General features: G+C 36.2%; 2 protein-coding genes across 3 annotated transcripts; both read right to left on the reverse strand.

Annotated features, from left to right (window-relative positions):
* Nucleotides 1-436: 436 nt before the first annotated feature.
* On the reverse strand, nt 437-1,828 carry LOC132426635 (forkhead box protein D4-like 1). The gene has a single exon (XM_060013432.1). It carries the CDS (start codon nt 1,826-1,828, stop codon nt 437-439), a length of 1,392 nt encoding a protein of 463 aa, XP_059869415.1.
* A 2,776-nt stretch (nt 1,829-4,604) lies between these two features.
* On the reverse strand, nt 4,605-53,718 carry LOC132427321 (zinc-regulated GTPase metalloprotein activator 1A). 2 transcript variants are annotated; one of them, XM_060014657.1, is made up of 15 exons: nt 53,179-53,711; nt 49,346-49,432; nt 47,398-47,494; nt 46,178-46,269; nt 40,077-40,136; nt 38,849-38,886; nt 33,133-33,179; nt 31,183-31,269; nt 28,111-28,155; nt 23,213-23,269; nt 20,394-20,445; nt 13,111-13,179; nt 12,943-13,008; nt 10,701-10,830; nt 4,605-10,176 (listed from the first exon to the last, which is right to left on the reverse strand). In XM_060014657.1, the coding sequence occupies exons 1-15, from the start codon at nt 53,333-53,335 to the stop codon at nt 10,106-10,108; spliced, it is 1,155 nt and encodes a 384-aa protein (XP_059870640.1). In that variant the 5' UTR covers nt 53,336-53,711; the 3' UTR covers nt 4,605-10,105. The 2 variants fall into 2 exon arrangements, with proteins under 2 accessions (XP_059870640.1, XP_059870641.1); XM_060014658.1 differs by lacking the exon at nt 12,943-13,008 and having other exon boundaries at nt 53,179-53,718.
* Between the last annotated feature and the right edge of the window lie 9,736 nt (nt 53,719-63,454).

Below are 63,454 nucleotides of genomic sequence, written 5' to 3' on the forward strand. Positions count from 1 at the left end.
TTGCAGTTCCTAGGGAATGAAGATGGGGGAAACGTTGTGCATTGGACGATTTATTTTCTTTGTTTTTCTTTTAATAACAGAACAAAATGCCCCACTCACGTTCATAGTTCCTCTGGAAATGTGCAAATCGGAAAAGCCTTGGAAGTCACGACTGGAGGCTGGAAAAGAAATGTTCGACGCTGACGCCATCGAACATTTACGTTCAGGTTGTCTTAAGGGAACAATAACCACTTTTCCTTTGTAAGTATTTCGCTGCGAACCGAAATTAGTGGTTGCTCCGCTGTAGGATGCAGGTACACACTCTTGGTCCCGGCTGTGGAAGGTGGAGTGCGTCAGGGCAGGCGGCGAGGAGATCGTGACCCCGGGTGGCTCCGCCCTCCAGGTTGGCTCCCTGTCCGCCCCAAGGAGTCGGGTCCAGGGCAGGTGTGGGTGCTATTCAAAAGGCCGGTGAGGTCCCCTCTCCGCCCGAAAGGGCGACCAGCGACGTCAGCCTAGAGCCCTCTACTCCAGGCTGACACCCCAGGAGCGCCGCTGTGGCGGACAGGTGCCGGCCCAGCAGAGCGCCCTTGCTGGGAGCGCAGCCGCTGGCAGAGTCCTGCTGCTGCTGCTGCTGCTGCTGCTGCTGCTGCTGCTGCTGCTGCTGCTGCTGCAAAATCGTCCGGGCAGCGGATGCGGCGGCGGCGGCGGAGACGTGGAGCAAGGGGGCAGCGGCCTGAGGATGCAACAGGCACGACGGGCGCTGCAGCAGGTGGCGGTAACCCCACGGGGTCGGGGGCAGACTCTGAGCGGCTCCTGTACCAGCTCCCCGGACCCCTTGCAGGATACTCTCGATGCTGAAGGAGGTGCATCCGCCTGCCGGCCGCGACGCCGGCCCCTTGCCCTCCTCCCAAGGCTGGGAGCCTAGCGTGGGCTGCAGCGCCGGAAGGGCGCTGGGGGTCACCAGATCCGCGCCTTGCGCTTTCCTGGGCGCCTCAGCGTAGGCCGGGGCAGAGAGCAGCAGGTAGCGGAGGGGATGAGGATGCAGCAGCGCGCACGGGCGGCTCCCGGGAGTGGAGGCGGGATAGGCCCCCGGGACAGGCTGCGGCGGGGCCGGGGGCCCGAGCAGCATGCCCGGGTAGGGGGTATGCAGGGCGGCGGGCGCAGCGGGCAGGGGGAAGGGGTGGTGCAGGTGGGCTCCCGGAGGCGGGTGGTGGCGCTTGAAGCGCTTCCTGCGCCGAAGGAAGCTGCCGTTGTCGAACATGTCCTGGGAGGCGGGGTCAAGGCTCCAGTAGTTGCCCTTGCCAGGGTGTCCCGGCTCCCGGGGGATTTTGACGAAGCAGTCGTTGAGCGAGAGGTTGTGGCGGATGCTGTTTTGCCAGGCGGGGAACTTGCGACGGTAGTAAGGGAAGCGGCCACTGATGAAGGCGCAGATGCCGCTGAGCGTGAGGCGCTTGTGTGGGCTCTGCAGAATGGCCATGGTGATGAGCGCGATGTATGAGTAGGGGGGCTTCGCCGGCTGCGGGGCGCCCGCAGAGGCCGCCGCAGACCCCATCGGTGCCCCGAACTTGGGGCCAAACTCGGAGGAGTCGCTTGGGCCGCCGCCGCCGCTCTCGGTGCGCTCTCCGGGAAGCGCACCCGCGCCCGCGCCCCGCCGCGCCTTCTGCGGCTCCGGCTGGTGCAGCGGCTCTAGAAGCCCCTGGCTTCCCTCGGGTTCCTCGTCTTCCTCTTCCTCCTCCTCTTCTTCATCTTCCTCCTCTCCCAGGATATCGATCGCACCGTCTTCCCTATCGGAGCCCCGGAGGCTGCGCGGAGGTGTGGAGCGAAGGCGCTCCGCTCTTGGCAAGTTCATGAAGGAGCAGGTCTTGCAGATGCCGGAGAGGTGGCGGCCGCTCACCTGGCTCTGGGTGGGCTGGGCTGGAAGCCTGTGTTAAGAGTGTTCCAAGAAGCAGAGACCCTTGAGGTTACCCTTTTAGGTGGTGTTCTTTTTCTTCTGCCGATTTCTCCTTTCCTACACCATCCGGCAAAGATGCACTTTGCCTTTTATTGAGGCTTCTTCTGAGTCCTTGTGTGGACTCCCCCGTCCCCCTTTATACCCTTGCTTGCCCTACCTCAGAGCGCTCTTCCTTCCTCCCGACGCCGTCCAGTGATGAGGGTCCTTTGAGCATTACCCGACGCGGCAAGAGCCTTCAGCTGGCCCCCTCCTTAGCCAGCAAGGAAGGTGCTTCACTCCTCAGGCTCAGCCAGCCAATTGCGCCAGGAGTTGCATAGGCTCTGTTAACGCACTTTGAAAACCGCGCAGATGAAAAAGGGGGTAGGAAAATATGTACCGGACAATCTAAGGCCACCTCCATATTCAGGCCTCTCTCCTGAAGGATAAAAATAGGAGGTGGGAGAGGGCACTAAAATATACACGGTGTTTGGCTGTAAAAGAATGTATAACAGTAAATATGTTTTTGTGTTTCATATCTGGTTAGTTACCCACTTTCACTGGCGGATTGTGTCCTCCACTCAGAATGAGGAGCTGAAATATTTTTAATGTTCTTACTACATTCCGGAGCTCAGTGGAGTGTGAGAGGGTGTGGCCTCGTCCCTCCTACCGGACACCTCAGCTTCCCAAAATGCTTTCCCTGACCCAAGTTTTCAGAAAAGGCTGAAATGTCCTGTCATGAGGTTGTGGAAGTTCAGGGTGGAGGGAAAGAAAGCAGGAGGGCTAGAGAGAAGTCCCCTTCCAGCAATGATTCTCAACTTCTTTGAACATTTAACCTCAGTATGAAGTAAATTTTATACCACAATCTTGCATAGACTTATATAACTAAAATGAGTTTCATAAAACAAGTGATCAGATATTCTTTCATTTCTTTTTTAATGGCCACGACCAACTAAACTGATTTTGCTGCATACCAACCAGTACAAACCCAGTTTGAAATATCCTTTTCACAAAAATGGCCCAACAACTCCCAAGTATACACCCAGTCTGAGACACCGTCTCTTTCTCTCTCTCCCTTCTTCCTTCTTAAAAAAAAAGCCAACATTAAGCACTTTTTACTATAATAATAAATTCTAATCTTGAAACTTATAGGAGGCAAAAAAGGGCTGCAGTTTCAGTGTCTTAAACTAATTCACCAGGTCATCATTCCTTTCTCACACTAGAGAACAAGATGACAGAGACGCTCTGTTTAAGTCACTTGACATCCTTGGAAGTAACATGATTTTTAGATTGGCTTCAGTTAAATTAGTTCAGAGAATAAAGTAGCAGTGCAGTGCAATATCATTTAATGTGTGTTATATCACCAGGTATCCTATGGTAAAATACTAACAGTACATACTCATAATTTAATACCTACTTGTGAAAAGAATTTGAGGTGGCATCTACTAAAAATTCAGCATAAAAATATTGTATTATGCCATTGATTGTTACATAGTAAATCTTCTATTAGAGTTTGTAAAATGACAACAAATTTTCAGTGAGAAATCAGAAGCCAGCTAATATAACAAAAAATAGCTTAAAGGAGTTAGTTTCTTCAGGATAAAATTTTGAAAACAGCTTTCTTACAAGTCTTTTTAAAGTCTTATCCTCTATTTCTGAGGTGTTTACCCTCTAAGGCTTCTCAGTTGTATGTAGTTTGTTGAAGTAGAACAAATAACAGTTTTCGAGCCTAACAGATTTGTGTTTGAATCCCAAATTAACCAATTACTACTTGTGTGACCTATTAAACTAAGCTTCAGGAGGGCTGGGACAGGTGTCTTATTCAGCCTTAGATTCCCAGATGCCTCCCGCTCAACCCCCTGTAGGTAAGGCACATTTCTTCCATCAGCATAGGAATCCGATTACCTGGGAAAGGGAGCATTGTTAGTTTTCCTACAGTCAACTTCTATGGGGATTTGGGTTATTTAAAAATGAAAGGAGAAAAGTAAGGGCACTAAAAAAAAAAAAAAAAAAAGGCAAAACCACCCCCAATGATGGAAGTATGTCAAAGAGGGCACTGGGAGACAAGAAAGAGCTGCCAATGGCCAAAGCTGGGGCAATTAGCGCATCAAAATATAGTATTAGATTATTAACCAAAGCATAAAATATTCATGTGTCTATACTGATAAAAAGTAGATGACTGAGTAAATACATACATGGGGGAAAGAGGCAAATCTCCCTTGCAGAAAACTTCCAAATACATTATGTAGATATTCCACCCACTAGGAGGTAGAGCATAACCCTCCAGTCTCTTACTGTGGGCAATGCACAAGGACTTCCTTCCAAAGAGAACCATATGAAGTGGGGGGAGGGGGAATAAGTTACCGTGGAGAAACCTCACAAAGGTTTCAGCCAGGTGTCAGGTAATCAATGTCAACATCAACAGTCATAAATCAGGTTGATAGTATGTACCCTTGATATGAGGTGATAAAAATGGGAGACATGACTACCCATGTAGTCATGGTGGGGGGGTGGAGGAGGGTGGATGGATATGGGAATTCCCTTCTACTATCTGCTCTGCTCCATTTTTCTGTAAATGTAAAACTGTTCTGAAAATTCTATTTTATCAAAAAATTAAATGGGAGAAAAAGGGCCTAGTAGCCAAAAAGTAGAAACTCAAATGTCTATCAACTGATGAGCAGATGAACAAAATGTGGTATATAAATAGAATTTTATTCAGCAATAAAAAGAAACAAAATGCTGATACATGCAACAACATGGATGAACCTTGAAAACATTATGGTAGGTCAAACGAGTCCAAACAGGCAAATCTAGAGACAGAAAGTAGACAAGTATCTGCTGGGGAAGAGGGGCAGAGGGAAATGGGGATTAACTGCTAATGGATACAGAGTTTGAGAGCTATGAAAATGTTCTGGAATTACTGATAGATAGTGGTACTGGTTGCCACTACCTGTGGATATACTAAAGCCATGAATTGTATACTTTAAAGGGTAAATTTTTTTGCTAATTATATCTAAATAATATTAATATACAAAATATATCAATGTAAAAATAAATAGCTGTATCAAGGAAAACTAAGTTGAGTTCTTTGGAGATACTCCATTATGGCAAGTAATTCCTTAAGGAAAAAAAAAGGGTGGGGGGACTCTTTCTGTCCCACCTGATTAATTCTTTAATGTTGTGTTACTTTTTGCTCATGAAACACTACAACATTTAACATGGGGTCCGGTGCATAGTGGGCACTCAATAATATTTGGAGATTACTTCTTTCCTAACACTGAATAGGTTTTTTTTTTCCTGAACAAATCTATCAGGGGGTCATAAATGCCATCCGTCCCACTTTGAAAAACCAACCTCTCTCAACTACTGTACAGTGAAGAGGATGTCTGATCTCTCTCCATTTCGCTCTGAAAGTTAAAGGCAATTCAGTTATCAACCAAGTTGATTCTAACTTTAAATAAGTTGATTCTAATATTAAGACTAATTCTGAGAAAAAAGTCTAGTTCTTCTTTCTCATCAAAGTAGGGCAAGTTGCTAGACATTCAAAGACAGAACTCACTTCTTTCAGTATCACCTCCACAATGTACGGCATTTCTAGAACTGGGAAAGTCCTTTCAAAGAAATCTTAAAATATAATTTTCCACCTACATTACTAATCCAAAGGAGACATTTATTCAATTTGTAGCAAGCAACCAAGCCCACAAATGTTTAAAAACCTTTTAGCTTTATTTTGTTGATAATTCCCTTCAAACTTCATAATCTATTAGGAATTAGAGACCCTTTCAATCCCTGGCCTTCCCTCACCCCCTGGGCTGACCCTTCCCACAGCTATCTTACACTCAGTACTAATGTTCTTGCCCCTTTCACTAAAAGCTGGAAAAGCCTAGGAAAGAATCATGTAAGAAGCTGTGCAGAAGCTTGAATGTATTATCAAGTCTTGCTGGAAAAGGAGAATTTACATTTACTGAAACTCTACAGTCAGGTTACTTTAAATTTAATCCCTGAGAGATTTGCACCTGAACTTTATGAATAAGGAGGCAAAGGTTTAGAGAGACTTAGTAATTTATCCTATATATTACTCAGTAAACTATAAACTTACAGATGAACTATGCCTAAACCCTGATTATCATCATTACCATAATCATAATACCCTGAAAATTTTCTATGGTTAGCAGAATAATGGCCCATGTTATTTATTTGTTAGTGATTTCCATTATAAAAATAAAATCTTCTCTTGAGGATATCTATTGGAGGTTCCAAACCCCTCTGAAGTACAGGTTAAGCTGGTAATGTCTCTGATCACTGAAAAATACTTCATTTTGGGAAAAATAAGAACAAAGAACAGGGCAATGCATATTTAAAAGAACTTATAAATAACATAAAAATACAGTAAAAAAAAAAATCTAAATTAAAACAGTGAGATGCCATTCCATCCAGAATGGCAAAGGTTAAAATGTGTTAGCTAGGTTTGGAAAAAAGGGTACTTTCATACACTCCTGTTTTACAGCAAGAAGGTACAGCCATTTGGGAAGGCAATTTATCAGTATCTGTTAAGAACTTTAAATGTGCATATCCTGGAAGCCAGTGATTCCACCCTTACATATCTCTTCCAGAGAAACATTCTCATATAAAAACAAAGAGGCGCACATAATGATGTTCACTGCAGCACTGTCTGCAATTTCAAAAACAGGAAACAACTAGTTCATCTGCCACGGTGATCACAACCACATCACTTGTCCAGCTCAAAGCCCTTCAGCCACTTCCCAGGGCTTTCAGAATAAACCAAATATTTTGCTCTGTCCTGTAAGCAAAAAGCCCGGCCCTGGCTCACAACTCCAATCCCACCTCCTACCCTGGCTTTCGAACCTTCCACCACACTTGCCTTCTTCCTGGTCTTCCAGCACACTATACGGGTTCCCACCTAAAGGCCCTCTCCACTGCTTGCTCCCCTCTGTGTAGAATCTTCTCCCTGACTTTGCATCAATGACTCCTTTTAACTCTGTTCTCAACTTAAAAGCCACCTCTGGCAACCTGGATGAACCTTGAGGTTCATTATGCTAAGTGAAATAAGTTAGAGAAAGACAAATACTGTAGGATTTCACTCATCTGTGGAATATAAAAAACAAACGAACAAAACAAATAAATGAGCAAAACAAAACAAAACAAAACACATGGATACAGAGAGCAGAGCAATGGTTACCAGAGGGGAAGGGGAAGGAAACTAAACTGTATGGAGAAGGATGGAAACTAAATTTTTGGTGGTGAGCACACTGTAGTGTATACAGAAGTAAAAATATAATGTTGTACACATGAAACTTATACAATGTTAAAAGCTAACGTCACCTCAATAAGAAATAAAGTTTTTTAAAAAATGACAATTTTCACCAAATTGTACTATAGATTGAATTCAATTCAGTTAAAATCCTAGCAGCCTTTTTGAAGAAACTGACATGTTAATGATAAAATTTATATTGAAAACAAAAATACCTAAAATAGCTGTAACAACTCTGAAAAAGATAAACAAGATTGGAATATTTACACTACCTAATTTCAAAACTTACTCTAAGGCTAAAGTTATCAGGACAGTGTGGTAGTGCCATAAGGACAGACGAATGAAAATAATGTCCATGAAAACACACACACACACACACACACACACACACGCCACGTGATTTTCAGCAAAGGTGCAAAAAGCTCATTCAAAGGGCAAAAGAGTTTTCAAGACATAACGATGGAACAATTAACTTGAAATGGATCATGATGCTAAATGTTAAGAGCTAAAATTATTAAGTTCCTAAAAGAAAACATAGGAAAGATCTTTGTGACATTGGGATTAGCAAAAAGTTCTAAAATAGCCCCAACCCACCAAAAACAAAAAAGCCACTTCTCCTCAGAAAGGCTTTTCATGCCCACTCATTCTAAACTCAGTTTTGATTTTTATCAGCCTTCTTCAGGCACCTGGTATTTTCTCACTTATTTATATCCCTCCATTAGAATGTAAGCAATACAAACCTGGCTTTTAACCATCATGTGCAGTTTCAGCCCCAGCACTAATACTGGGCAAACTTGGAAGCTCTCAATGAATGTTTTTTTAAAGAAATGTATTCTATGCTATACTATGAATTTCTGTCCAGCAGTTAAAGACATATTTATATGCATTGTCATGGAAAGATCTAAGATTAATAGTTTTTTTTAAAGAGCAAACTGCATTATAATATGTAAAGAATGATTTTTTATTTAAAACACACATTATAAAAATCTTTCCTTGAGGATATTTATGGCAAGTTTGTAAGTTTCCCAAAGAAATTCCTTAAATGATAGCTTTATTATTGGAAAATAATTCACTTTGGGAAACAATGTAAACCATAATGTGTGCATAAGTGAAAAGAAACATCTAAAAGGATAGACATTAAACTGACAACACTGCTTACCCAGAAGTGACAGTGACTGAAGGAGAAAGGTCAGGAGAGACTGACTTCATCTGTAATGCTTGTGTTTTACAACACAAATGTAGTCATGCAATACTTTTGTAAAGAAAAATATTTAAAGATTAATACATTATAAAGAAAAAAACCAAATATTTATCAGTTTAAAACAGATTTTTAAGAGTTTAGATTAATATTACTTCAAACATGTCTCCCACAACAGTACCATTAATTATAAGCCCTTTCTCATGGCCTAGAACAGATGAATCTAAATACTTATTATTTGCCAATGAACATTATGAAGTATTATCATGACTACGTTAATTATAAAACAAATTGAAATTGTTAGGAAGGAGAAAACATTTATCTATGCTCTGTTGTGGGCCAAGAGCTGAGCTGGGTGTATTACAAACCTATTTAACCCTCACAACAAGCTTGAATGTTTGATATTATCACTGTCCACTTTAAAGTAAGAAAACTAATCTCAGAGAAATACTTTGCCCAAGATTATACAGCCAAGAAGCAGCAGAGCTGGAATTAAAGCCCTAGAATTAAAGACCTGACTCAAAAATCAGCTGACTTTCTATCAGGCAATTGGCTGCCACAAAATAATCGTATTCTCTTAACCACAAGTTAAGAGAATAGATTCAGGAGGCAAATGGATGAACATAAAGAAGTTATATTAAAAAGGTACAAAACACAGGGGACGGGAGATAGATAATCTAATCAATTAGCCTGCCTCCAACTACTGGAACCATTCAAGATACATAGATGTAATTTTGACTTAAAGTTCTGAAAAAATATTCCAAAAGCCATTCTGACAGCCTTCTGATATTTAACAACCATTAACTCTTCTTTAAATTCCATTTAATGCCTTTCTCTTACAATCTGAATATAGTTAAGCTGACCTGGCCTTTAGCAGGAAGAAGAGAAAAGTAATCCATTGTATACTTACACGCCTACCATTTATGTAAAGATTGTTAAATTATCAAAAGTTAAATGCATTTACATCTGAAGTTTTATACCTTGTCACTTTTTAGTTTATATTGAAAAATAAAGAAGTTTAAAAAAAAAAGATGAATTTAATACCAGTAGTAAAATCTACTTTAAAACTAAAATCTACTCTAAAATTAAAAACTCTACAATTGAAATCTTTGAAATATATTACAAAGTGAATGGCTGAAGTTCCATTACACTGACTACCAGTAAGGCTTAGAATCTGACTAAGAATAAGAGAAAGTTTCAGTTAATTTCTTTGATTTAGGTTTCTTCCACTTATAAGTCTCTACCACTGTAAACCCTTTATTTCCTTTAATAAAAATGGTGACATTGTTTTTAAAAATTTTTGTTATTAACAATAAAATTACATCCACGCAATCAGCTGAAGTTCTAAGGGAAAATGACAATGTTGAAGTAAGTTTTCCCATTATTATTATTATAACTTCCATGAGTGAGAAATTCAGCATATGTAAACTCCAAAGCCAATTCTGCAAGATATGTTTATGAATCATCTGTCCACAAAAAAAAGTCAGAGGACAGTGTATTTTATTGTATGAATATCAAATGTTTTATAATACTGATTTACTATGTTGTATGTATTCTATAAAATAAATACTATTTTAAAGTTTACACTGGAATTCGTAAGAGAAGTAATGCAAAGAATAGATGCTTGAAATACATCCAATAGGAAACTTATTCCCAATTTTATCATCCAATCCTTTTGGTGATGCTTCTAGTGTTATGGACAAACTTGATCTTCTTTGAAATGTGTTGTTCATTGATTTTCTGTTTCAGTCACAGTAGCTATAAATAGTTGTTTAAGAATATCCTTATCTAAATTCCTGCCTGCAAACAGAACAAAACATGGTATGAGTATATGATGCTTATTAAAATGACACAGTTTACCTATCAAGTCCAGATCATTAAATGCTTCATGATCTTCAGAAATGTATAAAAACAACAGTAATTAATGATTCCTTCCTTAACTTTCTAATTAAGTCCCTTAGAACCAAGTTGGCATTTGGATTAATCACTTTTCTGAAATTATTTGAAGAAGAGTAAAAGGCTTAACAAGTTCTTATGATGTTATCTCATAATTAAGACAAATACATTAACCACAAGCTTATTCAGATTTACAAAAGAGGTTCAGATTGGTTAGTACTGCTTACATAGCACATTATATCCCTTTCTCTCTCTCTCTCTCTCTCTTTTGCTTTAGAAATTTAACTGTTTATAAGGGAAAAGAATCTGAAAAAAATAGATATATATGTATGTATAACTAAATCACTTTGCTGTACACCTGAAAATAACACAACATTGTAAATCAACTATACTTCAATTTAAAAAAAAGTTAACTGTTTGTCACTTACCAATAAAGACCAGTCGATTTGTTCTCTCACTGTCATGTTCCCAGCTCACTGGTGTCTCCTCCAGATCATACAGCTCATGGACGCCCTGGACAATCACTTGTTGTGGTTTGTCTTTGATCGACACCAGCCCCTGCTCAGAGGAGAATGAGCAATCAGCCACAGTTTGAATTTAAAAGCAGAAATCGAGCATCAATGTTAATGGATTAATTACTCCCATTTCTTTTTAAAATACAAACTCATAAAGGAGATGCTGTTAAAATTATTTAATTCCAGTTATTTGTGCATTAAAGTGTTTCCTAAATCCTCCAATTTTTAAAAAAGGCTTCTGCACACATTTTTTTTTTAAAACAATCCCTATTTCTAATGCTAAAATTAATATATGTAATTAGGATGTTTATTCAGTGTTACCACAATGAAAACTGAAACAACCAAATGATAAAACATGTTATATCTCAAATTCTACCAATTATTCTACTTTTAAGGATTTTATACTTGTTTCACAGTTTTAGTGGGAAAATTTGAGAAGTTAAAGGATTTTGGTGATAATCTGTTTTTGAATGGGTTGTAATAAATGGAGTAGATAATGATGAAATAAAGGTAAAGAAAAACTATTATATTTATCTGAATAAAATTCATTTAACATTGCTTTGCAGAAATGAGGAACAAATTATCTGATGAACTGGCCTAGGGGATGAAATAATTTCTCTGAAATAATGTTTGTTATACATATTTATTATAAAAATAATATATATATTGAAAAATAGTAAGAGACAAACCACTGTCATTCCCACCACATAATTTTTGATGTATTCATGTATTTGGGGTACATGTTCTTCCAGTTTTCTTTTCTTGTGCAGAGTTTTGTTTTCTGCTTTTCAAATCTGAGTTTTAATATGTAACAACAAACTCCATGGAGAGAATTACCTAAGCATCAATTTTATACTTGTATAAAGACTTTGAAGTTGTCAGCTGTTATTAGAGTTAACAGTTTAAACATGTTGATTATTTTCAGACTAGTATAATACTTTGTAACAGCAAAGAGAAGGAGGTCTATGAAGAGAAAGGCTGTGGTGCCTCAGATGTCCCAGCGTTGCTGTGATGAGAGGAAGGCCAAAAGAAGAACCAAGGAGGACAGCTGCAGAACAACTGTCATACACGAAGGACAAAATCCAGACTGGGATGGTGCAAGATGAGCCACTGAACTCTATACAGAGGTCTCGTTGCTGCATTAGTATAAACGCCCAAATGGTTGCTTTTCTAGGTAACCACCCCCCATTCAGTACTAGGGGATAAAAGCAGTTACAGAATGAAATATGATCTTCCAATTAGGATCACAGAATGTAGATGGGGACACAGTCATAAAGAAGCAGCAGGATCTGGCTTAGTTCCTCTGCGGGGGAACGACTGGGGAATAGATTCAGCTGTGCTGCTCTGCAGCACCAATCCCAGGTGGAACCAGCACAGGGAGTGAAGAAATCTAAACCAAAATAGTTTCCCGGTCACTCTAGTGGCCCTAGGAAGTCGGCTGCTAGCCAGAGAATCTAGCTACTAACAGTAATGATAATAAACAGTAATAATAAAACCTTATGCACACTTCTGGAAACACAGGAGTAGACACTCAAATGACTGTTGATTCGTTAAGCACACAGCCTAGAACCCACTGCTTCCTAGAAAAAACACCTTTTGTAACATAATACCCAAATATCAAGTAATATGAAGGGATTTCCAAACAGAGCAAGAATTCTTCTAGTCCTCTGTAACACTGTCTCACAGTATAACAAATGTTTAGTGTCTGCTAAATTCATGAAGAAACATAAGGTTCAGCTGCAGCAAGATTTCTAATATTACTCCTCTGTTAATGAAGCTCTCTTAGAAAAACCAACACAAGAAAACTTTCCGTTTTCTCTGACTAACCAAGCTGTGTGCCAAGGGGAGGAGAGTTTTAACAAGTCAAGCTCATTAGCTAGATAACCGCTCTGAGCACCTGGCAGTAGAGAGCAGGGGGTAAGGTTTCAAAGCACACAGGTTGTTTTAGCTGCAACACTCAATGAAGCTGTGCAAATAAATCATGCTTTATGCAATGACTTCCAAAGCTTCTTTTCAGAAATGGAAATAAGGAAAAACAGACAAAGGTTATTTGGACTAAAACTAGTCCTTGTGTTTAAGACTAAATATGGTTTTGTGTAACAGCAAAGAAAGGGACTTTGTCCAAAAGTATAAAGCTGTAAGCTATGTACTGCACCTTTAGTCGTATGACCTCCATGCAGTCGTCATCCCTGTTTCTCACATTCTTTTCCCACAGAAGATTCTGTATCAAGTGACATATTTTAATAAGATCAACCACTGCTCATAGGAACAACTACATAGCAAAACAATTGATAAATCATTAATCAGTTAAAATTGCATTCACCTGAATATAGACATTTAGACTTTCTTCCTTTGCATTTCCTGGTACTTCGAATGTGACTGTAATAATACTCTGTAAATCAAGAGATAGTCAATAATGATTTTTTATAGTAATGTCAAAATATTTTTTTAAATCACAAGTTTTAAGATGAAAAGTAAGGAAACATTCATGGGCATCTGTGTTGCCTTAACAACTATATTAGGTATATCTTTTTCACTATATTTGCTCATTTTTGGTATCAGCAACTCCATGTTCTATATTCTGCAGAGTTAGTCAATGGCTTAGTATTTACACAGAGAAACTCTTATGAAAGGATACTCATTGTTTAATTCATTCTTTACAAGATTCTCAGCACTAAGAGAGAGGGTAATATAGAGAGCGTATCAACTATGTACTGGACGAGGTACTTTTGCCTGGGTCACTTTATTTCATCTTTTCATTTACTCATGACAGCAATCCTGTGGATTAAAGAGAACTATTTCCATTTTATAAATTGGGGAAGATGAGGCTTAGAAAAAATAAACTACAAAATGCAAACATTTTCTGGGAAAAATAAATATAAGTTAAAAGATTCAGTTTCTCTCTGACCAAACATGTACCAAGGGAAGAAGAGTTCCTAGAGATGAGAATGATAATATAATGTCATCTTTGGTTTTAGAAGGTTGACATCAACATTTATAGAATGTTAACTCTGAGATTTATTTTTCCTCCTGAGCTTGATAAACCCCTCACTGTCCACTCTAAGGAATTTCCTCTAGCTGAGCACATAATTAAAATCCAAACCTCCGTTTGCCACAGTAACCCAAAATTTCAAAATTAATGATAAAAATACATAAGGGCTAAGCATAACACAATAAAAGCACAAACACCACCTTGGATAATAACATGCTGAAACCAAGCTTTAAAACAGGCAGGACGAACACACTAATGCACAGCTTTGCATAACTGTCCAGAACCACATATCTTAACAAATAATACTTAAAACTCCATACCAAAATGTATAGCAAGTCATATAGCATATCAAAATATACAGCAAAAGGTTGCCAAATGAAACATAATTTGTCAGTTTCAAAAGACAGTAGTAATTCAACTTTCAAAAATGCTTAAAATATTTTATTCAAGTTGGATAACTTGGCTTTTAACGTTGGGAATGTCTTAGTATAGGACTCAATATTGTCTTATTCTTAGCTTAAAGAATTTTGTATCAGGAATGATTTTTGCTTTTGGCAAGTTAGAGATATGACAATATCTCTAAGGGGTACAATTAACTGCAATGTGAAATTTTAAAAATGGTTTTAAAAATTAAGACAATGCATCCTGGGGCTCAAGGAGGGAGAGATACTTTTAGAACTAGATGTTTTTCTGTACCAATAAACTCTTCTCATATTAGACAAACCCTAAAGAAGACGAAACCCATAAATGCCCAGTGCAGAAGATAAGGGTCACAATGCATAGTTCACAACTGGCTCTACTAATAAGTATACATAGAATTCCACCTGGGTTTTCTCATCTACCTTACCACCTTCCAAACCCAGGTCCTCTTTATCAGGATGACCAAGAAAACCATGAAAAATAGAGAAATGCATTAAACATCACTCAGTGATAAAACTGTAATGACATACATGATATGTCCTAGGTATTACCCATTTCAGACTTCTTTTTGAACCTAAAAAATGTTTATTTTGAACCTAAAATTAACTCTCCTCTCTGCAGACACAGAAAGAAGCAGAAACCTGAGGCAATAATTCAGAAAACTGAAGCAAAATAAGGTACTGCCCCTAAAATAAAATTTAGGAATAACTCCCAAATTTTTGTAGTTTGGTGTGTTTTTTCTTTAACCTACCAGGTTATTTCCCTCAGTTTTCTACTCTTTTACAAACAATACCTAATATGCAATAATTTCTATATATTTTTTCATCTGGAAAACTAAGCCCACTAACATGCTTGAACACAAAACCTCTGTCACCACACTCCACTCCTCTGCTCCTCTTTCCCTGTATCACCTCTGCTGTGATATCCTGCCATCAGGTACATAGCTAAATATTTGGTGTTTTCATCCAAATCAGTTTACCTTCTAAATTTCCCTATTTCTAGGTTCCTCTTGTCTATCTAGGCTTGTTTCCCATCATTTCTCTCTCTCCTTACTGCTCACCATCAGTTACTTAGGCTATTCATGCAAACCTACCTGTGCTCGTTTTATACCATTTCCATTCTCACTGTAACCAGCATGGATCAGGCCCTAATCACAGGGTATCTGGACTTCTGCAATATCTTCCTGCTTGGTCTCCTGACTCCACACTCCAATCCAGCTCACCGGACACTGTCCAATAGCAGAGCATGAGTTCTCTTTGTCTGGCAAATCAAAGCCTAATACCTTAGGTCAGGATTCCAATACCAAGCATTCACCAGGACTTCTGCACTAGAATACTGCTCTTCTAGAGCACTGTCACTTTCCCACTTTTAAAGATCTGGATTGCTCTTTCCCTTATTTCTTCCAGTCTAAAAAAACACAAAAAACAAAAAACCTCCTAGTTTAAGGCTACTTTTTAGTGTATAAATCAGAATAGCAGTTACATCTTTGGAAGAAGAAGGGTTACCAACTGGGAAGGGACACAAGGGAACTCTCTTAACAGTTTTGGAAATCTTTATCTTGATCTGAGTGAGAATTACAGAGATATGTGTTCATGTGTACATATGGACAGCTATATAGGCACAAATGTAAGTAAAGATACATTGACTTGTACTCTAAAACCCTGTATGCTTTATGTTAAAAAAAAAAGAAAAAAGAAAAAACTATCTTTCATGAAGCTTCAGATCCACTAAACCAAATGAGACTGTTCATGCTTCTGAAACCCATAGTCCTTGATCTGCAATATTATATTATACTCTGCCCTATGTTTATATATCTAAAGCAGGAAAGTGCATCAGAATCTCCTGCAGAGCTTTTTTAAAAAAAATAGACATGCCCTATTTACTGGTAAAATAACTTAATGTCTGGGATTTGCTTTAATACATACCAGCAAAGGTGATGGGTATTTGCAGGTTCATTATACTATTCCACTTTTATTTATGCTTGAAATTTTCCATTAAAAATTTTTTTAAAACACTCCAGCAAAAGAAATGTTAGGAAGATGGATAAAATAAAATCGGCAAAATGGTAAAAGCCATTGCAACTGGGTCATCTGCACAGGGGATTGATTCATTTTAATATTCTCTCTACTTTTGTATATCTTTGAAAATTTCCATAATAAAATGTTAAAAATATACATACACATTAATTTGCACATACCCAAGGTCTACTCCTGGAGATGTGAGAGATGGGGACCACTGAATGTCCAATATTTTTTAAAAGCCTACAAGTGATTCTGACCTACATTCCCATTTGAGAATCACAGCTTTTCATTCTTCACTGAGCACCCACCATATACCACATCCTGTGCTAAGCAATGAGGAATGTATATTTAGGAATTTATAGACTACCATAAGGGAAAAGCACTTCAACCCAAACTACAAGACATTATAAATGCCACAACAGGGGTACATTCAAGATACTGTGGGTATAGATAATGGCCATGATAAAGGTTCTTGAAAGTAAATACTACATATTCTTCATCTTCTACTCCTATGACTCCTAGTATGATGTCCTTCACCTAGAAGAATGTGATGTGCTTCAACTTCTTCTTTATGACTAATACTGAGTATCATAAAGAATTTTTCTAAAAATTCTACCTCTAGGGACTTGTAACTTCTCTCATTCACTCATTTGAAAGATAAGTAAGATATACTGTGCTCACGGATTAGAAGAATTAATATTGTTAAAATGTCCATACCACCCAAAGCAATCTACAGATTCAATGCAATCCCTATCAAAATACCCTTGGCATTTTTTTTACAAAACTAGAACAAATGATCCTAAAATTTGTATAGAACCAGAAAAGACCCAAAAAGCCAAAGCAATCTTGAGAAAAAACAAAGAGGGAGGTATCACATGCCTTGTTTTCAAACTATATTATAAAGCTATAGAAATCTAAACAGTATGGTACTGGCACATAAACAGACACACAGATCATTGAAATAGGATACAGAGCCCAGAAATAAACCCACACTCATATGGTCAATTAATCTATGACAAAGGAGGCAAGAATATACAATGAGGAAAAGACAGTCTCTTCAGTAAATGGTACTAGGAAAACAGGACAGCTACATGGAAAAGAATGAAACTAGACCACTTTCTTAAACCGTATAAAAAATAAACTTGAAATGGATTAAAGACTTAAATGTAAGAACTGAAACCAAAAAACTCCTAGAAGAAAACAGAAGCACTACACTCTTTGACATAGGTCTTAGCAATATTTTCTTGGATCTGTTTCCTCAGATAAGAGCAACTAAAGCAAAAATAAACTACTGTGACTACATCAAACCAAAAAGCTTTTGCACAGCAAATGAAACCATCAGTAAAATGAAAAGGCAACCTACTGAATGGGAGAAGATATTTGCAACTGATTTGTCTAATACATGATTAATATCCAAAATATACAAAGAAATCACACAATTCAGTATCACAAAAAACCCAAACAATCTGATTAAAAAATGGGCAGAAGATATGAACAGACATTTTTCCAAGACATACAGATGGCCAACAGACACATGAAAAGATGCTCAATATCACTAAGCATCAGGGAAAAGCAAATCAACCACAATGAGATATGACCTCACACCTGTCAAAATGGCTATTCTCAAAAAGACAAAAAATAATAAGTGTTGGTGGAGATGTAGAGAAAAGGGAACTCTCATGCACTGTTGGTAGGAATGAAAATTGGTACAGCCACTATGGAAAACAATAATGAAGCTTCCTCAAAAAATTAAAAATAGGACTACCATACAATCCAACAATTCCACTTCTGGGTATTTATCCAAAGAAAATGAAAACACTAAATTGAAAATATATATGCCCCCCAATGTTCATTGAAGCATTATGTATTTACAATAGCCAAGATATGGAAACAACCTAAGTGTTCACCGACTGATGAATGCATAAAGAAGATGTGGTATATGTGTTGTGTGTGCATGTATGTGTGTGTGTGTGTGTATGTATACACACAATGGATTATTACTCAGCCATAAAAAGACTGAAATCTTGCCATTTGTGACAGTATGGATGGGCCTAGAAGTATTATGCTAAGTAAAATAAATCACACAGAGAAAGACAAATATCTTTTGATTTCACTTATATGTAGAAACTAAAAAGCACAACAAACAAGCATACATAGCAAAACAGAAACAGACTCATAGATAACAGAGAACAAACTGGTAGTTGCCAAAGGGAAGGGGCAGGGGGATAGGCAAAACAGGTGAAGGAGACTAAGAGATACAAAGTTCCAAACTGTAAAATAAATAAGTCACAGGGATGTAATGTACAGCAGAGGGAATATAGTCAATAATACTGAAGTAACTTTGTATGGTGACAGATGGTAACTAGACTTACATGGTGATCATTTCGTAATGTATAAAAATACTGAATCATTACGTTGTATACCTGAAACTAGTAATATCTTATTCTGTAATAACATTGTAGGTCAATTACACTTCAATAAAATAGATAAATGAAGATGAATATTCTATTAAAAGTTTTGCAGAGAAAAATGCCACAAACATGGTAGTATAGTTTCCATAAATATGAGCCAAAATGAAGACAAATGAACAAGTATGCTATTATCTTGGCCCTATTACAATCAATGACTCAAAAAATAAGTAACAGTCTCAAGATAAAGGAGAGAATGCCAGGCACACTGCTCACTCATATGCCCCTTTTTCACCGTGTTTTAAGAAGTTAACCTTTTTTTTTTCCTTCGATTCCATATATATGTGTTAGCATACGGTATTTGTTTTCCTCTTTCTTCTTTTTTTTTTGCAGTACGCGGGCCTCTCACTGTTGTGGCCTCTCCCATTGCGGAGCACAGGCTCCGGACGGACAGGCTCAGCGGCCATGGCTCACGGGACTAGCCGCTCCACGGCATGTGGGATATTCCCGGACCGGGGCACGAACCCGTGTCCCCTGCATCGGCAGGCAGACTCTCAACCACTGCACCACCAGGGAAGCCCTGTTTTCCTCTTTTTGACTTACTTCACTCTGTATGACAGACTCTAGGTCCATCCACCTCACTACAAATAACTCAATTTCGTTTCTTTTTATGGCTGAGTAATATTCCATTGTATATATATGCCACAACTTCTTTATCCATTCATCTGTTGATGGACACTTAGGTTGCTTCCATGTCCTGGCTATTGTAAATAGAGCTGCAATGAACATTTTGATACATGACTCTTTTTGAATTATGGTTTTCTCAGGGTATATACCCAGTAGTGGGATTGCTAGGTCGTGAAGAACCTAGGGGTAAGACGGGGATAAAGACACAGACCTACTAGAGCATGGACTTGAGGATACGGGGAGGGGGAAGGGTAAGCTGTGACAAAGTGAGAGAGTGGCATGGACATATATACACTACCAAACGTAAAACAGATAGCTAGTGGGAAGGAGCTGCATAGCACAGGGAGATCAGCTAGGTGGTTTGTGACCACCTAGAGGGGTGGGATAGGGAGGGTGGGAGGGAGGGAGACGCAAGAGGGAAGAGATATGGGAACATATGTATAACTGATTCACTTTGTTATAAAGCAGAAACTAACACACTATTGTAAAGCAATTATACTCCAATAAAGATGTTAAAAAAAAAAGTTACACTTAAGCTCCACCATCCACAACTTGCTTAAAAGAAAGATGGTTACAGTGAAAATATACTTTCTTTGTTCCCAGCATCTGCAATATCTACCTCAGGAATTATAGTTTTAGAGCATGAAAAACACCTTAAGGAGTTCAAATTTACAGTGCTACCTGAAGGTGAAATCAAAGTCAATTTTTATTTAACTTAGCCACGGATGCCCGTACTAGACTTTTCCTTAATCAGTTAGTTAAATATAGTTAAAAATAGGCTGCATAAAGAACCCCCAGGCTGCTTTTATATAGTAATTCCCTTCAGAAGAACTAATCAAAATATGTTGACTGACCTGTGGAATGGAGAAGCTAAAAAGCATGATTTTCTAAGATTCTAAATAACTCTGGTTTGATGAACTCCTATTACGTATTAAGAAACTAGATTAGATGACCTCAAAAGCATTTAAATTCTGAAAACTGTCAAAATAGTTCAAAAAAGAATTCTATTAAAACAATCCTAAACAGAACAATTTAGTTAAAGAGATACTTTAAAAACATTTTTTAAAGATTTTTTTACCTGATCAAGGTGAGGTTGTGTTGTTGGCACACTCTGAAGTTTTCTCTGCAAACTAAGAATAACTGATTATAAATTCAGAGCTCAATACACTTCTGATTTAACCTTATATATTACTGAGAGATACAAAGCTAAACAAGGGAGAGACTTTCCACAACTGAATCTATTACACAGCTCTAATTTTACATGCTGTTTACATATTCTAATAGACAAACACTGGCAGACTGTTTAAAAACTTTTCTTAAAAATGTATATACATTTACATACATATATATACACATAATAGAGATAAAAACTAACCTTTAGCAACACTATTTGGTGTGGTTAAATATGTTAAATAAATTTCTTTTTTATTTCCGAAAGATCTAATACAGGCCTAGGAAAATATACATAAGCATTTTACAATTGCTCAAAATTTCATCAACTCTCCACATGCTTCCTCAGATGAAAATAATGCTGAACCTAAAGAAAATTAGAAGGGTAAATTTTTCCTTTATCAATGTTTTCCCTTGAATATACCTACTTAAAAAAAAAAACAAAAAACAGTATCCGTAAATGTAAGCCTTCTATACAGTCAGTTACCAGTAGTTGAGAGAAAACAAAAGGTCAGAATCCTAAAAATGCATTGTTCTGATATGGAAAAAGCAAAAGATCAATATGCCATAGATTATAACTATAACAACTGCAGCATACCTTTAGAGACTGATGGGGGTAGGTCGGGAGGAGGAAAAGGACTTAAAACCTTGCAGATGTTTTGCCTTGAAGAACAGTGAGGGGTAAATTAGTAACAGCAAGTTTAGGAAAGAGAAACGGCTTGTAGGAACTGTTGGAGGGAATGAGTCTCCTTGGGGGGTCTTAATAGGGAAAGTGTCAAATTAAATCCTTCCCAGCTGGTTGCTCAGGAAAGGATTCTCTTGTTGAGCATCTAAGCACAAAGAAAAGTTATGCAGAGGCGTTATCCAGAACAAGGCTTCACCTTAAACAGCTGCTTCTTTAAGTGTCACTAACGCACTAAGTGTGGAACGAAATGACCTTAGAAAATGTTTGAAAAATTCTATGTTCTTTCCCTGTGTTCAATATTTAATGTTGGACAGTGACTGCCTACAACTTCCACAGGGAAGGAAAAAGTTTTCCTCTACCTCTTGAGTCCCTGGCTGGGTCTGAAAATTAGACTGATGAAGATTAACAACAGAAAAGCATGTACATTTATTTAATAAAGGTTTTATTTGACAAAGGAACCTTCATAGGGAAATGAAGACCTGAAGAAATGGTTAAACCTGAGTGTTTTTGTGCTAGGTTTGATATGACAGGACAGAGGATGAGCCAAGTGTAGTAAACTAGGGGAAACTCAGAGGCCTATGCCTTCAGATTCCTCGTGTCTCCCTTTGTCTTCAGAGATAGGATGCTCTTTTCCTCTGGGTGGAGAGAGGTTACCTTTCACATAAGGGTGTTATGACTCATCTTACTTCAGAGGAAATGGGAGAACATATTTGCAAATCATGTATCTGATGAGGGGTTAATACCTAGATTATTTAAGAACACCTACAATTCAGCCACAACAACCAAAAAAACCAAATAATCCAACTAAAATATGGGGAAAGTACTTGAACAGACATTTCTCCAAAGATAATATACAAATGGCCAACAAGTAAAAGTTAGAGAAATGCAAATCAAAACCACAGTGAGCTATCACCTCACATCCATTGGGACAGCTACTACCAAAAACAACAGAAAATGGCAAGGATGTGGAAAAACTGGAACACTTGTGCACTGTTTGTGGGAATGTAAAATGGTGCAGCTGCTATGGAAAACAATATGGTGATTCCTCAAAATATTAAAAACAGAATTACCATATGATCCAGCAATCTCACTTCTGGGCATATATCCAGAAGAATTTAAAGCAGGATCTTGAAGAGAGATTTGCACACCCAACCCATGTTCATAGCAGAATTATTCACAAATATATTCACAATAGTCAAGAGGAAGAAGCAACCTAATGTCCATCAATGAATAAATGGATAAAGAAAAAATGGTATATACATAAAATGGAATATTATTTAGCCTTTAAAAAGACAATGTTGTCACATGCTACAAAATGGATGAAACTTGAGAACTATGTGAAATAAGCCAGTCATGATAAGACCAATAATGTATGATTTCACTTATTTGAGGTACCTAAAGTAGTCAAATTCTTAGAAACATAACAGAATGGTGGTTCCCAGGGGCTGCAGGGAGGGGAACACCAGGAGTTGTGATCCGACTGGTATAGGGTTTCAGTTTTGCAAGATGAGAAAGTTCTGTAGATCCACTGCAAACAATGTGAATATACTTAACACTACTGAACTGTACACTTAAAAATGGGTAAGGATGATTAAAAAAAGATATCGATGTCCAGGGAAAAACCATTTGTTCTTCTTTCCCTATCAAAAGGACTCTCTCTGGGGAAAGAGGCAGGAAACTGATCCATCACTACGGGAAAGGGAGTATCTGTGGGAACACGCCGAACTAAAATTTTCTATGTATTTCATACATTTTCTCATGGAAAGAATTACACATAGTGGTTGGTAAAGAAATATTAACAATAAGTTTCTAAAGTTAACTACCATTTACACTATAATTTCTGTAGGAGAATACACGTGATTTCCGAACATACATTTAGCAAAACTTTCAAGAATGTAATCATTAGGAATGGTCGTGTATGCCAAAGAAATGACAGGAAGCATAAATCAAATGTGCATCTGTGTAAATCATTCCTGTAACTCCTATAACTGTGAAATAAAAAGTACATTATAATAAAAGTGACCAAAATACAGGAAACATACCTTATTCCAGAGAGACTGTCAAAGGCATGAAGATCTAATATACTTGAGAGATCAACTCTATAAGAAAGAAAACCATTTTGAAGTGTTAATTTCTGTAAAATATATTCAATTAATCAAAAAAAATCTCTATTCTGCTAGAAATGCAAACATAAATGTTAATCAGTATATACTATTTTGGGAAAAATAAAATGACAGGCAAGGAACAAAAAGCTGTTGTAAAAAAATTTTTATGGAATTTATAAAATTTTAAAAATTGAATAAATGGTTTAAGACCAAGGCAGAAAATTACTTGGTTATTGCTTCAATAAATTGTAGTGGTTTTTTTGGTTTGTTTTTACCTTCAATTATCTTTTCAATCCTGAAAATTTGAGCTTTTCAAACTATATTTTTATAGCCAAAAAAAAAATCAGTTAAAGAACTGAAAATTTTCAAAAGTAGCAGTTTATTACTCAAAAGATGAAATGAGGGAAATTGAACAAATGGAAATAACACAGTAGTATAGGTACATTGGAATTTCTGTATTTCTTTTACTCCACCTCCCTGCTTTCATGATACAACAGGTAGTATCATAAGAATATGAGGAGTCAAACAATCAATGTATAAATATTCACTCTAGGACCCTTATCTACATCTAAAGAATGTGGTTTGATTTTATTTCCTTCAGATGGGGTTGCATATAGACTGAAACTTCCCAGTTAGTGCTCTGTCTGAATAAACATTATTTCTATTATAATTATTTGGTGGTAATTAAGCCTAATTTATTAGGAAAGCAGAGATTAAAAATCAGAAGAGATTATATCACAATTAGCATTAGGTTTGGTTTAAATACATAAAAGTAAATTTATAAAGACTAGTGATTTGAGTTCCAAATTTTACGTCAGCCTATGAAACAGTAAAGGACAGTGATTTCTCCATAATCAAAGCTATAATGAAGGAATGTTTGAAGAAAATGACAACTATAATTAAGTCTCAAAATCATACTCCAGGGATTTGCCAAACATTTATTAAATTTTCTCACAAGGAAAACAAAACTTTGCAAATTCAAAACTTTTTCAAATACAAAAACATGTAAAAGCCATCCTCTTTAACTTAGGGCTGACCAGCTGTGTCTGCTTTGTTCATTCTCAACAGGCTGCCATATATTCATACTTATGGCAACGATACTGTTAGATTGTGAACACCTCTCCTGGCACAAGGCAGACAAATTCCCATCTTATTAAAAGAAGAATACTCCAGAGTTCTATATTAACAGACTGTAACATTTCAAATTCTGGACATTCTAGATGAACAGAATTAGAAAAATAGTCAAGCAAAGAAGTAAATGTTCCATAAGAAATTTTTGAATATCAATTTACATAAGAGACCAAAGCCTTAACATTAAACCTATTTCCTTTCACACCATCACAGTTGAGCAAATATTTATACTGACAGGTGCCAAGTGGATGAAGTTTTCCACCAAGTTTATCACCTTTAACTTAGGAAATAGCTTAAAGTTCAAAAAGTTTACACATGCTAATTGTGTAAATATCAAAATTCAGGTCAACTGTGTGAATACCAAAAGTCAGTTTGAAACACAAGTTTCTAAATACACTACAGTTTTCACTGCAATAGTGTCCTTGAGAATACATATCATAGATTTAGAAATAATTCTGCTCTGTACCCAGATTCTTTTGATATTTTCAAAACAGATAGGATCAACAAAAGACCTATACAGGTTAAATTCTACAGAGAATAATAAAATATCAAAGTCTCTCACCGTATCTCACCAGATTCTCAATGGAGAATAAAAGAGGAAAAAGTCTAAGGTTCCAGATGAAAGTTGCCATGGACTTTAGTACCACCATCAAAAGTAAATTCCTTCACTCATCCAAGGCATATAACTAGAAAACTAATTTTCATGGCATCAAATTTTATTTAACTTCCCCCTTCAGAGATAAAAACATCAGATCTTTTCCAAAACATTAACACAGAAAAAATAAATAGACTATTACCATCATGTAAAAACTGAATGGGAGAATGAAGCAAACAGAGGGGAAGGAAAAAAGTTCCAAAGCTCATCTTTTCTCCTAATTTCTTGAACTATCCATGCCAGGAGTATCTAATCTTTTCTCTATGAGGAGCTTTCAATTATCTGTATGTCTAAAGACTGCTTTAAGTTGCTTAAGACCAAGGACAGGAGAATGAAAAAGGAAGAGGGCTCTGGCTGTCTCAGGGGAGGGGAGTTCAGCTACTACTCCAGAGATATAGTCGTCTTTTCAAAGTTCAGTGAGTCTCAGAAACAGGGGCCACCAGACCTACGAGTTGTTGATACCATCCAATAGTAAGTCTTGAACTGTAGAGCTAAATTTCCAAATGCTCTCCCTAGTGGCATCTCAAACTCAATGTTTACAAAACGGAACTAATCCCCTTTACCAAACCCACTGCTATCACTACCCTACCCCAAAGTTGCCCCTCCTTCCTGTATTTCCTAACTTGGAGAACAGCACCACATTCAATCCACCTCCCAAGAGTCATACTGCTTTTTTTTTTTTTTTTTCTGGTACGCGGGCCTCACTGTTGTGGCCTCTCCCGTTGCGGAGCACAGGCTCCGGACGCGCAGGCTCAGCAGCCATGGCTCACGGGCCCAGCCGCTCCACGGCATGTGGGATCATCCCGGACCAGGGCACGAACCCGTGTCCCCTGCATCGGCAGGCGGACTCTCAACCACTGCGCCACCAGGGAAGCCCTCATACTGCTTTTAAAATCCTTCATTAATTCCTTGCTGCCTACAGGAGAAAATCCAAACCATGTGTCATGGTGTTCAAGACCCTTTGTGGTAATTTCTCCATCTCCACAGTCATACCTCTTTTTCTCTCCACAATATAACACAATGTGTTCTAGCCATTCTAAAATATTCACAGGTTCTGGAATACAAAATCTTCCTTATGTCAAGAAAGCCACTGCTACTCTTGTCTATCTGGAAAACTCTTATTCATTCTTCAAGATTCAAGTCAATGATAACCTTACCAGTCAAAATATTCTGACTCTTCATCAAGAAGAGTTGAATAGTTGTTCCTCTATCTTCCTGATCTTATAGGATCCTGTGCATTTAATGTTACTGTTATATTGATAATATTTAATATATTGATTTTTGCTTGTTTTCTTGCCTCTCCCAAATGAGTAATTTTAAAGGCAGAGTTTTTACCTTATACATTGCTTAAATCCTCAACATTCCATGAAATGCCTAGCAACTAATAGAATGATCAGTAAACTGTTGAATTGATTAACTTATTATTGATGAACTGGACTTTGGTTTTTCTCTATCCAGTCCACTTAATCTCCAAGATTTAAAAAAAAAGTCTGGAAAAGATAAGAATGGCACTTCTTCTAATCTTCCACTCCTGAAGTCCATCAGAACTTCCATTTGCCTCAAAATCAACTTAAGTCTCACCAATGAGACCATACTATGCCATTCTTATTTCTTAACTTAAATACTCAAGGTAAGCCTTTTCTACACGTTTATAGCAGTTTTATGACTGTCATTTTACTATTGTAAGCGTTTGCCAAACACAAGATGCTTAAGAGATTAAAATTTTTTTAAGAAAGAAAATTAAAATTTTTTCTTTATTTAAGGAAGCTCCTAGATTCTCAGATGTACTGGCAAAAAAAACTGATTTACAATATTTGTAAATACAAACTGAACAAATGCTATTACAACAAAACCACAGCTATTTATGGGTATGATTTTTAAAAACTTAATTAAGCATTATGTGGTTGTCTTTGTGTCATTTTGTAAAAAGCAGAAAATTTAAGAAGAAAGAAAATGGTAATGCAACAGGAAGAAGACAGATACCAAGGAATGGCTCATGGTATGAGTTAGGTTATCACAGACCTTCTACACTGGAATTTCAAATGAAGGGAGCACATGTGGTATATGCTTATAGAGGGCTTAACACTAAGGCATTCTTCTGCTACCTCTACCAGCAGAGTGGCTTCTGAGAATGCATGCCAAATTAATTCCCCAGCTGTTCACATGCATATAAGCAGCTGCTGCTGTTACTGCCTAACATTATGGTAGTCTGTCAGCACCTCTAATCTCTACCATGGCAAGACAAGCCACTCAACTAAGGCCTTTGCTGTACTTCCGAGGACAGAATCTCTGAATTGAGAACTGGGTGGCACTACACTGCCAGCTGTGAGCCTCAGAGCTTCTAGCTGCATGTTGCTGGGTCTATCAGCTGCTAAGCCATTCTTGCTAAAAAATAAGGTTAATAAAAATACCTCTGTACAGAAATTTTCTGAAATCATGATAGCACTCAATGCAAAATAGAGTTCAATCTACAGAAATTCATTTTACAGATGTTTTAAGAACACATCTGTTTTATAAAGTAAGGCACATCTGTACGAACAAAATTAAAAAGAGAGAAGAACCTATAGGAAATCAAAATCAAAATATTTAAAAAGAATGCATCAGGAACTTAAATGTAAAGGTTCCATGTATTTTTACATGACATTATTTTTGCAACTATTAAACACTCAAAAAGTTTTTAAAATATTAAAAAGCCATCTAAATATCTCAAATTAAGATAAGATTCCTAATAGTATACTTTTTCAGATTTCTATATTAATTACTTCCTTGAGTGGTTCAAAATCCTATGTTTTCTTCCTCATTAAAGCAAAAGCACAGTTACAGTGTAATCATGGCTCTGAGGTCTTAGTTACAAGACCTCAGTTACAATATATTAACTAAATGTGCCAAACTAATTTATAAAGAGCATTCAAAACAACCTTTTGGGCCTAATTTTTATTAAATGCACATGTATCTTCCTTATATTAGAATCAAACATAGTTATCAATTACTTAATATTTATTAACTAAAATTATTTATTGTTAATATTAGTAACAGCTTTTAAAATTACCTTGATTTTTGTGTTTCTAAAATTTTTCCCAGTCCATTTGTTGATCTGAAATAAATATAAAAATGAGGAAAGTAAAAAAATGTTAACTTTTTAAAAAACCATTCTATCACATTATTTCTAAAACATGAAATAAGCATATACAAATATATCCTAAAGCTAGAGAACAATAAAAAACAAACTTACATTTTTCATAGTTTAGTTTTTCCTTCTAATCATAAATCAGGTACATTCCACTTATGCATTAAAACATGATATGCAAAAACCTACTGCACAACTGAAAGATTAGGGGCTACTTTGTGATTTATATAAAGACCCTTCACTTTAGAAAAAATGATTTATAAAAGGCCAGTAATTCTAATATTCTTAAAATGAGTAGATAAACTTTTAACTGACACCTAATTGTCCTCAACACACACTGTGGAAATGGCTATACACACACTAGATATAAAAACCTCGTTACGAGTGGCTTTGACCCCAGCCTGTCCTCAGTATTCAGCCATACATCCAGTTTTGTTTTGTTTTGTTTTGTTTTGTTTCTGCGGTACGCGGGCCTCTCACTGTTGTGGCCTCTCCCGTTGCGGAGCACAGCCTCCGGACGCGCAGGCTCAGCGGCCATGGCTCACAGGCCTAGCCGCTCCACGGCATGTGGGATCTTCCCGGACCAGGGCACGAACCCGTGTCCCCTGCATCGGCAGGTGGACTCAACAACTGCGACACCAGGGAAGCCCCACATCCAGTTTTTTAATAGAATACCTCTTCAGTTCTCTAGCTAGGATCTCTACCTACTCTGCCAGGCCTCCCCTTTCTGATACAAAGATAATGAAATACGGCTCCCTTTTGTATGGCGCCAAAAATACTTATTAAATCCTTTGCAGTAAACTGTACACCTCATCTATTTATATCATCAGTTCCATTGCCTTTAGGGTTACTTGATGAAGATATGTGCTATTTGTTCAAGCTTGTTCTCATGGGTAAGGCTTCCCAATGATTCTGAGGCAAGTCTCTGTATTAATTCACAAAACTCTTAATCTTCTCTTTTGAATATACTCTATAACCTGAAGGCTAGTTCCTCTCAAACATGTTTATCTTCTTCCAACTCTTCAAATCTAATTCTGAGTAAGTCGCAAGTCTGAGGTACAATGGAGGGTAAAAAGCCCAAAGGGTCTGTAATTTATCAAAGTGCTTTGTCAAATTCTTTTCTGGTATTGCTATACAGTACAGGCTGGCAACAAGCTGGCTAATGTCAATACTGCTCGTATTAGAGATCCAGCTTACATAGTCAGTATGGGGATAGAAGTGCCCAGTAGTAACAATTTCTCTTTTTATGCCAAAAATGTTTGTGACATTATGTTCCCCATTCTACAATCACAATGATGCATAGGATTTTGAAAAGAGAAACAAAATTTAGGAGACCAGTGTCAAAAGGGGTAAAAGAAATAATCTCCATTCACCACTTTCATCTTTCTAGACTTTTCAAAAATATCAAGTATCTTTCTATTTCTTTCATTTTTTTATTCACTGTAATGGAAATTACTATGTAAACTAAGAAAAAAATCTACAATCTAATAATGATAATAATAGCTAACAGAGCACTTACTATGTATCAGGCACTGTGTGAAGCTTACCAACAATGCCTCAAACCAAATGCAGATTCCAAAGTCCATGATTTTAAACATTATTCAATACTACACAGCACTACCTACCCTCCACATGGAAACATTCTTACAGCTTTTTATAGTAAAATCTAAGAGGATATTACTACTAAAATAAGCCAAATAAGAAGAAAAATATGAATTCTTTCTTCTGCAATCATTAACCACTGCAGCCAAAATCCTAATGAGCTTTACCTTTACTGATTCAATTCATAACATATATTATATGAACTGGCACTGACAAACTCAAAATCTGATGTCAGCAGATTGTACGCACTGAAGATGACCAATAATAAAAGCTATCAAACGTTTCTCTGTAGATGGCTTTTATCAGTTTAGGTCTTACAAAATAATTAAAAGTCCCTGAACTCTAACCTCATTTGAAAAGTCCAAATGACTGTTGGATCTTTTAACACATATCTGAGTACCATTCATATTGTCCTATGTTGATCAGCCTTGGCCACGGACACTGAAGACATTAAAGCTAGCTGGAAAACAGGCATGGTTAGATGACAGTTAAGGAAGACCAAAGTCAATGAGGGTTCAGGGAAAAGTGAAACCACCTGAGACAGGGAAGACTTCGCAGGAAGGAGGGAGAAAGAGGTGGGAGGAAGGGATAAGTTCCAGAGAATGGCTAAAATACCTTAAAAAAATAAAAGAAAAACAGAGAAAAAGAAGGAATTCAAGGACTAACAGAGTGAGAGTTGAGAATACATTAAGAGTAAAGAAAGGATTTGGTAAGATACCTCCATGAGAAAATAAGTAAACCGTCCTGGGTAAAGTTAGGGCACTTCATGTAGGGAAGGAGTCAAAGAGAAGACAGGAAAATGAGGAGGGAGTCAGAAGACCCTGAATACCAGTCATGAACTTTGAACTGTAGTTGACCATGGAACAACTTAGGGGTTAGAGGCACCAAGCCCCCTCACCATCGAAAATCCTCATACTGCTATCTCTGCCTCAAAAACAAAGGAATTGATAAATGACTTACCCAAGGGCAAGAAGCTGAAAGGGTCTGAACAGAATCAGGACTCAAACCCTAGTTCTTTTAATTCCACATATTATGATCTCTAATTGAACACAAACTTTTCCCCATACTTAGTTAACTTAAAGATCTGTACAATGAAAACACGGATACTATGTTTATTGGAAAAAAATGCACGTATAAGTGGACCTGGGCAGTTCAAACCCTGTGTTGATCAAGGTTCAACTGTATATTCTGTAAGCAATGGGGAACAATTTTATATACCACTATTTACATAACAGCCAATTAGGCAACAACAAAATATGTGATTCCCTAATGATACCTGAAGCAAGTCAACCTTGAACCTTAAATTTCTACAGGGCAATAGTCATGGTAAAAATATTCCGTACAGCACATTTTGAATTTGTAGGTACTTAACAAACATTTCTAATTTTGTACCTAACAGTTGTTCTTAATTTGTTTAAATCCTCTTCTGAAACCAAGTCTGTTTTATTGAGGATGATGATATCCGCCAAAGCAACTTGCCTAAAGTAGCAAACAAATAACAGATGTCAAGAGAAATGTTAAGAAATTAAAAATAAATAAGAAACAGCTCCTCAAGATCAATTAGCAGCTAAGAAGGATATAGTACTCTATGTAATGATTTAATTTACTCCTAAACTATTTATCATCCTTCAACTAGTAAGGATGAATTGTATTCATCACTATATAAACTCAGATTTCAAATTATTCATTCAAAAAATATTTACTAAGGTCTCTTACTTGCTACTCTGAAACTACAAAGATAAGCCTCAAAAAGTTTACAATCAAGGATAGTTTACAATTAGGATGATTTTCAACTCATGATTTTCTTTGTAAAACAAATGCATAAAATTCCGATATCCAATGTGGTACGAACAAAGACACTCTACTTATTAAAATATTCCACGTAATAATTACCATAATTTTCAAAGAAATACAAAGAACAAGTTCACTTAACATTAATACTACATTGAACAGTTTTTTTAAAAAAACTACACTTGAATCTTGAACAATTATCTTCATCACTACGAATATTTATTTTCTCTGTAAAACAGATAAACTACAGAAATTCAAGTTAAAGAATCCAGTTGACACAATGCTGGATAACAAAATAGCTTACTATAATTAGAAACTCTATTTTCTATTAACAGGAGTAGTAAAGCTGAGGATTCTTTAAAATTTCCTCAATTCTTCAGGAAAGTTTAATAACTAGACTATTTGTTCCCAATACTGGTTTTATGCTACCTGAAGGTATAGCTAATTATTTCAAAGAACAACCAAATTCTCAAAAATAAATCAACTTCAGTTCGCTGAAAAGCGGGTTTCAACAGTATGTACATCACAATCCCATTTTTATTCAAGTAAATTTCATAAGAATAAAGATTGAATGTGCACATCTCAAAATATAGACGGTTGCAATCTTCAAATTGGAGGGCTCCTATATTTAACTTTTTTTTGGCTTTTATAATATTTTGCTCTTTTCTATTTGGCTTATATTTTCTATAACAAACATATTTTAATAAGGAAAAAGTTACAAAAATATTTAAGTTCAGTCTAATGTGAATCATAGCTAAATAACAAATGAAGTGTTCAGGCAGGATTACAAAACAACAGAGTACCATATTCTAAAATGATAGGGAATCAGTCACCTCCTTGCAGTCTATTATTTATGTCAAGATCATCTGTAGCAAATCTTGGAGTGGAGGGAGACCTCCCTTTTAAACCCAAGAGCGTATTTAGTGACTGTTGTCTATCCCAAAACTCTTTTCCCATTAGCAAGAATATGCTTAGGGTAGGCAAACCAATTTAAATATTCATAAGTCTAAAGAGAACCCAATTAGGAACATACAGGTATTTAAACAAAAAATGTTCTAAATGCCAAATTGCAACTATTTCCATATTTATTCCTCTGTTGCTCTGAGTAACAGTGAACAGTTGAATCAACTGAATTACTGTTAAAGAAGACAGGAAGTGAATCAACTCTTTTTTTTTTTTTTTTTTTTTGTGGTACGTGGGCCTCTCACTGCTGTGGCCCGGACCGGGGCACGAACCTGCATCCCCTGCATCGGCAGGCGGACTCTCAACCACTGCGCCACCAGGGAAGCCCTCAACTCTTTTTTAATAATCATTTTCAATCCCAAAGAAATTGTATGAGAACAAGAAAATATTTTTAAACGTGAACATCTTCCAACTTCCTCACAAAAAACTCCTGTGCTCAGCACTCACTTTATGCTATAATATAGTTTTAAATAGAGAAAAGATCTTCCTTGACTATGTTTTTATGTTTCTCAGCTTTTGTTTTTCATATCAATCATTTTCTTTTTCCATTTAGCCAGTAATCAATATATACTTTAAATAAATGAATACCTAGAAGCTTCATTGATAAGGCCATCAGGTTTTTCTTCTGCTAAATGCTAAATAAAAACAAAGTTTGAACAAAAGTTACTGTGGTGTAACACATAACCTAATGTCAACACAAAGGATTTTACTTTAGGGACTCCTTGCTTGCCTCTAATAAAAACTTCAACAAGTTCTATTACTGAATACCCAAATTCAGGACTAACTTTTCTATCTGAACGCATTTTCCTCCTCATTTGTAATTTTTTCCCTACAGTGAACCTGTGAGGTGTGAGGGCTTAAACTTTGTCCCCTGACCTCTTTTTTTCGTAAATGGAAAACCCTCCAGATTTAAATAATGTCATAAAAACACAGCACATTATAGTTCAGATTCTAGGCAATTTCCTTTTTACAAAACTGTCTTTGTTCTAAATATTTATTATTACTTATTTAAAAAAAAGAGATAACCACTGAAATTGTACTTTTAAAAAGTCTACTAGACTTTCCTTCATCCTACCCCACCTCCCAGCCCCCACCGCAGAACCATACACACTATGAACTCATACTGGGCCCTTCCAATTCCCTAGGAACAAATTAGCTGTGGGAAGGACACAGCCCTATACCCAGCATAAAGCAGGTTATCATTCTGAAACCCACACTTGAATGATTTGGCCTCTCTGGGCAACTGTTTAGTTTGCACCCTGCCAGAGTCAAGCTAGTGCCAAAAAATACTTTGATGTTGGCTTAGAAGCCCACGAGGTCATTTTGATCTCTCTGGAAGTAGTTATTATTTTTCCATAATCTTATTTATATCCCTAAAGTCACCAGTGTCATAAGGTTCTTCTCTGAAAAATGTTCCACCTTCATTACCTTAACCCTCAATAGATGTTTCCTGTCACAATAAAAAGCTGCCTACTGATGTCAGAGGCAATTTGATTATATAATACTTTTTGTATTTGAATTGAACTCCACAAATTATTAAATCCTTTTACAAACATCTCATTTAGCCTTCATAACGATTATGGGAAATGGCTATTCTCAATTTATAAAAAAGAAGCTAAATCTAACACTGTCACCATCATGGGATACCTTACCATAGGGTGATTTTTCAAAAATGAAAATGGCCTCAACAGAAGGAAAATGAATATAATTTTTAAATCTTTGTGAAAGCTTTTTTTTTTTTTTGGCAGTACGTGGGTCTCTCACTGTTGTGGCCTCTCCCATTGCGGAGCACAGGCTCCGGACACGCAGGCTCAGCAGCCATGGCTCAGGGACCCCGCCACTCTGCGGCATGTGGGATCTTCCCGGACCAGGGCATGAACCCGTGTCCCCTGCATCGGCAGGCGGACTCTCAACCACTGCGCCACCAGGGAAGCCCTGAGAGCTGTTTATGTCATATAAAATCAGTCTTGTAAACAGCGTTACACAAATGTTAATAACTGCATAAAAGTATATGTATAAAGATTACCTAAAAGTTATATTCAAAATTATTTCATCAAATCAGTTTTACAATTCATGAAGAGGTAGATCATTAAGGTATTTGGATAGTTTGGGACCTAAGAGCAAGTTGGTAATCATTTTATTTAATAGTCTTGGTAAAATCCATAGAGAAAACCTTTTTTCTTCTAAAAGTTTGCCAAATTTTATTTTTGGGGAAGCTAGCCTAAACTAAAACTAGAGTAATGATGTACTGATCTCCACTTTAGGTACAACCTTATAAATTCAACTGCAGACCCACTCTGAAATTATGAAAATCACAGAACTTGAAGAATATTGTATTAAAAATTGTTTCTTATCAAAAGACCAAGTTTACTATTTTTGCTAATTACTGTTGGCCTGAGGCTATAACAAATCCTTTCATTATGTCCTCTAGAGAATAAGGGCTATTACCATCCCAGGAATAGTACCTGGCACCCAGGTTCAACAAATACTTATTGAATGAATTCTAGTTAACACCTCCCATTTGTTGACATAGATACATGGATGTTGTTATCTGAAAAGTTCTACATAATGTGCAGCAACAACTCCCTTTCTTTTCAGCAGTAAATCTGTTTAGTAAAGATGTATTTTTAGCAAGGTATCTGTCTCTGAATGATCCTATAATATGGAAGTTCTTTTAAATTTTTGAAATATTTGCAAAATATTGTATTTTTGACCTTTTGGAAGATTTATTTATATATGAATTTGGGACTTTTTGGCTGTGAGCTGGAGGTGTATAAAAAGATATGGTAAGAAAATTAGAGATTTGTTTTTGAATATCCATACCTAAATGTAACTAATAAAATAGTATTAATATTTCACAAAGTAACTCATGTTTTTAATGCATCTAATCTAATCTCCAGAAGATTAGAAATTTTCACTCAAAGCTAACGGGGATGGACTAACATTTCATGACCTCTAGGAAGTCAAGAAGTATCAAATATAAAAACACGTTAAAAGTCCCCATAATAAAAACCTGCCAATAGGTACAACTCTATTAAGAATATGATATGTAATAAACATATAAAAAAGCAGAAGAGATAAATGTCCCTCGTTCTATGCACATATGAAGGCTATACAAACATAAACAAATAATAAATGCACACTAACATTTATTTTCTCTGGATATCAGCCCATTTCCCTTATGCAACTTCTTACCTTCCCAAATCAAACTTTGCAAAAAGACTAAAACCAATGTCTGCTATTCAAAAGGACATTCTCCAGCAGCACATTATACACCATTAGTCATTAAGTCAGATGACTCCCATTTACAAAGTGAAAAAATGGAAATTGTGACATTCTATTTTACCTGTACAGGCAATGAAGGAAAAATTTTTGCAAAATTTTTTTCAAAATAGTGTGTGTGTGTGTGTGTGTGTGTGTGCGCGTGTATGCGCGTGTGTGTGTCTGTGTGTGTATGCGTATATCCCCAACGGATTCCTCATCTCTGCTTAGAGACTGTGGCTTTTGCTTATACATCAAAAAAAAGACCAGAAAAATTTTGGTACTAATTAATCCAACGTATCAAAAAGCTTAAGGTTCCACCCTCTAACTTAGCACAGCATAAGAAAGAAAGGAATCCTTTGAAATAACACCACCGTATGACACAACTTCATTAAGGGCTTTTCTGCATAAACAGAAACAAGCTGGAAAGAAAGAAAGAAAGAAAGGAAGAAAGAGAAAGAAAGGAAAGAAAGGAAAGAAAGGAAGGAAGAAAGGAAGGAAGGAAGAAAGGAAGGAAGGAAGGAAGAAAGAAAGAAAGAAAGAAAGAAAGAAAGAAAGAAAGAAAGAAAGAAAGAAAGAAAGAAAGAAAGAAAAAGGAAAGAAAGGAAAGAAAGAAAGGAAAGAAAGGAAAGAAAGGAAAGAAAGGAAGAAAGGAAGGAAGAAAGAAAGAAACACTGTTGTTGACCAAAGTGGAAAGAAATCTAGTGTCAAAGATGTCAGTGACATTTTAAAAAAAAGCAGCAGCAGCTATTTCTTTCCAATGGATTGGTTATAGATCTAACACTATTTCAGCTTTTAAGAAAAGATTATTGCATAATGTCAGTCTATTTATTTTCTTGTCTTTTCCAAGCCAAACTGTTTTCTGACTGAATTGTTTCAACAGCTTGTGCAATATAACAGAAGAACCAAAAAGAAACCTCTGACTTGACCTTTTCTGTGTAACTTCATTCATTGATTCTATTGCATTAAATGCTGTCACTTTTGTAGAACTGAAAAGGACAATGTCAGTAGCCTGGGTGTCAAGTCCTGAGAATAGAGAGCTGTCATTTGAAGTTGTCCAATTATTTGCCCATGATTAAAAAATGAATATTTCAGATCAATGGGTGACAATCCCATTAGAGTGATAGCCCATGATATCAATTACCACTTCAGTTTCAATTTGGCTGGCTGGCCACAAGGTACCATTTCTCAGCTTTACTTCTGATGGGCTGGCTCTGTGAAGCATGACACCCTTAAATTGCTGCCCATTATCCAAGTGTCATTACTTGTACTGCCTCAGAATTCTCTGAATCACAAGCAGCTACTGAGGTCAAGCTTTGCAACCAGAGGAATTAGACAAGTTGGCAAATCCTTTATATAAAGGAAAAGTTATTTATTTGGCACCTGACTTAGAAAATCTAAAGTTTCCATTATCCTGACAGCATGTCAGTTTTGTGTAGGTATATTGATTTAATAATTTAAGATGTTTTATCAAGGTGGGAGGGGGTTAAACGTTTGCTGTGTCTGCATTATTCAGAATGTTGGTTTGGGTTTTTTTGGCCTCTATCACACTCATGGTAGATTCTATTTAACTCCTTTCCACATCCAAATATACATATAAAATTATTCCCATAATCATAAATACATAGAGTTTGATTTTGGGTCTGGTACTGTAAGTCTATCAAAAAAAAAAAGATTCTACTATCCATCCTGAAGATATCCCAAATTTGGCAATAAATCTATATAGGAGATGGATTCAAACATGCCCTTTAATAAACATTCAGAGTGAAGAATTTGACTTTTTTTTTTTTTGCTTCCTCTGTAAACATTTTGCTAGAAATATCATGATTTCAGAACAGTTGGAATATTTCTGAGTAAAAACTGTAATATCTGGGGTCTTTCTTTGGTTCTTAAGACTATTAATAAATTTTGACTTAAAAATCTAAAAAGGAATCATCTCCCAAACTTCTCAAATTAGGGTGCTCTATCCCTGAGGGAACTGAAGGGCCAATGAAGGGGTATTGGTAACCATTTGACAAGCTTGCCATACTAATTAAAGGTTTGGAAGAAAAACAAACTTGTTCAAATTAAGAAATTCAGATATATTGTCAGATAGAATACAAAATGGACATGAATTTTTAAACATTAAATTTAAACTTCTAAGAAATGATTACTTTGGGCACTATTCATATCGCCAGACTGGGTCAGGAGATGGAGGATAATTTCACTCTCTTCTGCCTCTAGTAATTTTTCACTTGGGAAGTTGAGAAACACCACTTTACTTTATGCGGCAACATGCATTTTAAAATCTTACTAAGTGCATTTTGTGAACTGAAATTCATTTAAATGCATTTCAGGACCTTGCTAGTCGCAAAACATTCACAGCAAGATGCCTTTTAAAGGAGAGTTTCTCCTCCCTAAACCTAGGCATAAATCCTGATTTCTTCAAAATATGGGAAAGCAATATATTTTTTAAAAACTCAATTATCTGCAGCTTGTGTCTGACAGCAGTTTAACAAGAAAAATAAGCTCTCATATGCTTTATCAAGCTCAATTTCCTCTATCAAACAGAAAAACTTATCAACATTGGGGCTGAATCCTAGTGAGGGGTTACACATACCCAAACTTTATCCTGTATTACCCTTATTACAAAATATTACACTTCAAACTTTTATCACATCAAGCCAGAGAAGCAGAAAATAAACATTTAACTTAGAAACACAAAATAATAATTAAAAGACACACACAAATTTCATCTATTGTTCAGGATACTTTAAAAAAAACTTTTTTTTTTTACCATAAGTATTTGCTTTATTATTCTTCATGCTTTTTAAACTTCCAAAATATGATATATTAAATTAAAAATGTAACTCACTGGCTTAAGACACACAGTTTCTGATAATATTACTGCCACTTTAAAAAGTACTATCTTTTATATTTACAGTAGAAAAATATTTTTGTTAAGGATATTTCAAACAGACACAAACATAGAAAAACTAATATAATCAAACCCCATATAACCAGCTCTTAACAATTAGTAACTCATAGCAATCTTTCAACTTACATTTAATCCATATTTTGAATCCACAACAGTTATGATACCTACAAAGGAATAAATCTTTTAATCATCTTTATATTTAAGAATTAAAACTAGTCTATTTCAGTTCACAAATGTCACTCAATAAAATACTGGTTTTTTTCTCTTGCCAGCACAGCAATTTAATTCAATTCCATTAGTAAGCAGATGCATTTCAAACATGAACCTAGCACTATTTTAAGGCACTAGATGGGACATAATAAAAACAAATATTTAAAATTAAACAAACAAATAAAAAGGAAAATAAGATTTCTCTGGCCTTTAAAAAGCTTACAATCCAAAACATGAGACAAATTTCATAATATAAAGTGGAATGTGATAAATTACACAAGACAGCTTATCTTTATTTTCCCATAATCAAAATCGAGACTTTTCTTATTTAAATTATTGCTTAACAAATCTGAGGCATCTTAGAATATCTCTCACCAATCTAACTCACACAACTGTTTTATCTAAGGTGTACCTAAGTTTCCAAATGATCAATTCGTTTGGCAATCTCTGAATTTATATGCTAAATAATTTTTTCGAAGGACAACAGCAGAATGAGTTTGATGACGCCTAAGGAATTTAACCAGCTACATTCCATATATATTAGGGCCAAATGATGAGGCCCAGCTTCAAACATTCTTAAAGTTCACCCCTTAGTCTATGAAAAATATGGTCCACAGAAAGGTGAAGAATTAGGTGTGGGGTGTTGCAGGGAACATATCTGCCTAATCCAGAAGGTTTCTAATGTGTCTTAAGTGAAGTCTACGAATAAGATTGCCCAAAAGTGTTATGGTAAAGAGAGCAAGGGGTAGGGGGCTTTGTTTCATTCTTATTTTTAATGGAAAATGAAAGCAGAAATTTGATCCTCATACTATATATGTTATTTAAAATAAAAAGCTCTAATATATACTGAGCACATAAATTAAACAACAGGGAATATAGAAAATCTACATAGTATTTTAAAAGGAAAACCTTAATGGAAGCACTAAACTGGTAGTTGAGATTATGATTGATATCTAGTTCTACTACTGTCTGGGGCTTCAGAATCAGTATGAACAAAGACTTATTTCATCATCAAACTAAACAAGCTTAAAAAGAGTACCAATACAAGGAATTAAAAGTATAATATGAATAAACAAAAATGATCTTAACCATAACATTAACATTTTACTTGAAAATTTTTTTAAAAATTAATTTCTAAACTTACCATCAAGATAAATATCAACCCCTAATTCAGCATCAACCCAAAACATAGAAGCTACAGCACCTGAAAATATATGATAATATTCATCAAATAAAAATATTTCTTCAAACTAGGAAACAAAATTCTATCCATAATGTTTTAATTTGCCCCAATGGAATTAGAAGGCAAACACATATATGAATTAAATATGGGTTTTCAATCTTCTTAAGGAAATTACAGTGATAGAACCATTTACTATTTTATACCCATTTCTTCCCCTCTCTCTACTTCAATAAACAAAAAAAAAAAACAACTCTTATTACATACAAACCCAATATCAAGCTTTCACCAATGCCATAATAATTTACCAATAAATAATATCAAATAATTTGGGCAGAATGGCTGTGTGCACACAGGTCTTATTTTTATTTTCTCCCTCCTGAATATAATAATCATACAGTTCACAAATAATTATCTCCCTAAAGTAAAGCAAAGCAAAACATAGATAAATCCAAAATCACTTGTCTAAAAATTTTTTTAATTTTTTAAAATTTACTTGTAAGTTTTACAGAAGAATAAAAGTAAAATTATACACTCTATGTCCTTACTAATAAATCCTTACACTATTTATTAGTACTGATATAAAATTTGGAAATTTTTTTTAATTGAGGAAAAATAATTTCTAAATAAGAAATTAAAACTTGTTTTTGACAAAAACTGGTTCAATACCAAACCACACACCCTGATTAGTATGCCACAACACAAGAAAAAAGAAAACTGACAGTAAAGAAAGAATTTGATTTTTCAAAGCATCACAGGTCCAGTTAGTGACAGAGCTGTCTAAAACGATGAGTCCTGGGGAAAAACAAGGATAACTGAACTCATTCCAATGTCTAAAGCTGTCCACCTACCCTGATGAGATGTGGTCTCCCAAGCATCACTCTGTGTCAACAATGAAATACCTGTCAGCAGTTTACAGTGATTACTCATGCAGGATATAGCAAGGGCCACAAGATCTAATGGTTTCCTGATATGTATTGATTTTTTCCCAAAAACTTAATAGTTTTCCAATTTGACTGAAATAGGATTTGTGAGTAACAGGGGCTGAATCAATGCCTGTCCTTTTCAAGGAAATTACTCTACCATGACAATTATTTAGCTTAGAACTGGAGAGTGTCAGTCTTCTAAACAGGAAACAACTGAATTGTCAATAAGAATTTTCTTCACTTACTTGGCTAACAACATGGTATTAATTAATGGAGAAAAGTAAATCTATTGTGAGTATCATCACCCCAAACAATAAGTTATTTTTAAAAGTACTAATTTTTTTCACTCAGTAAAATTCCCAGCACTGTACATAAATCTTTTTTTAAATTCACTGATTTCTATTCGGAGAGCTTATAAGTCCGATAGTTAACATTTGCCTAGCATTAAGTTAAACTGTAAGAGTGTATTAGAGCTTTTATTCTAAATCTGATGTGTATCTTTGGCTTAATACTTACTTACCAGACTACAAAAGAAAGAACTACTTAAAATTTGGATGCAGGTGTTTAACAGGGGGAGTAAAGACCAGAGAATGAAGTTAATTAGTGATTCTAAACCCAGGGTAATTTTTCTCCCCAGGGAATATCTGGCAATGCCTGGAGAAATTTTTGGTCATCTAAACTACACGAATGCTACTGGCATGTAGTAGATAGAAGCCAGGGATTCTCTTAAACATCCTACAATACACAAGACGGCCTCCTAAAATAAAGAATTATTCAACCCAAAATGTCATTTGTACCAAGGTTAAAAAACCCTGAGCTAAATTACAGAATCTCCCTTCTTCAAAACCTAACAAAACAAAAAATAAAAATAAACAAAATAAAATTTTGAAAGCCAAATTTTATCAGCAGCAACCAAATATACAACTTCCTGCCATAATTTCTGAATGATAGTAAAAATAAAAAACACAAAGTTCTATGTGATGTATGATAGTTGTTAATTCTACCCCAATACTCAACAAGAGGTTATAGATAAGTAGTTTACAAAATCCTAATATTTATCACAAATAGCCTTCAAAATGGTGAGAAGTAGAACTGAGGGAGAAATAAGCAATACAGGAAAAAGCCAACAAAGAAACTTCAAGCGTAAAATTTTCTAACCATCTCCACACTTTCAGGGGAGGGGGTCACTTTCTAGGGCTCAGAGCAAAATGAAGAGAGAAGTATGAAGCTCAAGGATGTCCCTGCAAAAGGTACGGGAAATATATTCATGAGTAGTTTGAGCTAATACAGGAGGGGAACACTTGGTATTGTAGGAGAGCAGAGCCTAAAAATCATATTGCCCATCTGGCTCTCGCAATCACTTCATTTCTCTCTGCTTCCCCATCCCCGCTCCCAGCTATACCCAGCTTTCAAACTAAGGCTCAAGAGAAAAACAAGTTTAGGTAACATGGACCTAATGTCATGAACACCACATCTAAGTAGACAGTTCTCTGAGCCTCCTACATCAAGCATAAACATGGTAACAAAAACTATGCACGTTACTACAGATTAAAAGAAGCAGAAAGCAGATAAAAGGAGGGACAGAATAAAATGAACAAATGAATGGGGAATACAGATGGCAAAGAACCTGTTCTGGAAGGAAACATAATTGAAGAAACCAAAGAAAATTCCTAAGGGCTTCTTTATAATAAGAAAGATAAAAACAATATAATCTTAATTAAAAACAAGCTCTAGGGAATTCCATGGCAGTCCAGTGGTTAGGACTTGGCGCTTTCACTGCTGTGGCCCAGGTTCAATTCCTGGTCAGGGAACTAAGATCCTGCACGACGTGGCCAATAAATAAATAAATAATTTTTAAAAAGATGAAAAAGAAACAAGTAAAACTATTTTTTTAAAAAAAGGAAAGAGCTTAAAAAAAATTCTCCAAAGCAAAATAAAACAGAATAATATGAAAAGGTAGTTTATAATGCTGAAGAAATAAAACTTAGGGCCAATGTACCATTACTTAATCAATTAATTCATCAACAGACATTGGTGGAAACAATTACGGGCAAAAAGGAAGATTTGAGATGATTACAGTAAATGCAGAAGCAAAAGACATATCAAAACAATTACAAGATAATAAATATGGAGAAAGAAAATTCAATATATGAAAAATTCGTGTCATAAAGAAGAGAACCCAATAATTTGACAGAAAAATTCTTCATGGTAATAAATAAGGAAAATATCCCTAAATGAAGCACTAACCCTACAGACTAAAGAGTATATTGTAATCCAGGAAAACATGATTATGAATGACACCTAGATGTATCTTGGTTATATTACTGAACTTTAAAAATAAAGAAAATGTTTTTCAGGCATTTTAAATGAAAAAGCAAGTCACTTTCAAGGAGGCAGGAAAAAAATCAGATTTTTCTATAGTAAAATTCATTGCTCCAATATAATAAAATGACCACAAAGTTCTAACAGAAGTGTTCTCTGAGGATATTACCTCCTGCCAAGTTGTTTTTCAAGAATGAAAACCACAGGCAGACATTCTCAAACACTAAAGGAAACAACAGCATTGAAACTCAAAGAATAAAGCACTCACAAATCCTTCCCAATGAAAAGAGAAAAATACTGCACAAGGAAATCCAGCCAATCAAAAATACTATGAGATCATGATGCAACATTTTCAAAGTTCTGAAGGAAAGAAATTGTGATACGAAAATTTTATACCTAGCCAAGTAATCCTTCAACTATATATATAAAAAAAAAAGACAAGCATTCTCAAGCAATGAAGTATGCGAGATCTAAAGGAATACAGCACTGAAAGCTTGAAAAGATTACCTGACCATGAAATTCAGTCAATCAAGAGATTGATCAACTCAGGAATGGAGGAGCCATAGTGCTGGTAAAACAGTTTAAACACAGGACTAAACAAAGTATGACAGAATATAAATGTTAGAAACCTTGACAACATAGCAAAGAATACAATGAACCAAAACCAAATGGGAGAAAGCGGAAGTGTTTTAATTCCCTCATCCTTTATGCCAGAGAGTCAATAGGTACTACCCTGAAAATTTAAACATGTAATTTAAAAAATAACTTGTCCAATTTATGTTCTTTATAATTTTTTTTTCCTTAACTCATATCTCTTACAGTGAAGAAGCATTTATCTGACATTCAGCAATTCTTTCACTTCTTTCAAGTTCTCTTCTTTTAGGTTCAAGTAGAACTACATTAATAATTATTTAGAATAGCACAAAGAATGTGATCCTATTTTATAAAATTACTTCTGCATATTTACACATGGAGTGGGGTTTCCCAAACTTATGCATGTGTAAGAATCACCTGGGGGGCTTATTAAAACAGATTGCTGGGTCCCACCCTTAGAGATTCTGATTCCACAGATCTCAGATGAGGCCCAAGAATCTGTATTTTTCCCAAGCTACCAGCTGAGGCTGATGCTGTCATTCAACATACCACAGCAAGTAGCCCTGGCACAGAGAAATCCTTGGAATAAAATTTACCTGCTTGTATTTTACAGTAGTGAGATATAGGACAACATTTTTTTTAACTTTCTTCTTTGTATTTTCTTAGTTACTGTTTAAATTTTTTTTAATGATCAATGTTTCATTTCTACCCAAACAATAAAAATCATTATTCTAAAGAAAGAAGAAACATCAAACTGTTTATACCTACAAAAGCTTTTTGTACAAAAGCTTTCTCTGAGATTTTTATTTAATTTTTACTTCCTCTGAAAAGCTACACTGTGTTTTAGTAAATTCACCTACTCTCAAAATTACAAGAATTTTTCTCTATGCAGTGGCTACAATGAAAGAAACTGATATTTTCTATTTCAAAAAGAGGCACACAATATACTTTCCCATCTTACCAGATTTAAATTAATATTTAACATCAATGTAATGGTCCAAGTCCTATCATCAGTCAGACCTCTTGGAAATGTATGAAAATGTATGAAAAATTCATGCCTACTGTAAGGACCAAAAGAGCCTAACTCAATCCTAATCTGAAAACATAGGGACAATGTTATTACATAATACTTCAAAATAAAGTAACAATTGATTACATTTGAACCTTCAGTACACTCCAATATTTCTTTTAAACAATTATGACTCCTTCAATAAATTATTCCCAAACAGTTCTTTAATACGGTTTTATGGTGCAATGCCATAGACCCAGATCAAAAAACAAATAATGGTATGGGTCAGCCTTACAAAACTAAATGTTCTGCATACTTGGAATAAAGATGTTAAGGAACAGAAACCCATTGTTAGAAACAGGTAGACTTTGTATAGCTTTCAACAGGGAAGTTTGGATGTAATTCCATTCAGAGGTAAAAATTTCATAACCATTATTAATTGCACACCAGAAAAAAAAAGCTTGATTTAACTCTCTACCTTATGACAATATTTACAAATAAAATTATTTCAAGTTTAATAGTAGAAAAACAAAATGCTAACAATTAATTTAAAGGGAATAAGTATTTCTGGGATTTAACTCCAAAAGTCCTTAGATATCTCTAAATGACCCTCTATGAAAACTGGATTAAAAAGCAATCAGGGGCTTCCCTGGTGGTGCAGTGGTTGAGAGTCCGCCTGCCAATGCAGGGGACACGGGTTCGTGCCCCGGTCTGGGAAGATCCCACATGCCGCGGAGCGGCTGGGCCCGTAAGCCATGGCCACTGAGCCTGTGTGTCCAGAGCCTGTGCTCTGCAACGGGAGAGGCCACAACAGTGAGACGCCCACGTACAGAAAAAAAAAAAAAAAGCAATCAGAATTAAGATCTCTGTAGAGCAGAACCAACCAAATATATACTAGAGGTAGAATGTCTCCTTTTTCCCTACATTTTATTAGATTTTCCTAATATTTTTAACAACTTTTGTTCATGCCAATAACCCTAAATTAATCGATAGAACTTCAAATTTTATTAGCATGTTAAAATTACCAAACACTTTGATCATCATTCATCTGCCAAAGAAACATGACAACTCAGTATTTATTCTCCTTTAAAGCAAAATTAACAAATTTTTAATCTAGAGTAAAGCTTTAATACTCATTTTAGATATTCCTCTAGTCCATTTATTTTTAAATGTTTAAGAACTATATTCTGGTTATTAATAATGACATTTCTTACCAGGATCTGCTAATCCAGTGGTCTCTAACAGTATGTAATCAAATTTCCCTTTCTTCTGCATCAAATTCTCAATAGCTTTAAGGCCACTGTCCCTGGAGAATGCCAAAACATGATATACATTGATTGCCTGAATATTTTAAAGTAATCATCACAAACATTTAAAAATATATTTAGCAACCAGGGATAAAGATCTCTAAGGCATGTGGAAATTTACCTCAGTCCCAAGCTTCTAACATGTCCATCCAGTATTTACCAGTTTGGGGGAGGGGAGGGAAATGGATGCATATATGCTGACAGGTAACAAGAAGTCAGATACTTGATGAGTTAATACTTTAATTTTATTAAAATTAAAAGCAGAGGGAATTTTAATATACCTGACTAAAGTAAGTCAGAACCTGTTATTTTTATAGCTTTACGAAAGAAAAAAATCCATACAGAAAATGACAAAATTTAGGAATTACAGTAGCTTAATATAACAGCTAAAGGGACACTATAATTAAATACCTTTCAATTCTGTTCTGAATTAGAGTAGCAGGCTTTAATTTCCTTTTTTTCTTAATAATATCAAAAGTGCAAGAAAATATTTAATTTTAATTGTCTAAGAAAATCTGTTAAGTTTTAGCCTTGTTAATACACTTGACTCAAACACCTAAGATAGTAAATGATGTAGAAGAAATTTAATTCACTAGAATATACAAAATCAACCATATGGGTATTAATTTTCCTAATTTGCTCAACATTTGAGTGACTACTATGTGTCACTCCTTTTCTAAGAGCTGTTATATTGGTGAATAAAACACTGTCCTTGGAAACAACTATAACTGGTGGAACAGGATGTGAGGTTTTTCTCTTTTTTCATGGTCATTTATTTTTGTTTTTAGAGGTTGAATTCTTGGAAATAAGACCAATGACTTATTAAATTCAGAATAATCATTTTTTACACATTAAATGAGACTTCCATTCATCACAGGGATTATTAATTAAAACCTGACATCAAAAACAACAACAAAAACTCAATAAAAGGACCACAGCATTAGAGCAGATAGAAAAACAAGGCATCAAGAAATGCTTTAAGAAAATGCATACTAATAAGTCGTTTACTTGAAAATACAGTGAAGATTATGTAGATTCAGTTAATTTACATAAGGAAATCAAAGCTAGAAATATAACCAATAAACATTTCCAGAAGCCAACAAGCACACAGTAAAAACATTCCTCACTTTACGGAACAGCACAGGCAACCGTTTCTAAGTTCCAGCCATTCTTCATAGAGTTCTCCACCTTGGCTGACAGCTAAGGATTTCTCCAACGCACTTCCTAGAATGATTAACAAGAAGCACTCTTTAGATTATGTCCACTAGTCAACCAAAAACAAAGATGAGTATACTCAATAATGGAGCAGATTTCAAAGCAGACAATACACTTCGTAACTTTTATTCTTTCATTCTATTCAGGCTGCCTCAATATTTTAAACTATACTACTCTAGATTATTTTAGCTTTTCTTTCTTTTAGAGAATTTAAACGCCTAAAGAGGCAAATGTAAAATCTACTTCGTCTTTAGGCCTCTTACTAGCCTGCTCCCATTTCCTAATAAAGTAGCTATTTTAAAGGCGTTCTTTCTTGTCCATGGCCAACTCTCTAGATAGACCAGTATGTTTATATATTGGTTTTTATATGCCCTTCAATCTCTTACCTATGTTTTCTTTTCATTCTTCCTCTAAATTGTTTCTGTGTCTACTAGACAGACTGTTCAGTATTCCCCATATGAGTTATACCCTTAGTTCATTTTGAGGAAGTTTTGCTTGGCCAGGGTACCAATGTGCTCACTTAAAAATTAAATTTTAATCAAATACACATACGTTTCCTAGCAATGCTTACTTGAGAAAGGATAAAATATATTTGAGAGCCTGAGATGCTTGTTATCAAATAAGAATTATTTAAAAGTCTTACTTTTCCTCCAGTAAAGAAACATACCCAAGCCAGGAAAGAGTTCTAAATATCCAGTAAAGCAAATGACCAACAACAACAACAAAAACCTGAATCATTTTTCACTTACATATATTTTTTGTTTATACTTCAGTTAGGCAATGATAAAGAGTTTTGAAAGGGGCTGCTACATATTTCAGGGTGTAGAGAACATTAATAAAATGAAAAGGAAAGTATTACAAATGCTGTAAAGGACAAAGTTGTGAAAGAGGTCCAGAAAGAGTGAAGAAAGATAGTAAGAAATAATAATAAATGTAATCAGTGTCCAACAGAAGATCAGTTAATAAGAAGTTAGAATTAAAAACTATGATTAAAAATCTTAGGATTTTTATTTTTGTCTAACAAGACTCTTTAGTTTACTGAAAATATCTTCAGTTTGCTAAAACTAGAAATAAAGTTCAACTAACAGGCCTCCCATCCTGTTAATAATCCTAGCTCCTTTACCAATTTGTAACTGAAAAAAAAGTATAATTTAAGAAATACCCTAACTGAAGTTATATTTTTTGGCTAAACATGAGATTTATTAAAATTCACACTTGAGAAGAAAAGCTTATAAAAGAAATCAGAGAATTGTGTCTAACACTGCTGTATACATTTTTTTTAAACACAGTTCAATATTAAATACAAAAAAACTGGAATGTTAAATATACACATTTTCACAGATAAAGGAAGTTGCTTGAGGATGGAGATCACATGTTTAACTTATTTTTTAAATCTTCTGTTTTAACTGTTTTGCAGAATAATAAACGTTCAACAAGATAAACTTATAAGCCTGAAGCATTTTCAAATATATTTCAAAAATTGCAATTATACAATACAGTCAGTACAAAAGGACCTTCCTAGTTGGTACAAAAATCTTCCTGAAAGATATTCTTTCATATCCTTAGATTTTTACTTCTGGAGATATTTATTTTATGCAAAAATCTAATTTAATTCTGTTGGTATGAATTCTAAAGTTAAACAAAATAAAATTTTAAAGAAATTATCTTATTTCAGTATCTCGAATCCATACAAAATAAAGCTTAACATAAATGAATCTAATTTTTCCAAAACTATCTACAGCAATGTGTTCACATTATCATGTCTTGCCTTTTCATTTTAAAATATGGAATATCAATTCACCAGTTGAATTAACTGTCCAATAAATTCTTGCAGCATGGCATTTACTGAACTTTACTTACCTTCCCCGAATTCATTTAAAATCACTGCTATTCTTTTACTATGTTGCTCTGTCAAAATATAGTTCAGAAGTGTTGTCTTCCCAGCACCTATAAAATATGTTTCAAATAACAAAATTCAAAGACTAATTTTAGAGACACCAAAAAAGATATAAAGGGACTTCCCTGGTGGTCCAGTGGTAAAGAATCCGCCTTACAGTGCAGGGGATGCAGGTTTGATCCCTGGTCAGGGAACTGACCCATATGCCGCGGGGCAACTAAGCCCGAGTGCCACAACTACTGAGCTTGTGGGCCTCAACTAGAGAGCCTGCGTGCTGCAAACTACAGAGCCCACGCGCCCTGGAGTCCGCGCGCCACAACCAGAGAGAGAAAACCCGCACACCACAACTAGAGAGAAGCCTGAGCGCTGCAATGAAGAGCCCATGCACCGCAAAGAAAGATCCCGTGTGCCTCAACAAAGATCCCACATGCCACAACTAAGACCCGATGCAGCCAAAATAAATTAATAAATTAAAGTCTTAAAAAAAAAGATATAAAGAGTCCTAACACTCTTTAAAATTTGCATGCTATTCAAATATTATTTAACAATGGTAAAAGAAGATTCTAGAGGAAAAGATTAAAGTATCCTTTGAAAACTATTAAAAATGCTTTATGCTAACATAAAATTTTATAAATATTTACAAATACTCCAACAAGGATGCGTCACATAGATTTCTTTGACCTCATATGACAAAAAAATATACCTTCTATATAACTTACACAATTAATGTAAGGGCATCTAAATTTTCTATTAAATAAGGAATTATTGAAGTAAGGGCTCCTAAGGAATAAAGTACTTGTGTAGTTTACAAAACATAAAATATTTAAATCCCTTCACACGATGACAATGTTTCTTAGTCAAGAATATATGGTTTACTTCCCCAGAATTTACACATAAAGACCTTTCTTTTATTTTAACATTCACCATTAACCAGACACAAATTCAGAATATCTATATGGCTACTTTTAGTATGCTTAAAGCAATCTATAAAATTGATTACACACACACACACACACACACACACACACACACACAATGGAGAATGGACCTAGGAAATGTTAACAAAAGACACAATAATCAGTATTAGGAAAGAAAAGTTCATAAAGCTATGCTAACTCTATCCAGTAGGTGGCACATTACACCTAATACATTCAGCTCAAACAGAAAAAAAACTTGTCTTGTGAACCATACATACCAAAGTCCATGGAGGGGAAAACAAACAAACAAACAAAAAAAACCCTAACTGCATACACATACTAGTGCAGTTCAACTGTATAAATATGTCATTTATTTACCTATTTTTCTGCTGGTGCGCATTTGGGTTGTTTCTAGTGTTTTGCTATTACAAATAATGCTGCTAAGAACTTTTACAGGTAAGCTTGTACACATCTTCCGAAGTACATTTACAAGATTTCTAGGGTATAACTAGGAGGGATTTACTGAGTAATAGGGTATTAATATCTTCAACTTTTTTGGGTCACATTCGTATAAAGCTATCAAAGGGATAGAAGGCTTGTATTTAGCGGGCTTTAGGAAGCTCAGTATCACTAAAGTTTGACATTTAGAATGGAAGGGACAGACCTTAAGCACACAGGGCAATGAGAAAATTCTTAAAACCAGTCCAAGTGTGAGACAGGTGCCCTGAGCATGAGTGCTGCACTAAGCAGTGGCAGTGAAAATGGAAAGGAAGGGGTGGATGTAGGAGACCTAACAGAATTACTAGGGCTTCATAATTAACCATATTATGAAGCAAAAGACCTTAAAACACAGTTCCGTCACTCAAAAGTCTCCTATGGACCAGATTTTACACTGAGCCTTGGTGAAAAGTGCACAAGACACAGACAAACTCTCTCTACCTTCAGGAAGCTTAGAAACATTAAAGGAAGTGGGAGAAGGAGGGGAATTCAGAGCAATAAAGAAGCAATTATGTCATGGGATGACACATTCAATAGATATACAAGATGTCAGGGAGCACCTAAGAGGGACATCTAGCCAGAGGACTAACAGAAGAAAGTATTCCTGGAGCCAAGACACTTGGCACATTGTAGAAGTAAAAGTCGTTCAGTGTGGCTGGGCCACAGTTTCGCAGGCTAAAGAGGTGGTCAAGAACCAGATTGTAAAGCTCTTGTAATTCATGTTAAGGAATTTGAACTTTAACCCAAATAGAAACCACTGAAGGGTGTGACAAAATCGATTGACATTCATAAAGATCATTAAGGCTCAAATACAGAGAATATATTAAAGGGCAGCATGACTCAAGACCAGTTAGGAAGCTTTTAGAATATTGCAGATGGTTGGGCTCACAGAAGCAACCATCATTCATGATGGGATGGTAACATGAAGTCTTAGACATGCTGAGTTTGACATGTCTGTGGGACATCAAAATAGAAACCAGCTGGGTATGAAGTTAAAAGGATGGACAGAGAGGGAAAAAAATAAATTTTAAAGGAGAAGCCAGAGAAGCAGGTGGAAAATCTGATGAAAAATGTGATGGAAACCAAGGCAACAAGAGTTCAAGAAAGAGAAAATGGTCAAGAATAAGTAAGGAAACTATCCCCTAGATTCAGTAACAAAGTTGCTGGCATTAGTCCTCCCTCCTAAGCTTCAGACCATTATCTCCAATGCTCTTCTGATCTACCAGTCAGCAAAATGGGGAAAGACAGGAGGGCAAGTCTAAACTATACTGTTTCAGAAAAGAAATTTGCTCAACTTCACAGTAGAGCAGCCTCTGAATAACAGTGGGAAATTCCTTTATTAATAAATAAACTCCTTTATAAAATTAATCCTGAGTAAAAATGAAAATAAACTTAGTCTACAAAGCAACAAAAGAGAAATGCCAGTGATTTAATTCCTATTTTTATATAAAAGGCCCTCAGGTGCACCAAGTTTGTACTTGTCTCCAGCAGCATCTAGAAGTGGTACTGTTTTCCCCAGATCGTTTCACTTTATCTACATTTCTTAACTTTTTTCACACTTTTAATATGGTATTTATTCTAGCCCTTCTAGTTAACTGTAAAGTTTTAAAATAATACTTCTCAAACTTTTCCAGTAAAGTACCTCTAGTGTAAGGGCATAAACTGTCCTTCAGGAAATTGTACTATGTTTATAAAGCTATGAATTCAAGTGATCCCATGAACTCCTGAAAGTCCTCACTTTGAGAAATATAGCCTTTGAGGGCACAGTAATTTTATTCTTACTCTTTCTCCTACAGTACTTTACAAATAGACCTCAAAAAAAAATGTTTGAGATAGAAGTACTTTACACGAAAGGCTGGAAGAGACTGGTTCGTGAGGAAGAGAAATATACTGAGGAATGGTCCTCCGGTGTCGGGCATTTTCAGAAAGGTCACACTTTAAATGGAACAGAGTTATACGGTAGGTATTTCTTGCCCCACTAAGCAGAAGAGAGAAGCAAAGTCAGACAGGTGACTGGAACTATTTCCGTTTTCAAGTGAGGCAGGTGAACTTTAGAAATACAAGGTAACTTGTTAGAGGTCACATGCATAATGAGGGGCGGGTCCGTGCTTCACACTGCAAAGCCAGAACTGGTTTCAAAAATGCGAGGCGAGGCTAATTTTCAATCTCACTTGATAAATGTGACCCTAACTTAGAGAGGTCTGAGCATAACCTCTGAGACGAAAAGCAACCCAGTCGGAGAGCAACTGACCCAGCCCCTACCTCAGAGACATTTGCTGTCGGCCAGAAGGCCCCGATGCCTAAGGAGAACAGGCACCGTCAGCCTCAAACTCACAGGACAACAGCGTTCACTGCATTTTCTGACCGGGACTGTTAGTTACCTAAATACCCGGTGATAATTGTGACTGGGATCTTAGCGCCGGGACCAGACGTTTCCTCCTTCTCCTCTCTTTGCTTCGTCTTAATGGGGACCAATTCAGGACAATCCTCCTCCGCCTGCTCCTCTTCCCCATCCGCAGAGCCAATACCATGAAACATCCTGGCAAACAGCACAGCACACCTCTACCTAAGAGAAACACCTGGAATCAAGACGCCGGCCCGCAGCTGCGCATGGTAAGCGCGCGGCGCGTGCTTGACGTCATCATGCCGCGACGCGTGGCGCCTCCTGATGCCGCCCACGGTTATCACCTGGTCTCCGGCTGAGGACCGCCTCCCCTCTTAGACACGCCCCCAGGGGAACTGGGCAAGTCCCTGGGGCGTGTTCTCTGAACCGGACCCGAGCGAGGCGGACTTGTTGAGCCCAGACCTTACGTCGTCTCTGTGTGCGCCTTTGTCCTTAAAAGCTAATGGCTGGTTGATGGTAGAGTTGAGTCCCGGGTGGTTGGAACCTGGAGTGAGTAGCCTGTCCTAAACAGCTCTCATGAGGAATAGGCTTTATCAACTTGACATTTCTTAGTATCATTAAAAATTTTTTTTAATTAATAGGAGAAAGAATGGGAAGCTGCAAAGGTAATTGTAATTTTTCTGCCTGAACTAGTGAAACTTTTTTCTTTTTTATAATTGCAGATTTTACGTGTATATCCAAATTTTTACTACGTACATGCATTATTTTTATTTATTTTGTCTTCTCAATTTTTTATTTGGACTCAGGTACCCTGAGTTCATTTATTATATTCTTTAGTGCATGACACTCTCATCAATAATCCATGGATAGTCTGGACAAAGAATGTCACCTGCCATATCAGTAAACAAAGGCTGTTGCAGCCATCAAGCCATTAGCCTCTGCAGCCAAACCAACAGTGCACCCTGAGGGGACTCAGGATGGAGAACAGGATATGGGTCCTAGATAGTTAAGGTGCATATCAAAGGAATGATTTCCTTAAGCCCAGACTCTTTCATCTTCCCATACATAGAAGAGCACTAAATTCATTAACTTGAGATGTCTGGTTTTCTTTAATTAACAGTAATCTTTTGACGTTCTAACTACCTGGTTTGGGTTTTTTGGGTTTTTTGTTTGTTTTTTTGTTTGTTTTGCAAAAACTCCTAGATCCTGGCTCCTCCCTTACATCTTTGGAACAGTCCCTTAGAGCTGTCTGAGAGGCTGCTCCCAGGCTTAACTCCTCATGAATAAAACATAATTCTCAACTTTTAGTTTGTGCACTTTTTTTAGTCTACGGTAGTTCTCCTTTATATTTACATATATATTTATGTATATTTACAATGAACTCCTTTAACCTCACCTCTAACCCAAGAACATTACCAATAAGTTACACCTATTCATGTGGCTGTCTCCTATTCCAACCCTCTGCCTCTCCTCTGAGATAGTAAGCACTCTCATAGTGGTTGATCATAGGTGACTTACTTCCTCTTTTCTTTTTAGTTCTATCACTTATATATGTACTTAGACAATATGATGTTTAATTTTGCTTGTCTTTGAATTTCATAAAAGGAGTATCGTACAATATATAATCTCCTAGGGTTAGCTAATTTTCCAACTCCACTGTTGTATTATATCGTTATATGACTCTGCAGCAACTTATTTATCCATTTCCTGTCAATCATTTTCAGGTTTTGCTCTTATGAACAGCATTGAGTGACGCTTCAGCATTACTGCCTGAACAGAAGCTGTTACAGCTGTGACTTCCTTCTCTTACATATTTCTCAGGCAAGTTCTTGCAGATTCCCTTACATGACTCTGGCTGAACATTATACTAACATCTCTTATCTCTCACCAGGAACAACGTGTGCCCTTTAGCGGCTCAGTCAAGAGGATGGACAAGTACTGCTGTAACAGTGTGTAGCCTCAGTCAGGAGCAAGAAGAGTTTTATACAGTGGTCAAAAGTTAAAGGCACCCCAAATGTCCATCAGCTGATGAATGGATGAACAAAATATGGTATAATGGAAAAGTATCTCACAATAAACAGAAATAGAGTACTGATACCTGCTACAAGATGAATGAACCTCAAAAGCATTATGCTGAGTGAAAGAAGGCATTCACAGAACACCACATATTGTATGATTCCATTTACATGAAATGTCCAGAATAGGCCGATCTATAGAAACAAAGTAGATTATTCATTATCAGGGACTAGGGGACTGAAGACAGTGACTGTAAATGGGTACATTTGGGGGCTGACGAAAATGTTCTAAAACTGACTGTTGGTCATGGTAGCACAACTCTCTGAACACACTAAAAACCACTCAATTGTACACTTTAAATAGGTGTATTGTACGGTATGTGAATTTTATCCCAAAAGAGCTGCTATTTAAAAAAGCCTCCCAGGAGTTCCCTGGTGGTCCAGTGGTTAAGACTCCAAGCTTCCACTGCAGGGGTCCCAGGTTCAATCCCTAATCAGGGAACTAAGATAAATAAATAAAATAAATAAAAATTTGAAAAAAATAAAATAAAAGAGTGTCCTCTGTGCATCAAAATGTGGTGGTGACAGTGTGCATTTGCATAGAAGCACTGCCTTCAGGTCTTGCCTCCAGCAGTTTCAAGTTCTGGCCTTCTGAGTAGAGTTATCATTTGTGGTAATTTCCCAATTGAGACATACCTAGGTATGAGTATAAAGATTAGAGCTTAAAATTTTTCCTTTAGTCTTTTTCCATAGTATTCTTCAGCAAGATGTCTATCCATGAATTCTATGGAGTTCTACCATTTTCTTTTCTGACTCTAGTTACTGGACAGAATTTAGGAAGCATGTGTCTGAAGAGGTGAGGGATTTGATTTATTTAGTTATATGGCTTTCAATCTCCGCTTTTCAGCATGTCTGAGTATGACTGTTTTTACTTCTATCTTAACACAGGACACCAATTTTATCCATTCTATTCTGAGTGAGACGTTGTTGTTGTTGTTGTTTTTATTTAATCCAAAATGCCTTTTAAAGTAAGTTTTTAAATGTCCTAAGTATAATATTATAGAATCTATCACAATGTCTTCTATTCTATTCTGCAATCTATTACAATCTATTCCAATGTAACTTTAAAATGTCCTCATTTTTGCGTTTTATTTAATCACAGTTGCTTTAGGGCAAAATGATAACAATAATAATAATGTGTGGATCCCTTACTAAGTGATAGGCATTATGTTAAACATATTAAATGCATTATCTCATTTAACTCTGCAAGATAAATGTTATTTGTATACCCATTTATAAGCAAGGAAACTGAGGCTTAGAAAAGTTAGATATCTTGCTCAAAGTTGTACATTCAGTAAATTCAGCCCTGCAGCTCAATGCAGATCTTCCTGACACTAAGTCCCATGCTCTTCTAAACCAGAGATCTGCAAACTTTTTCTGTAAAGGGCCAGGCAGTAAGTACTTTAGTCAACAAGAAAATTCAAGGATTTTATGTAGGTACTCATAAGAGAGAAAACAAATGTCCACACGTTTTGAAATTTGAGCTTCATATAATTTTCATGTCATGAAATATTATTCTTTTAATTTTTTTCAACCTACAAAAAATATAAAAATCATTCTGAGCTTGCAGGCTGTACAGAAAGAAGCAGCAAGCCATAGTTGGCCAACTACTGATCTAACATGCACTGCCTTGTTAAGCTGAATTTTGCAAAAACAGATCACCCTTGCTATTTTAAACTCAGTTTGTAAATCATTCACCATGGCAACCACTCCCCCTCCTCAAAGGGTTAGGTACCATAGTATACTACCATACTAATATTCAGAGGAAGGTAGGTCTGAAACTGAGAAGTCTAAACTATTTCTCCAAGGACACTGATACCCAATTTAAAGAGCACCTGACTCTTTGCATTGTGGTAAGAGCCCTCTGTTGGCGCAGAGCTGGATTCCAGCAGCTCAGCTTTGTGGCAATAACCCTGCCATATGTCCTTTGGCATAATTCCCTGCTCCTCCCTTTTGCCTCATTTTTCTCCTTTGAATAATTATGATAGTTGCCACGAGAAAAAGTAAGGACTGTAGCTACATCCAAATCAGAGGAAAGCTAAAAATAATGCCAACTTGGTATTGTTTTTTTCTCTCAATTTTGCAACTTCCTGCAAAGGAAAGAACAACACATCAGTGATCAGCAATAACTATTGGCTTAGAGAAAAGGAAACTGAGGGTTTCAAAATTAACCCAGTTCCTCTTATCTAGCTGTGGTTGGTAAATAAATAAATATTTCTTAAATGCTAATATTTATTGATTTATTTGCTATTTTTCATTAGATGCACATGAACTTAGTGGGAATATCTCTGAAAGGCCAGAGGCCAGTGGTTTTTATTCTTGTAACTGCCTTAGTTAAGACAGAATAACAATATTCAAGTATCATATAGTCCTCTGTTAAGATATAAAACCATTTTATGCACATGAAATAATATTCCTTCCCCAAAATATTGAAGGTGACTGGCAGGTGAAATAAGTACATTTCTGTGTTTTTAGGGAGTGTGACTTTCATTTAAGGCTGTCAGTAATATTATTTGAATCCATTATCTTAGGCTGTTAAACTACGCTACTTATAAGGCTTAGTTTACAGTCCAGTCACTTTTAAATCAGCTTCCCACAAAATCTTTAAAAAAAAGAAAAGCACCATTCAAAGCCTGCAGGCTGGCCAACTTGAGTGGTGCACTATTCTCTCTAAAATATACTGTCAGGCAAAGAGTGGGTGTCGAGCAAAACTAGAAAAATGTTGTGCAATGATTTATATTGTAATGGTTTAGGAGACGGTCTAAATAATATCCTCTTCTACTGTCGATAGAAATTTAGAAGTGACATTTGTGGCTTTATTTACGTTTCACTTTCTAACTTCTATGGTTTTAAAGAAGTGTATGCCAAAATCCATAGGCACCTGCTCATGATTGCTTAAATGTAAATAAAAGACACAGAAACAAAAGTGAAAGATCTCCATTCTTCCTTCCTCTTACTAATCCTCCAAATTTCCTCAAAGACTGTTCAATTGCACTTAACTGAAATATTGTGCTATCAGCAAAGCCAGGGCTTCCTGGTTTCAAGACCAGTGTCTTTGGAGTCCCATAGCTCTGTCTCTCAATTAGGCATTACGACTTCACTTATGGAGGAAGATTCATGAACTTTCTTCAGACTGACTTACTTACTTTCCTCTTATTATTTTAATGTTTTTGTTCTGCCCTTGAGTCTCATTGTAGGCTGCTCCAAATACATAGCAGCAAATATTTTCAAGCCACGCAGCCACTTCCGTATCTCTGTCTCTATCACATAATCTTTCTATGGGAACTTCCTTCACATCAGCACCCTTACTCCTTCTGCAAGCTACCTTTATTTTAGTGGTCCTTCCAAACTTATGTGCATAATAATTTGAAATTTCCTGAATTAGGTACTGTATGTTAGGTACACCCCCCTCTTCTTTAATAATAGCAGACCCCCTGAATTTTAAGCTAGGTACATGGCCTCTTAGGATAAAGGTTACCCTTCCTAGTCTACCTTGCAACTAAGAATGGTCATGTGATGAAGTTCTGGCTCATGGACTGGATGAGAAGTGGTGTGTGGCAGTTTTGTAGAACCTAGTGTCCTTCATTTCTTCTTTCTCTTGCTGCCTGGGATACAGAAGTGATGGCTGGAGCGATTCTTGGTTACTAAGAATGGGAGCCACACCCCAGAGATGTGGGAGCAGAGACCTGGAAGCAGCCCACACCCTGGCGTGGAGCTGCAGGAGAGGAAAATGAACTTTCGTGCTGTTTAAATTTCTGTTCATGCTACTGAAACGAACTCTAACCAATAGAAGGTTTTACTTGTTTGTCTTTAAAATAATATAAATAACACCTGAATGTATTCTAATTAGAAAAAATTCAGACAGTGCATGTATATATGAGATTGTACTTATTTACAGGTGTGTGTATGATGACATTCATGCAGTATGTTTGAAAGGATACACATCACTGTACTAATAGACAGGGGCAATGGGGGAAGAGGAGAAATGGTTACATTTTATTTTTTAATACATCTTTGTATCGTATTACTGGTTACAAAAGACAAAAGGCATCTATAATTTTTAACACAAATACTAAACATTTTTAAATAAATAAGATATATATCAACAACCTTTTTATGGAAGGCAAAATTTTAAATAGCTATCAAACTCTTAATTTTATAATTTTATATGCCTTTTGACCTAGGAATTCTATGGCTAGAAATTTGTCCTACATATATACATATGTAGACATAAGATTCTGCCTTTTCAAGTTTTGCATCAAGTATCATTGTGACCCATAATTTCTCTTTTAATATTAAGCAAAGCAGAATCAAGTTTTTAGTTTAAAATGTTTTCTTTTGGGCTTCCCTGGTGGCGCAGTGGTTGAGAGTCCGCCTGCCAATGCAGGGGACACGGGTTCGTGCCCCGGTCTGGGAAGATCCCACATGCCGCAGGGCAGCTGGGCCCGTGAGCCATGGCCGCTGAGCCTGTGCGTCCAGAGCCTGTGCTCTGCAACGGGAGAGGCCACAACAGTGAGAGGCCTGCGTACCGAAAAAAAAAAAAGTTTTCTTTCACTAGTACAAGAGTCACTAAAAAGATATATTCTTTTTTTTTTTTTTAAAGATATATTCTTAAGAAGAAAAAGAAAAGTACAGAATAGTGCAGTTCCACTGGGAAGGGAAGAGCAGGAAAGAGAATGGTTAATATAATAATATTTAGTTTTAATACTTCATTTAAAAATGTCTCTACCTCACCTTGTTTTCCTGCTTACCGCTTTCTGAGCAATGGGTAAAATTCTGGTCACTACTTCACCATTAATTTCTTATCAATCCATTGCCACTTTCCCAGCTGAAAGCTAAAACATCCCTTTAACCTTTAACTTTTCATTTTGAAACTACTTCAAAATAACTTACAAAAGTTACAAAAATAGTACAGAGATTCCCACATATACCCTTCATCCTGTTTCCCCTAATTTTAATATCTCACACAATCGCACCACAGTTATCAAAAGCAGGAAATTAACATTGACACAATGCTGTTAACTAATCTACAGACCTTATTCAAATGTTGCTCGCTGTCTTCTGTTTGCCCGCTAACATCTGTTTTCTGGACCGGGATCCAGCATACGATCTCACATTGCACTTAACTGTCACATGCCCTACCTTAATCAGGAGTATTTCTCTGTCTGTCATTCCTGAACTTGACAGTTTTGAAGAGTGTTTGTCAGTTATTTTGTAGAATGTCCCTCAACTTGGGGTTGTCATATGCTTCCTCAGGATTAAATTCAGGTTATGCATTTTGGGCAGGAGTACCACAAACCGATGGTATATTCTTCTCTGTGTATCACTTCAGAGGCATGTGATATCCATCCGTCCCTTTACTGGTGATCATTTAACTCTGATCATTTAAAAGTACTGTCTGCCAGGTTTCTCCACCATAAAGTTACTGTTTTCCCCATTGCAGTTAATAAGTATCTAGTGGGAGATACTTTGAGACTATGTAAATATCTTGTTTTTCATCATACTTGTACTCTAGCCCACTAATTTTATCATCCATTATTCTTTTTTTTAATTACAGCCTTTTTAGGGTATACTTTACCTAGCACAAAATTCACCCATTTTAAGTGTACAATTCAAGAGTTTTAATACATTTATCCAGTTGTACAACAATCACCACAATCTAGTTTTAGAACGCTTCCATCATCCCCCAAAGTTCCTTTGTGTCTGTTTACAATCCGTCTTCTCTCCACCTTGGGCCCCAGGTAACCATTGATCTGCTTTGCGTCTTTGTTTATACAATACACTAATCTTTTTCTCATTATTCATTTGCTTGACTTTCTACCCTGTTCATCTGCATAGGAGCAGACATAGATAGTTTACGAATGAGAAAACTTCAATCTAACACATTGTTTGGTATTTGACACGGGACATTGATCAGCCTGAAAGTCAAGAGAAATGATGAATCATTCACTGACGTCAAACTAAAAATGGCCTTTGGAAATTCTATATATTAGTAGGAGCTGAATGATCCAGATGCTTTAGATCTTCAATTAATTCATAAGTCTTCTCAATTAAATTCCCTTTCTGAATATGCTAAGTCAAAGGCACAACATTTGATATCTTACAAGTGTTCAGTAATTCTGATTTTATCACATCAGCGTGACTTGGAAAAATATTAAGGTCCGGAGGTTTTGTTTCTTCGTTTTGTTTTGTTTGGCTTTGGTTTCTTAGTGTTATAGGTCTTCACTCCTTGGTTTGCTGTTTAAAAGTGTTTTCATCAGAGCCAGTTTAACTAACTCGATGCAATATAATTTCAGGGCTAGTATGTCTTTCCCACACCCTCCAAGTGAGTATGAAAAAGCTTCATCATTTTAGAACTGCCAGCTTGAACTATATAGACCAAATGTAGCTCACAGTTGTTTTTGGTTTTTGTATTAAGCAATGTTTAAAAAATCAGGACATTTCCATTTGTAAACATTTACATATTTGGCTTTTCTCGAGAAATCCTTAAATCTTGTGATACAAGGCTCATGTTTCCATGGCTAGAGCTAAGCAGTAGCAGTCCACTTGAGGAACAGAGCACGTGTTCAGAGCACATGCTCTTCAGTTTGTCACATCCCACCAGTTCCTTATTCAAACTTACCAAGACTGCTTCCCTCAGTTAAGCTCCTTGCCCAACCCCGTTCGGCATTTGAGTTTGCAATCCTAGGTTGAAACCTGAACAATAATTGTTGGAGTTTTTTTTTTAATTGAGCCAAAACAGACAGAATAAAGCTCACTAATCTTTTTTTTTTTTTTTTTTGTGGTACGCGGGCCTCTCACCGCTGTGGCCTCTCCCATTGTGGAGCACAGGCTCCGGATGCGCAGGCTCAGCGGCCATGGCTCACGGGCCCAGCAGCTCCGCGGCATGTGGGATCTTCCCGGACCGGGACACGAACCCGTGTCCCCTGCATCGACAGGCGGACTCTCAACCACTGCGCCATCAGGGAAGCCCAAAGCTCACTAATCTTAAGTGTACAGATTAATGATTTTTTTTTTCATATAACCACAGATCTAGGAAAATTTAACTTTTTTTTCATCCTTCACCTACACCTACACCTAGTACAAACACTATTTCTATCTCCCCACACTTTCAATATGTTTATGATGGCTAAATTAATATTGATTTTAACATTGTTATGACTGTGTACATGATATTCACAGTTGAGCCTCAGGGTGTCCTATGAATATATTTTTCTTTCTTACTCAATTTTTTGTTTTCCCTGAAATTAATAGCATTTTTGTTTTTGTTCTTGTAGTTTTGTTTGTTTGCTTACTATTATGTACTTATCACTAATTTATCTCAAACTCTTAAACACTTTAAATATCCTTTTCATATGTTCAAAAGGATCAGGTATTCCTTTAATTTCACATTCTTTACAAAGTCTATCCCGGGGTCATATGACACCTTGATCTTGGACTTCCAACCTCTAAAACTGTGAGAATAAATTTCTAAGCTACCTAGTCTGTTTTATCTTTTTATGGCAGACCTAGCAAATGAATACACCAGTGTTTTCAAATTGCACAATAATATACCTTGAAGTGCGTCTAATTTCACTTATTATCTAGGCACTCAGTAGCTCTTACAGTATGTAAATGCATGTCCTCTCCTTGAACTTTCTAGAATTATTTTATTGATGATTTCCTTTCTTTCATTTTTCTCTGTCTCTCTCTTTGTGGGACTGCTCTAATGCAGCTTTTGAACTTCTTATTCTGGTCCTATCACTTTTTTTTTAAACTCTTATTTTCCACCCCTTTGTCTTTTTGCTCTACTTTCTGGGAGATTTGCTCAACTTTATCATTCAAACTTTCTTTGAATTTTTTATTCTGCTAATCCCCAGGTCCCCTTTTTTGTTCCTTTAATGTTCCTTTAAAAAATAACATAATATTCTTGTTTCATGGGTTCAAAATCACTTCTTATCCCTCTGTGGATATTTATAAAATTTTCTGATCCCATCATAGGCTTGGTTTCTTCCAGTTGCTTTTTTGTTTGTTTGTTTTGGTCTCTACCTTTCAAGTTGGTTCTCCTTAGGTGTCTGACAATCTTTGGTTGTCTACTCAAATTTAGGAATGAGGTACTAAAAAAGCTTCTTGGAAGTTCTGATCCCATGGGTAAGCCTTGTTGACTGTCAGCTTCAGTTTTGAGTCATCTGGCTAGGTCATTTATTGGGGGCACTCTTGATGTCTTTCCTCTCAAGGTGGTCAGATACCGGAGAGAAA

The sequence above is a fragment of the Delphinus delphis genome, chromosome 6 (genome assembly GCF_949987515.2).
Source record: "Delphinus delphis chromosome 6, mDelDel1.2, whole genome shotgun sequence".
Classification (NCBI taxonomy): domain Eukaryota; kingdom Metazoa; phylum Chordata; class Mammalia; order Artiodactyla; family Delphinidae; genus Delphinus; species Delphinus delphis.

Coding starts and splice junctions, on each gene's coding strand:
- LOC132426635 (XM_060013432.1), bottom strand. CDS start 1,828: ATGAACTTGCCAAGAGCGGAGCGCCTTCGCTCCACACCTCCGCGCAGC.
- LOC132427321 (XM_060014657.1), bottom strand. CDS start 53,335: ATGTTTCATGGTATTGGCTCTGCGGATGGGGAAGAGGAGCAGGCGGAG. Junction 47,495..49,345: donor TTTAAATGAATTCGGGGAAG/GTAAGTAAAGTT, acceptor TAATCATTCTAG/GAAGTGCGTTGGAGAAATCC. Junction 10,177..10,700: donor AAATCGACTGGTCTTTATTG/GTAAGTGACAAA, acceptor TTCTGTTTGCAG/GCAGGAATTTAGATAAGGAT.